This window comes from Acipenser ruthenus, chromosome 16, assembly GCF_902713425.1.
Source record: "Acipenser ruthenus chromosome 16, fAciRut3.2 maternal haplotype, whole genome shotgun sequence".
Taxonomy (NCBI): domain Eukaryota; kingdom Metazoa; phylum Chordata; class Actinopteri; order Acipenseriformes; family Acipenseridae; genus Acipenser; species Acipenser ruthenus.
The window spans coordinates 1,486,666-1,558,754 of NC_081204.1; the positions used below are offsets into that span (position 1 = coordinate 1,486,666).

At 44.0% G+C, this 72,089-nt stretch overlaps 1 protein-coding gene across 9 annotated transcripts; it reads left to right on the top strand.

The window, feature by feature from the left end:
• The first annotated feature begins 3,049 nt into the window (after positions 1–3,049).
• On the top strand, positions 3,050–48,648 carry LOC117963530 (cyclin-dependent kinase 17-like). Of its 9 annotated transcripts, none has more exons than XM_058988309.1 (18): positions 3,050–3,371; positions 15,298–15,455; positions 18,897–19,058; positions 29,037–29,170; positions 30,931–31,056; positions 35,562–35,618; positions 38,983–39,097; positions 39,571–39,665; positions 39,996–40,058; positions 41,752–41,875; positions 42,543–42,663; positions 43,526–43,623; positions 43,720–43,825; positions 44,397–44,439; positions 44,648–44,738; positions 45,074–45,151; positions 45,813–45,930; positions 46,686–48,648. In XM_058988309.1, the coding sequence occupies exons 1-17, from the start codon at positions 3,214–3,216 to the stop codon at positions 45,911–45,913; spliced, it is 1,830 nt and encodes a 609-aa protein (XP_058844292.1). In that variant the 5' UTR covers positions 3,050–3,213; the 3' UTR covers positions 45,914–45,930; positions 46,686–48,648. The 9 variants fall into 9 exon arrangements, 8 of the variants coding, with proteins under 8 accessions (XP_058844292.1, XP_058844293.1, XP_058844294.1 ...); XM_058988312.1 differs by lacking the exon at positions 3,050–3,371 and adding an exon at positions 3,406–4,060; XM_058988313.1 differs by lacking the exon at positions 3,050–3,371 and adding an exon at positions 3,406–3,809.
• Positions 48,649–72,089: the final 23,441 nt, after the last annotated feature.

A 72,089-nucleotide genomic window follows, 5' to 3' on the forward strand; every position in this document is an offset into this window, starting at 1 on the left:
ACTCACATCATACCCCTCGCTGGCTTCTAGCGCAGCTCATTCCCTTTGGTTTTCTTATGACAATCTATATGCATTTTCAGCTGATCCTAATAAAAAAAAATTAAAAAAACACGTTGTTGTACATTTTTCACATGTTACCGTTATGGAAATGTAATGTGTTTGAATGTTTCCTTAAGGCTCTTGATATAAGAATAAAATACTAATCGGAGCCACAAGCTTCCAGTGCTGCACGGATCCTAGAAGGACGCAGGTTTCAGGAGGAGAGGTAAACCAGCATGAAACTTCAGTCATTCACTTGCACATCAGTCACTGAATTGCACTGTTTTGCGGTGGTGGTTATTTTTGGTGTTTCAGCAACCCTACAGCTTTCGGTAATGTAAACCAACTTACCAGTCAACGACATGTGCTTTCCATCAGCTAAACTACAGAACCCCAAAGTGGTTTATATTTCAATATGATGGTGAGGTTGTGCAGCTTTAAACACAACTTGGTTACCCCTTGTTAAAGTTTACCATAGCCAAGTCTAATAATAGTGAACGCATAGTAGATCATAGGTAAGGTCTGCCAAGCCCAGAGAGGTATAGTAAAGCATATTTAAAGTCATGACAAACCCTGCAAATGTATAACCAGAGTGAATACATGAGATCCTGCAGACACCCTTTCTCTCTGTCACAGGAGTCAGTGACACGGCTCTTCTCATGCTGATAGCTCACTGTGGAAACGTGAAAACCACATACAAACAGCATCCTCTGATCACACACACCAGATACAAACAGCAATCCTCTGATCACACACACCAGATACAAACAGCAATCCTCTGATCACACACACCAGATACAAACAGCAATCCTCTGATCACACACACCAGATACAAACAGCAATCCTCTGATCACACACACGACATCTGAAAACAGCAATCCTCTGGCAAGAAAATAGACATTGAATCTGACGAAAACAAACAAACACATCAAAATATCTGCATCAGTATCGCCTATTTAAAACTTGTGTGTGTTTCTTCCTGTGTGCAGTGGCTCCTGTTATACAGTTGAACAGGGGTCCCCAACCCTGGTCCTGGAGAGCCCCAATCCTGCATGTTGTCGAGGTGTCTTCACATCATCACTGGCTAAAGATCTGGAACACCTGTTGCTCTTGACTAGTTAAGCCAATAATTGGTTCAAAGAAGTAACGGAGCGCTGGGTTGAAATGAATACCAGGAGAGTCAGTCGCTCTCCACCAGGGTGCAAACCCCTGCAGTAGGCAATGGTGGCTTTTATATTTTGGAAACCACAGTGCTTTTAACATTCTTTTCATCAGTTTAACAACACTAATGGTACAGAGCTCTGTGAAGCAGGGCTGCACCGTCCCCTCTGCAACAGCCTCGTTCGGCCTGGGGCTCTCACAGTCTGCTTGTGCCTGTGGAAACCGGGTATAACAGCCCCATAGCGGGTTCAGCTAACAGGGTACTCACACTCACAGAAGCTAATGAGTGCTTCTTCGTTTACTGCAACGCCATTCCTACAGCCAACAAGCAGTAAGAAAATTGATGGCTGTACTGAGAACCTGATTGGCCGAGCTATTTTGTGTGAGGTTTGTGTAATAAAGGATTAAAAAGAAATGCATGGGATGACCAGGGGTTTGTATGGAATATTTTAGCTTGCACTGCCCTCTAGTGGCCAAGGTTTCTGTACAGTTTCCAATGACTGATCTGTAAATGAAAGTTGGGGGCTCTGTTACAGTATAGAGGAGTACAGATTGAGGGAGAGTTGGGGGCTCTGTTACAATATAGAGGGGTACAGATTGATGGAGAGTTGGGGGCTCTGTTACAGTATAGAGGGGTACAGATTGAGGGAGAGTTGGGGGCTCTGTTACAGTATAGAGGGGTACAGATTGAGGGAGAGTTGGGGGCTCTGTTACAGTATAGAGGGGTACAGATTGAGGGAGAGTTGGGGGCTCTGTTACAGTGAAGAAACACGGAGGAAGGGCTCAGTAATGTGCTGTGCATATTCTACACGGAGACTGCAGTTCACAGATTGCACGGCAGGTGGCAGCGAAGGCTTAAAGAAGGACGTGATTCTGCAGGGAGTTCATTTAATACTATTAACATTGGGCGGTGCTGAGCGACTTTGGGCTCTGGTTTTGTTTTGCAATATGGACTGACAGACACCCGTTAGGGGAACATGGATTAAATCTATCTTTATTTATGTCAAATCAAGTAAAGTGAATCTCAATACACGCCATCATCTGAGTCTGCTTGCATATCATCACAATGAATGAACCAGCTGGACCTGTATCTTTGATGTAGTCGTCTGTTTGGGAGTGCATAACCCACACTGTAAGGCTGACACCAGAGATGTAAATAAGACTCCCATCGCATAGCAGTTCGATCCATTCCTGGTTTCACTATGAGTTCAGTAAAACACACCTGAGCGTGTTGCCTATACACACTGTGGCTAATCAAGCGTGCAGTAAAACCTGGAATGAGAGAGGCTGATATGCAATAGGAGTCGCGTTTCCATCCCTGACTCACTCACTGTATGTACATAATGTGAGTGCCAAATCCAATCTGCTTGATCTGTGCCTCTGTCTGTTTTCCAGGGATTTAGTTTAATAATCCGTCTATCTGCAGCCGTGTAATCTCTGCGCAGCATCTCAAACGATACATCCAATTTATTTTACTTGCCAGCAAACTCATTTCTTTCCTCCTTTTTTCCCCATTCGAAAGGAGTTTTGTTGGCAGTCGTGGTGCCAGTACAGTATGGTTGTGGGCCCAGGCAGTTTACAAATAGGATAAAGCGATTGGTATCACTTAGACAGCCAATTTGGCTGTGGGCTTCTTTAAAACAAAATGTGATCCAATTTTCAGATGGGCTCAGACTGGTTTATGTAATCTGGTATATGTTTATACATATCTTAATAGGGATGCCACCTAGTAGTGAACAGATGTGTTCATTGGAATACAAACCAGGGAACCGTTTGGAAAATTGGTGCTAAACTGTTTTGAAAGTTTAACTAAATTATCAAACCCCGCATTAATTAAGCCCCCCTCACAACTTCCCACACGACACAAACCTTCTCTCCTGTGTGTGTGGATGATTGTGGGGTGGGTCATGTGAGTAGTCCAGACCCGTTGAGAAACTATCATCATCATCATGTAAGGAATACAATAAAACACGATTAAACAGTGGCGCCAGAATTGAATGTTGCTGGCGCTCTATGAGGTACCCTAGCGCCAAATGCGTACCCTTGCAAATCACAAGAGGCGAGATATTCCAGCGTGGGATAGACCTTCCGTCTGGTGGCCTGACTGACACAGCTGATCAGGTCACTGGTCATCTTCGGGATGATTACAGTAATAGACTAACACCCCGTGGGTATGTGAGTATGATTTATATACCACAGACAGTGTCGACACTCTGTGCACAAGCGCGAGGGGACTCCTGTACCTTGCACTGTTCAACACCGGCCGGGCAGTACCGCCTCCGGACTCCACTCTAGTGTCAGAGCGAAGAAACTTTGTGGTGTTGCGCTTCGTCTCTGTTTCCACCCCGCCACTGGGATTGCTGTGCAAAGATCGGTTACAGGAATGTTTCTACCTGCGATGCCGTGTTGGTAGAGGCGGGGAAGCAGTACTACACAGTACGCACCACAGCAGCGTTCGCTTTGCTGGGTTGATTTCTAAGAACCCTAACTTGTAAAACAGAACGGAGATCCTGTGTGCAACCTCTTGTCCGAATACGACACGTCTGGAGTTTGACAGGCGTTGAAACTATCTGTCCTGCCAAGCATTGACTTGGCTCCGCTGCTGATCGGTGGGTGACAATCGAAAATAAAAGATTTATTTTGGTCACGGCGATAGATGGCTTTCATGCAGACGACTCTGTCTTCGGGTTCTGTAGTCAGTGTTTTCCGGGATCATGAAGCTGCCAGCCTCCTGAGTTTTATTAATCGTAATAACACGGCAATTTACTAGTAGTAGAACCAACCCGAACAGGAGAAGCAAATTATTATTACAAGCACGACCCGAGATACGATTCCGTCATCTCTCACAGTTTGCACGCTGGTAAGTGGTGAATGTGCAGTTTGGATGTCTTTATATATATATATATATATATATATATATATATATATATATATATATATAATTGAAATGTTTTGGTTTGTAGGCTACTCTCCTCGTTTTTTTTTGTTTTTGATTTGTTTGTTTGTTTTATTTACAAATACTACGGTTTTGCAAATAATGTCAGTTGTTTTTGGTAGTTTTATTCCAAAACATAAACAGAAAAGCTGGACTTGTTAATCTTTATGATACAATGTATATATTTTTGCTGTTCACAGCGTGATACATTGTTTCAGAATTGCTCGGTTTTTGGTATTGTTTGGGTTCATTGTTTCTCGCAACATGCCGGGATTAAACAAGCAGTCCGGAGTATGCAGTGTGTATTGTGCTGTGAAACTTCTGCTGGAATACCGCTTCACTGCTTTGGTGGGTTTCGTAGCCTAAAGTTAACACATTATAAATGACAAAGAGACGTATTTAAAAATGAAATGCCGCAGAAATGTTTTTTTTTTTTCGCTAATGAAAATTGCGATGTTATTTTTGGCTACATTATTTATTTATTTATTTTTAACCCAAGGCCAGGAGTGTAGAGTCGCTACGCCGTATTGGAGGGAGCGCCTCTGGCTTCTCGGAAGCAGGAAAATGCGATTGAACCCCGAAAAGGGAGGATAGGCCTAGACGGATTTTATTTATTTATTTATTTATTTATTTAATAAAAACAGTGTTTTGTATCCACGCTTCTTAAACCATCCAATTTTTAACAGTCACGTAATTCCCAATAATACGACACATTATGAATGGGCCATTTTTCGGGTTAGGGTAGGTTTGTTTCCTTAGGCAGTGTGGAATAGCGCATTTGCCTATGTTTTCTGTACAAATAATAATAATAAGACTATTAATTACCAGTTAAACACTACAATAAATAGCCCTCCGTTGTCCTGGATCATGCAATACATTACAGTATGTGATACATCCTCTTAGTATCTTAAGACGTAGCGCGTCGTGTATGTACAAACAGCTGTGTACATGTATTGAGCTGAGGATGCGGTCTGCAGCGGTGGTTTGGAAAATTGAGATTCTCATTATTGTAGAACATACTGTGCTACGACATTGAACTACACATAATACATACATACATACATACATACATACATACATACATAACATCCTGGCCATTTTGTTTGTAATGATGCATTTTCGCTTGTCAAGGTATCGTTTATGTGATAGAATTTAACAAGCATGTATTTAATAATTTGAGTTGTGTGCATAATAATAATAATATAAAAACGTGTTTAAATAGGTTATTGTGTAAGAAGACTAGTATAAAAATGGCTCTGGTATATTTTTTTATACATAGATAAATAAGGATGACACCTAGTAGTGAACAGAGGTATTCCTTGGAATACAAACCACGGGTGGCGAGATATTCCAGCGTGGGATAGATCTTATTTAGGGCCTGACTGACACAGCTGGACTAGTTCCCTGGCATGAAATGCAGCCAAAACATCGGTATCATTCCAGTATTAAACTAGCACACAGCAAGCAAGTGAAAAGATCGTAATGAAGACACATTTCACCAAAGCTATTGCAGCATTAGTAATGTGCATGCTGCTGCAAATCAGACGTGATTGAACCTGTGTGAAGACGTACAGTTTGACATGCAGACAGATGTCTCCGTACAGCCCCGTGTTTTGATGCTCTTAAATATTGTGCTAAATAATCTAGTTTCTTAATTCAAAAAGCGCTTCTCTAGATCTATGTAAATACAAGTTTGGTATATGGGCTGAGGCACTGAAAATGTGCCTCTGTCTGCCACGCACGCACGCACACACACGTGGACACACACAGATATGCTTTACCAGCAAGGATAATAATCAAAGTAGTGTTTTGGAACAGCAAAATATATAGCTTTCAAACCAGGGAAAACAGTATCAATTATTGTCCATTTTGTTTCCTATAGTAGCAGATTAACTGTAATAGCAGCTCTAAGCTACAGAAATAACTTATGTTTTCAGCAAATTACTGTTTACATGAAAGATGTGGCTTGTTGAAAACAGGATTGTGGGGCTCAGTGAATCCCAAGCTCTGACTGACCGAATTCCTTATTTTATTTATTGCTTCTTAAAAGAAAGTCTGAAGCCACTGGCAGTTTAGCAATCCCAAACTATCAAGATGGTCAATAACCTGCAGATGCGCTCTCTCTATTATTATTTGATGCACAGCATATCCTCTACACAGGAGTCTACCTTGCTGTGATTGAGGTGTGAAGTAAGGGGATATCACAATAATTAAAATGAAAATCTGTTTTCATACCGTTTAAACTCTTCCAGCCTTAGTGGAAAGTTACCAGCGATTTCGGTCAGTACTAGAAAATGTGGAGGATAGCTGCTGGAGAAATGACACCTTGAATTGTTAGTAATTAGTCCCTGTGTCTGCATGGGCAGTAACACTGGAGTGGCTCTACATGTCTGTCCTGCGTCCTGTCCTGTGCAGTCGCAGACAGATATTGCACACAGCACCACCTGTATGTTGTTGACTAGTATTGTCTGCGGTCTTGCTCTTTGCCCCTACGCTTTCCTTTGCCGTAAAGTTTGCTGATCAGCTTGTGTGTTTTATGGACCTGTCTGGTTTATGACGCTATAAATTCTGCGCTGTCGTGTTGGAGTGGGTGTGCAGCCACCGGCCACGTGCCAATGATATATCCGCGGCTCTGATTAAACCCTGAACTTTGACACTTCCCGGAATCAGAATGTGTCTTTGAGTGAAAATGCGACAGAATTTAAAATAAAATGTAATGAATAGGGGTCTGGGAGGCAGGGTGGGCTAGTAGTTAGAGATGAGGGACTGGGAGGTACAGTTGCCTAGTGGTTAGAGCTGATGGATTGGGAGACAGTGTGACCTAGTTGTTAGCGCTTAGTGACGAGGAGGAAGTGTGGCTCTGATTATCCAGAGGAAAATGTGCTTGATATTTGCATTTACTGGTCTGTGTGTGCCTTCCCAGTTAAAGCCGAGGGAGTGGACAGCTTGCGTAGTATTTAATGCTAGTAAAGGGCGTGGTGTATTAGTTTCTTCCTGGTGGGCCTGGGTACTGGACGAGCAGTGGCAGGGATCCCAGCTGGAATCTGGGTCAGTCTCTAACAGCTTGACACGCAGACTGGGACTGTGGTACCAATTCAATAGAGCAGAATGCAATAATCCCATCTAATATACATGCACAGTAAATGCTGTGGATTTCCTCTTCTCTCAAAGTACCCTTTTTGCTGTAAAGGCATAGACGCAACAGCTTTGCTGTAATAGAATTATCTCTTTCAGCCGTGCTTAACCCTTTACCTGCTGGGCAGCCTTCCCAGAAAGCATGGCAGATTCCAGAGCTTTGCTTTTACTTCCATATGCTGTGTTATTTTTTTTTTAACAGTTTTTTTTATTTTCTTAAGTAAAGTGCTTAATATAAAGTGATCTCAATTTTAGCTATAAATACACCCTGATAACATGTAACACTGCCATGGTAGAATTGGCAAACGTTTTCTGATTTATTTTTTTATTATATACTTTTCAGGAAGGCTTGAAAAGCCTGATTTTTTTTAAATTGCTGTTATGTTTTTATATGGAGTTGTATAAAATGATATACTGTTGAACAGTCTTTGCCTGAGTTTGATGAAACATTACATGTACTGTAAAGGTTACAAGAAGTTTAACATGCTGTGAATGGAGGTCAGGATCTCCATATTTACTGTACAACGTCATCTGCATTCCTTGCATAACATCAGAACAGGTTAGAATTGAGGAAACAGTCCACATTGTTGAGGTTATCAGCATCTACCTCACCTACAGTACTAGCAGTATGCGTGATTGTTGGATTTTAATTTGTCTACTGAAGGCTGTGTCTCAGGAACTGCTTCACCCGGCATTGATAATTTGTTCCAAGCAGGGATTTGATCATGCAGTGCACTCTGTGCGACTTGCATTACAGTAAAAAAATCTGTTTATATGCTTGTGCTTGCATACAAGGCGTTTCGTGGCTTATGGTGTGATTAGAAAAATGCACCTGTGTGAGATGACTATATCCTCTAGCACGGTGAATCCAATACCTAAAGTCATTCGGAGCTTAACAGATACACGGTTGGTCTTGTAGGGCAACATCATGCTGTAAGCTATGAAAGTACAGTACCATGCTATTAAAGGTGAAAAGCGTTTGAGGTAAAGATGCTGGGAGCCGTACCATCGTGTCGCATACAGTGACCGTGAAACAGAATGCATCTTCTAATAGAATGTAATTTACTGTCGCAGGAATTGAAGTAAGTGTGTGTGTGTGTGTGTGTGTGCGTGTGTGAGTGGTTAAAAGTTCCAAACTTCTAGAACACCATAGTTTTCCGGAACGGTGAGACCAATAGATGAGGTAAGGCTTCAGGCAACACAGCAGCATTGCACAGTGTTCATAAACAAACCCATCTTGTTATCTGCAGTGCTTGAGAATCCAGCTAGCTTAATTGGAGGAGAGCTAGCAGTGCACCACATGCAGCTGGACTAATCACCTGAAGCTGCCTGCACTGCACTGTAACTAATGTTGCATATTCAGTTGTTGTTGTTTTTTTTTTTTTTTTTTTAATTATTGCTGCTTATAAGGGTTAGCAGCAGGCTCCCAGTCTGTACACACTCCAGCCACCACTCCCCTTCCTCATTAGCCAGATGAAACAAACAGCTTCATTAGGGAGGAAATGTGCTTCTTTCTTTCCCGGGGATGCACTGCACAGGCCATTTCTCTCTGGGGACGGATGCTTTCTGTCGGCATGATTTATCCAACCGCAGGCAGTCCTGCGTCTCCTTTTTCCAGTGACTCAGATTCAGGCTTTATTGCTTGTTTTATTGGATGTAGCTTTATGCTCAGTCTATGTTTTCCTGTCAGGACAAAGCTGGGTTTTATTTCATTGGCGTATTCTCTGTGGTGTTTTCAGCAGTTGCTGGTGCCTTAGGCAGAGATGCTAACTGCTCACGGTTACTATAGGGCTTAGTGTGGACCTGTCAGCTAGACTCTCTCTCTCCTCTCTCTCTCTCTCTCTCTCTCTCTCTCTCTCTCTCTCTCTCTCTCTCTCTCTCTCTCTCTCTCTCTCTCTCTCTCTCTCTCTCTCTCTCTCTCTCTCTCTCCATGCATGCATGCAAGTTCATTGAGATCTCTGCATGGATGGTTTACTTAAGCAGTTAAGAGTGCTTAAATAATAAGAGTTATTAAACTGCAGTCTCAATAAATACTTTTTCTTTACTGCTGGTAGAAAATATTATTTTAAAATTTGGGATGTACTGTACCTGAGCAAGGCAGCTCCGGGCAGGGAAAACGTGTGTCTGCTCTGAGTTTCTGGGCTGTTTCTTGGGCTGGGGTGTCTCTGAGGCTGACCAGGAATCTGACCCTAATTGAAAGACAATTTTTTTTAACATTGAAAACTGGCTTTGCTGTGCTCGCAGTGCGAGTTGAGAATTTAAGAGCCGTTGGGATGTAGTTAAGATGATACATTATTTGATTCAAAGCAGTAATAAACACACAGTACTATGCATAATTTGCAATGGCTTGTTTGCATCAGTAAATCAGCACACTAATTACAAGTAGCATCTGCATTACTGTTTTTATAAGATGAAGAATGTTTTAATCCCGGATACCCTGTGGGAGAGATTACCCAAGCATAAATTGTGGTCAGAGAAAGGGAATTGATGACCTGCTGCAGATTGCAATCACTGTTTATGCAGATCCATTCTGCATGTCGAGTCTTAGTCGGTCAATCTACGGCAGGGATGGGCAATTCTGGCCCCCCTCTTGGTGTTTGTTCCAACTGACCAATTAAGCTTCTAATAAGCACTAAATTGGTCCAATTAAGTAATTTAGGGAACAAAAACCAGGAGGGACAGCGGCCCTGAAGGACCGGAGTTGCCCACCTCTGCTCTATGGAGTTGACAGGTATGCAACAGTGTACGGATTATTAAAAAAATAATAAAGGGTTACTACCAGCCATGCTCTTGCTGAAGCGCAGTTTAATAGCACTATTTGAAATGGTACAGTAAAACATGCACAGCCATGGATAAAACAGCGGGGCCGACTCAGAGTTTCCTTCTCAGCTGTAATGCGTTTTATAATCTGCTTTTGTGATTCTTTTGCATCAATGGAAATGTTGTGTTTTGGTTCCTTTTGTTGTGTTTACAGTATGGTGATGAAGGGACAAATGACAGGGCATGCCAGGGGAGAAGTGTGTGCTGTAGCACGATGAAACTTGGCAGGCAGCAGTTGTATTCCGTTGGGACAGCTGACCCTCCGCAGTCCTGCAGTGAGCTGTGCTGTACAGTAGCAGTGCTCTGGCTCCCTCCCTACCTGCTTGTTGTGTGGAGGAGAAGCAGGGAGTGCAGCTCCCCACAGACACAGCTTTGGTCAGGCCACCGTGCGGAGGAGAGGGATGAACTGCAATGCAGGGGCTGGCTGTGGACCAGTATGTCCCTGACACACACACACACGACACACCAGATGTTGAGATCGGGCACTCCATTGTGAGGCTGTCCCACCGTGCCTGCTTGAATGAGTCATAACAATTAGAATGATTGAATCAGCATTTATGTAAGAACACTACCTCTTGATGGATGGTGTCCTTCAAATATGTTAATATTGTGTGTTTTTTTATTTTTATGTAGCATAAACTGGCCAGTTCTCTCTATAGCCACCCTGGATGGACATTAACCCTTGCACCTCCGTGCCTCACAGTTATCGCTAGCAGTGTCTGTTTCTGTCTACTGATCCTTTTAAAACTAGTTGTGTTATTCTTTGCTGTCATTAATCTGTACAGTAGATGCAGGGAGTGCATTTTGCATCTTTGTTCTGGACAGACTGGAAGAAACGGAGGAGGTTCAGGTTACCCTACATGCTCCCATGACTGCTAGTCGTCTTGCAGCTCCTGTCCTCGGGATTGCTAAGCTGTTCATACAGCTGTCCTGTAGTTAATGTGCTGGTCCCCCGAGGTGTGGGGCAGAGTCAAAGCTCGTTCTGTCTATTAGTCAGAGCTGCACTTTTCAACTAAAAGCCACGGCTTGAGTTTCCAGATCGATGCTCTCTGCAGCAACTGCATCTTTTATAGCCTTCCGCTGATTGCCGTACTGCAAAACCCTCCATTTCAGAACCTCCTTCTCCAAATCCCAGCTACTTGAAGGTATTTCTAGTATAGCTACCGTGCTACCCTCATTTTCAATCTCCGATACAAGGCTGCAGCTACTCTCTGTGCTCTAACATTGTCTCTGAATTATCATGCTGATTCACTCCCCTGGTCCCCAGCTCTGCTATCGATTCTGCTTTTTTTATTTTTTGGGCTCTTAGCTATATTGTGTATAAAGCTGATTACATACAGAAAACTAATCTGATTCAAAAGATTCTATGCACTTGTACCGCTGTCTCAGATTACAGTGCTCCTTTTGTATTTCCTGTCTGACTTGCACATCAAAAACGCGTCCGATTTTGAAGATGGGGAATTAGCAAAGGGCTCTTATGCGGTGGAATATAGCACCTGTACAATTCAAAGTCAGCGTGGCCGATCCGTGAGTTATCAAAATGTAAAACGATAAGGGAGCGCTGTAAGGCTGCAATTCTCTTCACCCCGTAATAAGGCTCCATGTTAATGTGCATACCCTTATAAAACGTTTACCATAGTAAAAGCACAGCAAAGTGTAATAAAGCATGGTGAAGAATATAGAGCTAAGGTACTATGAATAAACATGGCAAACCAAGGTAAACTGTGGTGAATAGTATAACCATGGGAAATACATGGCAAAATTGTAAAAATACCCCAGTCAATTTTATAAGGGTATCGATTGACTCAATTTGAATGCCACGCTTCTCTCTGCAGCTGTCATCTTCCAGCTCCCCCCGCTGGGTCACCAGCCTCACGTGGGCAGGTCTGCAGTTGCCTTAAATGGGACGTGTGCAATGCATTACAGACGCGGGACACAGTGGTCCTTGATTTCCTGTTGCAATTACAGTCTAGGAATACTGATCAGGCCACTTGGAGCCCATTATCATGTCCATAAATCTTTGCTGCTGCCCACCAACTGAAATTAACCGCTAACTGACCTTCAATACTGCACAGTACTGTAGATCCTGTAATAGATCAAGATCTTTTGAATATCACCCCCACCCCCCTCCCCCCCGATAAAGTTTCCACACCCTGCAGGATACTATACTCCCATTCTCAATGTGCTTTCCGCTGCTTTAAAAGCTTACATTTGCTGCTGTAACAAATGGAAACCGATGCACAGAACAGTACTGCAGGTGCCTGTTTGCTAGGCGTGCAAAGCGAAAGCCTCCACTCAGCTTGAATTGTGTTTGCAAGCGTTCCTCTCTGACACTGCAGTGGGGTTGATGATGGTGCTTCTCTGCCCACCGCAAGATCAGGGGTCTGAATCGCAGCGCCTCCGCACTGCTGCAGCGACTGCACTGTGTATATTAAATAAGGAGAGTGGACCGCCCTCGGATAAAAACGTTTCAAAAGTTTTTAGTAACTGGTGTGCAGTTAAGTGTGATGTTTTAGGAATGTTATTATTATTATTGAAATGGCCAGGCAGGTTCCAGGTGATTGACTGGAATGAATTATTACTGGATGAGTAAGTCCTGTGTGAGTCTGTAGTTTTACTGATAGGAGTTATCCATGTCGCTATAAAGGAAAAGCATGTGCCTGATTTGCTCTAAGTCCTGGCTCTTGATAATTTTAAATAGGCTAATATACAGCATTGAAACCCAGGACTGGGTGCAGGACCGGTGTGGTTTTTCAAACCCTGTTCACGTTTGCATCAGTGTGGTTAGCTTGCTGCTTTTTTTCTGTCAATTATTCCACCATGTTTCCTGTGGTTGTACCTCTAGATTCACAGCTTTCCTATTGCACCTGAGCAGCAGGGCACACCCTCAATCTGGAGGTGGGTGGTTCTTCTGGACCTGAAAAACCTCATTGCTGGGGGTGAGCACAGCGTATGTTTCCAGCCCCCCTGCTGTTCTGCTCCTCAGCCTGGGGGTGAGCTCAGCACGGCTGAAGGGTGCATGTGGAGTGCTCGTTCAGACAGGTTTCCATGGAAACGAGATCTGAATCAACACCAGCCTTTTCTGACTCGCCACCTCTCCTAGGTGGGAGATGGGACTGCAGTGTCAGAAATCTGGCACGTGTAAAAAGTGCCAGGGGAGGAAAATGGAAAGTAATGGGGGGAGAGGGGGTGGGGTTGGTATAAAGATGTAATCAAAATTGGGGCTTGTGTCTTTATATTTCGGGGGTGGAATGGGGTTTCCTTATATTTCTGTAAAACTAGCACAGATGACATCATGTTTTATTGCAGCTGATGATTAGTGTGATTCGGAAACGTGAACGGAATGGAATTCTAGCGATTTGCCATCATTCCATTAACCCACGACTTCCCACAAAGTTTCACAGCAGAGGCACTTTGCTGCTTTCACTTTCCTGTTGTATTCAGCTGTTTTTCTTTCACCATGGTGGATCTATAGACCTCTAGCGCTTAGATCATTTAAATCAGGGCGCTTTGTGTGCCAAGGGTAGGAAAATGACACGTCCAACAGGGCTCGTGTGAGCCTCTGTTAATGTGTATCTGTCTCAATGTCGTAGAGGCCCTGCTTTAAAACTATGAAGGTAATTAGATCAAATTGATTGATCTGTTGTGTGTTATAACTCTGCAACTCTCAGCTCTACCCCTGTCTAAGCAGCAGACGGTATGCTGGAGGGAGAGAGACAGAGAGAGAGACGGAGACATTACCCTTACAGTTATCCTAGAATAGACTGCAGAGAGAAGGCTAATGTATTGACCCACAGCACCGCTGAGAAACAGTAACCCATTTTGTTGCAGTACATGATTCTAAATAGTAAAGCAGAATACGTTTGTGTTTGTGGTGTCAGGGCTGTGCCTAAGCTAAGCTGGAGTTTATCTTCTACACCCATAGCGTGCAGATCCTGGCAGAGCTGTTATCTGTTAGAGCAGCCAGGCTGAGGCAGTCTGGGGTTCATCAATACCTAGCCTCCCTCATAGTGCTCGTATACTGGGGCTGCTTTTTGTGGGATCCTTGGGGAGGTCCGTGTGTCTGTCTGGGTTCTCCTCTTCAAACGATCTGGTCTGGTAAATGTTTTTTCTTTTTTTTGAGGATTTTGCTGTAAATGGGCAACACCTATTATAATTTTGGTAAGTCTAGTGGCATGATACTGTACGTTGGCACACGTATGTTAATGACACTGCCAAAAATGTCCTTATATTAACTTTAGTACTTTTATGGTTTTTGTATTCGGAGGTTAAAGTAAAGTAACAGAAATTGTATGAGCCATCTGGAGAACTATAGGAAGGGGAAATACAGTACAACATGTGTGTTCATCGCAAGCAATCTAATCAACAGTCTCATAAAGCAAATCTCATCCAGGATCTACAGCACAGCACACGAGATGCACAAAGAACAGTAAAGCATCTTGTGACTTTGAAAGATGTTGAAGCCGTGTCTGTTCTGTCTGTTCTGTTGCTGCATCGGTGGGATTGTCGGTGTAGAGTGTGGTCTCGGCTCTGACAGAGCTGTTCTATTCAGCCTTAAGGCTGAGAGACCCGTGTCTCTGCATGTGCTGCTGCTGCTGCTGCTCTCCAGCTCTGGGATTCTCTGCCACCTGACAGACTTCACATTGATTCTGTGCTGCAGCTCAGTCCTCTGTGTGCCCTGGGGAACTGACGAAATCTGAAACTTGGGTTTGTGAGGAGGGACAGCCTCCCTCATGCACGCAAAACGTGTCTCATAATTGACCAGTAACCTAGAAATATAATCCGCTTGCAGTGTGTTCGTGAACCTTTGTAAAATCTCCACTTTTGCAGCTAACCCTTGGTTTAACTACTAAAGCAAAAGAGGTGGTTCTCAGTTGTTCTGTAAACCCCAGAACCCACATACAGTAAATGACAAGGCACTTTTACACTTGGAAAATATAAACATAGCTACTGCAGGTAGGGAAATAAGACTCCTACTGCTTAATAGTTTCACCCATTCCAGGTGTTACTACGAGCTTGATTAGTCACAGTTTATAGGTAACAAGCTCAGGAGTGTCTTAATAAGCTCATCGCAAAACCAGAATGGATTCAACTGCTATGCAATGGGAGCCTTATTTCCATCCCTGCTGCTGTACTGTACAGCATGCATCCTATGGTGTTTTGAGGTCCATATTTCACCTCTTTCTGCTCTCTATCTGCCCCTTCAGGCACTTCCCCCCGCGAGGCTCTGACTGGATGGATAGGATGAAGATAATCAAGCGTCGCCTGTCAATGTCTCTGCGCAGCGCCCGTCCCGTTGACGACTCGCTGTCCGAGCTGGCAGAGCAGATCACGCTGGATGAGCCCAATGGTGCCCGCGACAACGGTAAGAACCACAACACCCCCCAAACCCCAGACCAACCCCCCAAAATCCATATAGTACGAACCATCTGTGCTCACCACTGCCTGAATGCTCACCATTGCGACCACCAGCCAGGGAAAAGCATGTCAAGGGTGTAATGCCCCTTTGAGTTAAAAAAAAAAAAGAATTGTTACATTTCAAGGATGTTGACTCACAATCCACCTGTTTTATCATATCATCTGTCTGTAAGGGTAAGATTTTTTTTTCATTTTTGTTTTGCTTTCTTGACCTACAACAGGTCTTAAAGATTGCATTATATAACCTCCAGCTGCTGCAAGTTGTAACAGAAGAGCGGCTGATTGGTTCAAATAGAGGGACAGGAAGGCTTCAGAGGGGTTCAAGGGATTAAAACAAGTTGGAAAGCCAATAGAATCTGGTTTCAGTACAACACACAGACAGGTAAACCTAAGGGTAGCAAACTCACCAGGCATCATATTTTAGTATAATAATAATGATTTGAATGTTGTGGTACACTTCAGCTTCAAGCTGTTTTGTGCTTCGCTCTGGACAGTCACAGACCTTTATGCTGGGCCTGTGTCCAGTGAGTCAGACAGTGTAATAATTGCACAGATCTTGCTGTCCCAAGGTTTTCTTCCCTCTTGTCTACGTGCCAAGAATAATGTCGTGCCAAGAGTTTTCTATCGCTGCAATGTCGGGTTTGTCACGCGCGTGCAGTCAGTACATCTGCAGTAATTCCTGGCAAGTTCTCGTTCAGTTGAGGAATTCAGACCTGCACTTGGAGCAATGCGAGGGAGAGCGGAGGGGATGGGCGTGCGTGGGGTGAGCGGTGCGAGGGAGAGCGGAGGGGATGGGCGTGCGCGGGGTGAGCGGTGCGAGGGAGAGCGGAGGGGATGGGCGTGCGCGGGGTGAGCAATGCGAGGGAGAGCGGAGGGGATGGGCGTGCGGAGGGGATGGGAGTGCGTGGGGTGAGCGGTGCGAGGGAGAGCGGAGGGGATGGGCGTGCGTGGGGTGAGCGTGCGTGGGGTGAGCAATGCAAGGGAGCGCGGAGGGGATGGGCGTGCGTGGGGTGAGAAGTGTGAGGGAGAGCGGAGGGGATGGGCGTGCGTGGGGTGAGCGGTGCGAGGGAGACCGGAGGGGATGGGCGTGCGTGGGGTGAGCGGTGCGAGGGAGACCGGAGGGGATGGGCGTGCGTGGGGTGAGCAATGCGAGGGAGAGCGGAGGGGATGGGAGTGCGTGGGGTGAGCAATGCGAGGGAGAGTGGAGGGGATGGGCATGTGTGGGGTGAGCAGAGGCAAGTCTGATGATTCTGTAGGAGTTCTGTAGCAAGAACTGTGTCTCTCTTCCTTTTGGGAATGGGTCCCTTTCTCAAGGGTGAAAAATGAGTCTTAGTAACGCTGTAGGTCTGATTTCTCCTCAGATGAGATTCATGGTCTGCCCTCTAGTGTATAACAGTGTCTGGACAGCTGAGCAGTGGGAAGGTTCACAATGGGAAAACAAAACATGGTCGTGCATGCATTGTATACATACAGGACAAAGGAAGTCCAAGGAGATTTCAATGATACGTATAAACAAAGGCGATGCTTTGCCCAATGTGTTAGCATTTTTTCTTTCTTTTTTTTTCTGTGACAGTCTCCCCACCCCCACCCACACCACCAGTACTGTGGGGTCAAATCAGAGTTTTCTTTTTTAAAAGTCTACTATTAAAAATGTTAAAAGATAACACTTGCATCAATGTGCTATCAGAAGCATGAGGCGCTAGTAGTACACGAGGGACATTCCATGACATCATGTGTTGCCTGGGGAAATCATAAATACCAGGCAACTGGCCAACCCGGTTTGGTGATGAAACGTCTTTGGATAAACCCATCGCCACAGAAATCGTGCCATTCAGTCTGGTTTTATGAAGGTTGTAACAAACATACTGTTTTCATGGAAAAAGACCAGCATGTGCCGCCTTTGGTACGCTGTGAACATCAGGGATCAAAATAAGACCCCTACTGCATAGCAGTTTCACCCATTCCAGTTTTACTGCGAGCTTGATTAGCCACAGAAACAAGCTTGGGTGTATCTTATTAAACTCAGTGAAACCAGGAGTGGATCAAGCTGCAATGCAATGGGAGACTTAATTCCACCCCTGAACATGTGTAACTAGCAAGGAAGGCCTTTGACTAGGTAGGGTGCCCTGGCTTTGTGGAGGTTACAAGACCGTTCTATTAACGTTGTTTTGTTGGGTTTTCTTAGAATTCAAACAATCAAAAACAAAAACCCATTTGAAAAAACTTCCCAATGTTTTATCTTTTTTTTTTTTTACGACTTGGTTATTTGCTAAAGGAGTCAAGGTCCATGACAAGCAGCCTCATTTGAGTTCTTTGATCTCGGTGACTTCGTTCTCTATTCATGTTCTGAATGGCTGTTAAAGGTCAATTTGTCGTCGGGTGGTTTGTGTGTTTGTTCCTTAGTTCTAATGTAACTTTGTAGTTAAGTAGTTGTACAGCACTTTGTGTTTGGGCATTTCTTTTTGATGTGCCTGTCTGTTTTTGAAGGGGTTAGCTGCAGCCTCATATTAGAGTTTCATTTCTTTAGTTTCGCACAGTAAATATTTAAAGCTCTACTAATAGTGTAACATTTTGTCAGATTATACCAATTTTGACAATTAGTCTTTCTCAATGTTATTTAATTTCTTGTTGCAGTTTTCTAATGAGACAAGCAGTCAAATTAGGATTAGTCTTTGGTTTGAGTGTCTCCTTGTGAGCTTGCTAACCTAAATATGTCCATTAAGCACTTTCTGTTAGCTTCAGTTTCGTGTCAGTCACGCAGCATGTTTCCCTAGGTCATCAGCACCACATGGTTCCATTGCCTGTCGCCATGGATTAATGCACACATTCATAACCTCCAGCTGCTGCAAGCACACCGGTATAGCAGGGATGGATATAAGACTCCTATTGCAGAGCAGTTTTACCCATTGGAGATTTAACTATGAGCTTGAATAGGCACAGTGTATAGGTGCTGTTGCAAGCTCAGGTGTGTCTTATTAAACTCATAGTGAAACCAGGAATGGATCAAACTGCTGTGCAAAGGGAGTCTTATACCCATCCCTGGTATTGCCTCATTCAGGCCACGTCTTGCCTCTTCCTCCTCTAACCCTGGCTGTTGAGTTTTCATTGAGTTTTGTTTCAATGTTGTCGTGTCTGTGTGATTCAGGGGTGGTGGTGGGGGGCTCCATCTTGATTTGAACCTGGATCCCTCGGCCAAAAAGACCCCTTCCAGTATAATTGGAGCCCCCAGTGCTTAAAGAGTCTTGTACTGTGTCAGCTACAGCCAGTACACGACTAGAAAGCCTTGAGTACACGTTGTTTTTGTTTTGTTTGTATTTTATTTGTTTGTGTTGGCTTTTTCCTCTCTCTCTCTCTCTTGTTTTCCTGGCCCCGTCCCTCTCTTGAGCAGAGCCGATGGTTCGGGTGGCACACCCCCCTGCCTCTCACAGCGCCCCCTCTTTCCTGCGGCAGTACGCTGGCTCGTTGGGGCGCGCAGCCCTGCTTAGGGACCCGGGATCCGGCCGGCTGGGTGAGCGGCCCTACCTCTCCCTCGAAAGGACAAGCTCGCTCGGTGAATCTCTCTTTCTCTCCTTTTTTCTCTTTTCTCTTTTATACGCAGGACTTGAAACTCCCACAAACCCTGTCCCCAGTCCTGGGTTTAAGAATTTAATTGTTTTAGGTACTGTATTGAAATGACCAGCTGGAAACTGGAAACCAGACTCCTATTGCATAGCAGTTTCACCCATTCCAGGTTTTACTATAAGCTTGATTCGCCAGTGTATAGGTAACATGTTCAGATGTGTCTTATTAAATTCATAGAAAAACCAGGACTGGATCAAACTGCTGTGCAGTTGGAGTCTTATCTCCATTCCTGTCTCAGGAGTTTGAACAGTCAGTCTCACCTGAGTGTGTAGGTTTTCCCATATGAGGAGTTCATGCATCTATAGGGAGAAACAATTGTTTTAATATACTTAATTTAGTTGTGAAACGGGGCAGGGTGCAGCAGACCAGGGCTAGTTAGTTTCAAGCCGTGTATATGCATGGTAACAGTCGCTTTGTGTCTGTCTTTTACCCTCATGCACACAACACTGTTTATCAAATGGGACACATTTTATCATGCATTTATCACCATTGAGACAAAGAATCGTATCAGTTGCACTTTGGTCTAAAGACCTGAACACATCCAGCCATTGTCCCTGTTTCTGTATCGCTACATCCATGGAATACGCGGTTTAGAATATTATAAAATGGCTATTGAATCTACTGAATAATTGACAATGACTGCACCCTGAACATTACAGTACAGTGTTATTGAGATGAACAGCTGGTTAATAAATATCACCAGTCTGTAGGGTTTTCAGTTGGTTAGCTTTATTGTGAGTGTCCCGTTGCTACTTTGTTTCAAGCAAGGCACACCTTGCTCTGTGTTTGCACTACTGAAGTACAGTTCAATAGAGTAATTGCACGCCTTGGCTCTTGTTGCCTCGCGCGCTGTGCCACTCCTCGCTGGTGCGCTCACACTCCTTGCTCTCCGCTTCTGTTCTTGCAAGAGCAATGAGGTGTGCGTGCGTGCGTGTGTGGTAGTGCGACTTACAGTACCTGACATCTATGTTTTGTGTGTTTATTTATTTATTTATTTATTTTTTTATTGTGCAACATGTCACAATGATCTGAGTAGCTCAAAATCACAAGCCCAAAGCTTTGAACAAGGCCAGGAAATCTTGCTTATTTCCCATATAATCAGGCCTGAGGTCAGAGATGTAGCTCGGAGATGTGCCCATGTGGTGCAAAGATTTATTTTTTGTCCAAAAACAAACCTGGTTTTCAGATGGAGCATGGTGATGCAGTACAGTGTCTGCAGAAGCCTACGTCTTAATTTTAGAAATTATTTTTCTTTTGAATTTTCTCTTTACATTCATATAAACGTAATCCTCATCAAACGCCTGTTTACCTAAAATGGCAACTGACTGTGAAAGTTTTGGGTGCAGCAAAGTTTACCAGGCACTGGGCAGTGTCGTACTGGTAAGAAGATAGCTGACAAAGGGCAAGGCAGTGGGGCGGATGGGTGGGTGATGCAGGCTGCTGATTATAGCTTGGTAATGCTGTGACAGAGGCGCGGGTCCAAGCGGCGTGCTCAGTCTGGCTTGTAATAGATACACAGATGTATGACTGCAGTTTATGTTGGATGTACTTCGGGTTTGCCATATTTTTTTTTCTTCTTGACATGCTGCACCATGTCACAACAGATGAAAGCAGCGGTGGTAAAGCTGGCCTTTCCACTCCTAAATCGTTTAATTGAACCCATTAAACATCCATCCAGACCCTGAAGTAGTTAGCTGATTGATTAGCTAATTTGACCTGTTAAACCTGGGGTGGAATGGGCCTCCAGGGACTATGATTGGACACCCCTGCCTTAAAGATGAACTTCCGCTCAAGTAGACCAGATTTCTAGATCTGTGGTTGGTGATTTTATAATGGTGATTCATCTTTTGAAGCGTGTGCAAAACAAAGAGCTTTGCAACTCATTTCGATGACTCATTTGGATAGCTTGTTTCAACAACAGTTGACTTAATTGTCCTGTTTTGTATCGCGCTCCACACCGCCTGCAGCTAACGAATGCCTTGAAACTTTTGAGGTGAGGAAATTGAATCAAAGGTCACCTTTACTGTAGTTCTGAACCACTGTAATAATTCAAAGTCTTCATCTGACATTATAGTTTCGAGTAGGCGTTTAACCACAGACCTGTCAGGATAAAGCTGGCATTTGATTCAGTGGTTCAAGAGGATGAATGACTGAGAGGAGAATGGGTTAGAATCCCCAGCTGGCTAAAGTATCACTCTGGGAGTCTGTGGCTAATGCCTTAATTGAATGAGTATTTAAGAGACTTGCACAGCATTGGGTAATCCTAATTTCTTGAACCGTGTAGATTAGGGCTGTGCTGTACGTAAAAACACAAGTACAATGTCAAGTCAAGCAGATTTATTAAAGACAACCACTTTCAAAGTAATGGCCCCGTTTTATTAAAAGTACGACTTGTCTTGTCAAATAAATCTCCAGTTGGGTGGCATGCAGGCTGCCTGAGCAAACGATCCTGTGCTCTGAGTGTGTGATCAGAAAGAGAGTGGCTCGTCTTATTTCATTTCTGTTTGGGAAATATCATGATTTATTTCTAGTAGCAACAAGGCTGCTTTTTTGGGTTTTCCAGCAAGACAAGCCCTGTAGGTAAGTTGTTTTCATACACAGTGGCTGGCGTGTTGGAGCAAGGGATGCTATTGTGATCCAGGTGATTGCTGTGAACTCTGGAATCGCGTCTTGATGTATTGATTTGATTTTTTCTTAGAATGTGCGTGTGTTGCAGAGCCTTAACCTTGATTATTAGTTAACAAGATTATTAATCGATAGAGAGTAGGTATCGAAGGCTATCCTCTTGAAGCAGCGAGTCTTTGCTGTTGAACCAGATCAGCTCATCAAAGCGTGCAGGAAGACCTCTGGACAGCAAGGTACGAATCCCATCTTTTGTCCATATAAATGATGAAGGTGTCCGTTTTACTTTTGATTTGAATTTGATTTCTCTTTGGCTGTCCACTGTAAAATGCTGATCCAGATATAGGTCTAGTAAATGATTATAAAGTTCACAATGAGATACTTTTTAAATTTATTTTCTTGAGTCATCTTGTATAGTAATATTACACAATCTAATAATCCACGAAATAAATCAAACTGTATTGCTGTGTCGGACTGACGCTAGGCAGACTTAAAGATCACATGGCTTCCGTGTTGGAACCCATACTGAAAACACGAGAAGACAACAAGACAGTGTAGTGTACTGTAAGGGTTAAGAGCGACTGGAGTGAACTGCCTGTCATATGAAGCATACTTGCATCTCATCCATCTCTGGGTGCTGAATGGGAAAGTGTATTTAGTTTGTTTTGTGTGAACAGAATCCTGCAGCTGCTTGCCTCTACCTGCTGAGGGTGCTGCAGAGCTGGCGCTGTCAGCCAGGCAGACATGGTGATAATTAAGGGGAAGGAAGCCCCTCATGCTGTATCATTTTAACTTGTGTTTTCAGCGGAATGAAGTTAGGATTAGTTCTGCTAAATAGCTAATCAGGGGACGCTAATTAGACTCGCTCATTGCCGGGGACATCCGTGGACATTTATTATAGAGCTGCTGGAAAATTGGAACATCGCACAAAGAGCCACTTGTTCTGACGGAATGGAGTAGGTGTGATGCTCTTAACTGGTCTCGCTGACACCCCGCCCTCAATCCCTACTAGAACTGGAAGAGACAGCTGCCAGCACCACAGACATTCACATACGTTGCATTGCAAGCTGCTACAGTCATTTGACCACTCACTACTGAAGCATACAGGAAGCTGTTCTCTACAGACAGGTCCTACATGTTGTCTTAAACTTCCAAAGTGGAGTTTCTGTGTGACAAGGGTTCTATTGGGGCTGTATCTAAAACCACTTGTCATTTCAAGACGATAGTGATTTTCTTAGAACCATTGATCGCAAAGTACATTCACATGAACATAGCTGTTCGTGCTAAAGAAAGTGTTAAATATATCATGAATTTATCGGCAGTTCAGTGGAATTTAGTAGGACCGTTAACGCTGCTTATCACAAAGTCCTTGAGTAAAAACTGGAATTACTAAAAAAAAGCATGCAGATTAGAACCGTAGCGCGACTGCGCTCCCTCCCCCGGACACCCTCTAAGTTTAACTGGATGACATGATTCCTGAAGCTTGTGGCCGAGATCATTGATTGACAATGCTGCTCCAGCGCAGTGGAAACTGTCTCCCCTCCAGAGCTGAATCCAGCTGAGGCAGCACAGCTCACAGGAGCTGCCTCTTTCGAAACGGGCATTAGTTCCTCTGGTTGGAGGAGAGTCATCACAATGGTTTTGCCTGGAGGGGGTTCCTGACTGTAATGAGGCTGGCGAGGGAAGGTGCACACACACACACACACACACACACACACACGCTGTGCAAACTGTAGTTCAGGCCACTTGCGCAGCCCATTACCCCGGCTAATGCAACTAATTGTGTCTGTGGCAGCAGGGCAGCTGTGTCTCTGCCTTTTGATAAGCCAATCCACCGCCCGCTAGGTCTAGACTAGACTGCCAGTGGGGGAGTGATGGAGAAAAGGACAGGAGCTGTGCAGTTTGTGAAGTCTTGTTTTTTTGGTGTACCTGCTTCCTTACATCCCTCCCTCCTCCCTCCATCCATCCATCCATCCATCCATCCATCCATCACTCCCTCCTCCTACACTTGTTCCCGTCTTCCCCTGTGGTGTTGCCTGAAGCTTCTCCTTGTTGTTTCTCTCTGCCTGACTGTGAGTTTACAGAAGGTGGCGAGTGTTTCAAGGTGTTTCTTGCACAGGTCTCGCACATAATTATCCCAGCCTCCGAGTTCCTCTAGCACGCTACAGACTCCAGTAATCGCTGCTGATGAATATTTGCAATAACTGTGACAGTTCTGCTCCAAATGAATTGTGCCAATACGGCAGTTCTGCGTGCAGAGTCCCAGCCATCACTGACTAAAGGCTGGAACTTAAGCAATTGATTTTGAACTGCTTCATTAAAAATTGCCTTGCGGATCAATTTGCGGCATCCAAAATAAAGCTAATATAATTGAATAAACTGCTTTCTAAGCCTTTTAACCACTCCTCTGTAGTGTTTTCACGAACACGCTGCATGGGGGAAAATATCAGATTTGGATATGAAAGTGTCATTTAAAATCTGCAAACGAAAATACTGCGTGAAGGCATGCAAATCAGTATTGCAGTGCACCCCATTTGCAAGGCAGCCCTTTCACACTGCATTCCATTGCAGTGCACCCCCTTTGTAAGGCAGCCCTTTCACACTGCATTCCATTGCAGTGCACCCCCTTTGCAAGGCAGCCCTTTCACACTGCATTCCATTTGCACTTTTATTCTCACTATAAGGCGTAACACAATTGGCAAGGTCTTGTAGCTATGGCTCCTGATTATAGCATTATAAAGGGGCGACTATATGCCAAAAAAATCACTTGGTGCATCTTTGTCATCTTCACTCTGCCGCCACTTAGCGGTGTCATTAAAATCTGGGAAACAGCAACCGATTTACATCTTAAACTGTTAAGAGCACATCGATCGGAAAGCAGTTTCAATAAATCAGCAAGCTGTGAACAGCACCACAAATAGGTCAACTCATAGTAACCTGTTCATGATATTTTTTGTTATGCTTGTTTTAATTTAAGTTTTGCTTTGTGCCGTCAACTGGCAAGAAAAACAGTAACCCATAGTGACCAATTTGGTCAATGGAGAGTATTGAAAGCTGCTGTAATTGCTGTACAGTAACTGTTAATGACACTGTCTGTGCGTTTCCCGATCGTGCGATCCTCATGCAATACAGCAACCATAACAGAATTGAGCCCATTTCTCTCGGCAGAAATAAACTCTGAATGGGGGGGAGGAGACTGTGTCGCATCTTGCATCCAAGAGTCTCTCAAGGGGCATGCAAATGAGGTCTCCCATCGAGTCATTCATCACCCATTACATCACGCTAACATGCGGAACACTGCACATGGAAGATAATTAATGGCATGTCATACTCTCTCTGATGTATTAGGTACATGTTTCTATTACAGTCGTCTGAATGAGTGTTTTTAGTTATACATGGCGAGTGATCTGTTAAAAATGTGTCTGAGTTTGCAGTCTTCTTTACTTTGTCTGGGAAAGTATTACGTCAAGTAATCCTAATATATTACAGCTGGCTTTAGAAGTACTGTTTGATTAACGCTCTAAATAAAGGGAGCTCCTTTCATTTGTTGTTGCAATCGCTTTGCTCTTCAGTTCACATCTACTGTATTTTGTGAGCTTGTTTTGTTGTTTTACCTTCCAATACAATACTTGATTGTTCACATTGGTATTGTTATGGCAGACAATGCACATATTTCCAATGTATTTGGTGTGTTTTTGCGCTCTCTCTCTTGTTCTGAAACCTTAATAGTGAAATATCCTGCCTATTCCTAATACAGTAGCAGGGCGTGCCTGTACAGTACTGTGTAGTGTGCTTGTTTTAGGTTGCACCCAGCTGTACACTTCTGGTGGTGCTTTTTCATTTTTGCACAGTTAAAGCGTTAACTCTGCCTCGGGTCCCCCTCTTTCCAGGGGGCTCCTGTCTGATAAATAATGGCCTGTGCCGGGGCTGTCCCTGGGGAGGAGTGCAGCTCAAACACAGGCCTGTGCTGCTGCTGCTGCTGCCGCCGCTGGGAGACAAGGGCTGCTTTGACCTCAGTGCTTTACATTGAGAGACAGCAGAGGTAAATAGAGTGCTCTCATTGAGATCAGGTTTGGCTTTTCTACTGTACTGTATTGGGGACAGGGAACCTGAGACTGGCTTTGTCCTCTGTTCAGGAGAGGGAGGGACCTAAAGCGCAGGTCTGTATTTACTTCTTTATTCGGGGAGGGGGGAGGGAGAGACCACTGCTGGCATTTCGATAGGAGGACAGGCAGCGTAGACAAAAGAGGAGAGAGAGAGAGTGACGGAGAACAACAAACACAGACAGGAACACACACAGAGAGAGGGAGAGAGAAAGAAAACAAATAGGAAACTGCAAAGAGACAGGGAGAGAGAGAGACGGGAATACATTACTCAGAGAAAGGGAACGGGAAAACAGAATAGACAAAGAGAGCGATAGGAACAGAGGGCCCATGCAGAGCCAAAATAATATTGTGGTGTTATGATAGGAATCCTGTTATCGTGCACCTACATGAGAGCTCAGCTTGCTTCTTCCCGTGGCTACAGGCCACACTAGGGAGTCATCGCCAGCCTGCCCCCCTTCAGAGGCACGGAGAGCATTACAGGACCTCTTCTGGATACGCTCAGCTGCGTTGCATACCTAAGGTTCCGATCAAAGGCCCCTCCGCTACTCAGAAGGAAGAATCGGCATCTTAGCGTTGATTGATTGCTGGGATCCTGTGTGAGAAAGTGAGAGAGGAGGGAAGTAGGGAAGGAAGAGGCTTTTTGTTGCTTGCTCCACCGTCTCGTGGCCGTGGCGCTCTCCCCTCGAAACCAGCTCCAGGGGTCCCCCCGTGGGGTCAGGATGGGGGACACTGGCAGGGAGCCCCAGCGCCTCTCCCCGTTCAGGATGCTTAAGTTACTGGAGACGTGCCGGCCAGACGCCAACCGCATCGGTGAGTCACGGAGAAAAAAGGGGGAAGTGGAACGAGGGATGGGGTTGTAGGTCAGTGGTACAGAGAAGGGGGAAGTGGAAAGGGGGAGGGGGTTGTAGGTCAGTGGTACAGAGAAGGGGGAAGTGGAAAGAGGGAGGTTGTAGGTCAGTGGTACAGAGAAGGGGGAAGTGGAAAGAGGGAGGTTGTAGGTCAGTGGTACAGAGAAGGGGGAAGTGGAAAGAGGGAGAGGGGTTGTAGGTCAGTGGTACAGACAAGGGGGAAGTGGAAAGAGGGAGAGGGGTTGTAGGTCAGTGGTACAGAGAAGGGGGAAGTGGAAAGAGGGAGGTTGTAGGTCAGTGGTACAGAGAAGGGGGAAGTGGAAAGGGGGAGGGGGTTGTAGGTCAGTGGTACAGAGAAGGGGGAAGTGGAAAGAGGGAGGTTGTAGGTCAGTGGTACAGAGAAGGGGGAAGTGGAAAGAGGGAGGTTGTAGGTCAGTGGTACAGAGAAGGGGGAAGTGGAAAGAGGGAGGTTGTAGGTCAGTGGTACAGAGAAGGGGGAAGTGGAAAGAGGGAGGTTGTAGGTCAGTGGTCCCCAATCCTGTTGTTCTGGGACCAAACAGTATACCTCAAATTTTACACAAATACAAATGGGTCTTTGAGACACTGAATCTGGCTGGCTTGGGTCATTAAACTGCAAGTAAATTCATTGCAGCTTGTAACCAGACTGGAGACTCGAGGAGAACCCGGTTGTTTTGATAAACCGAACGTATGAAGCGAGTCGATGGCTGCGTTAAGAACTTTCTCAGCTGGTTATTTGTGATTTGTAGCCGAGCTGGAATGCTAGAAATGCATTCCAGTCTCTCGGGAGGGCTGGGGTTATGGTCAGTTACTGGGCTTGTCTCTCTCTCTTTCTCGCTGTTTTGTTGTGATGTTATAGTGTATCACTAACAGATCCTCCTGCGTCTATCTTTATCAGATTAAGAGCGTATTAGTTGAAGTTGGGTGGTTTTCACAGGGACCTGTGTGCAGCACTGTATTATTCTCGGAGCAGACAGTCCCTCAAACCCTTTGATGCTTCCTCCCACCCCCTTCCCAGTGCGGTTTGGAGGCAGGCAGGCAGCCTGCGAGGAGGTGGGTTATTATCCAGATCCCCTGCAGTCCTGGCAGTGACTTCAGGACCAGCTCGCTCACTGCACTCATTGGATTAACTGGAGGAATTGAAAGCAAACGCAATCCAAGTCCCTTCCTTTTTAAACCGAACAAATCAAACTATGGTGCAACAAACAAAAATACAAAACGAATATGCACAAAATTCAGCTCAGCGTAAAACATATTGGTTTTGGTGAACTGTTACTGTGCCGCTGTTTTAAGTTGAGGTCCAAAATTAAAATAGCTTTGTCCTTTGCATGTTATACTGTGATGCGGAAAGCACTGCTTGAAAATGGCCCTTTTTTATTCTCTGCAAACTTGCATTTTGTAACTCGGGGCAGTACGTCTCCTAAGCTAGCCGTTATGTCACGGATAGCTGTGGAAACCTCCTGCCGCCCCCGCTGCTTCACCTCCAGCCCACCTTAACAAAGAAATATGGCTTGTGTGCTCTGTTCATTGCTCTCTGTATGCTGCTGATTTAAGTTTAAACCACAAATGTTTTTTTATTTATTGTGTTTTAGTACATGCCTTTTTATACATTAATGAATGAGGCCTTGGTCTCGATGGGTAAAACTCCTGGTTACATAAATAAATAAATTAATTAATAAATAAAAATTGAAAAGGGCAGCTTGGAGAAAGTGAGATTTGTATCTGCCATTAATATTTCATACACTGTGTATAAACAGTACACACTGGGAAGCAGGAATCTGTCATTGATCAGCTGTGCTATAAGATTGTTTTCTTGCAAGCTCCCCAAGCTATTTAAAAAAGAAAAACTGGTGGATTATCTTCCCTGAGGAAATAGGGGCAGGGAGGGGAGTGCTTGCCGTTTCCTATTACCCCATAACAGCGGTACAGGGCAGCAGAGTAGTAGTTAGGGCTCTGGACTCTGGACTCTTGACCGGAGGGTCGTGGGTTTAATCCCAGATGGGGGATACTGCTGCTGTAAATAATAATAATAACAGGTGTAGCTCAAAACCTGAATCAGAATCTGATATAGTGAACACACAACTGAATAAGGCAAACCTGCTGAAATTCACATTTAGAAATGATGCAACAAAATGCACCTGTTTTGACGGTTCTCTCTCTCTCTCTCTCTCTCTCTCTCTCTCTCTCTCTCTCTCTCTCTCTCTCTCTCTCTCTCTCTCTCTCTCTCTCTCTCTCTCTCTCTCTCTCTCTCTCTCTCTCTCTCTCTCTCTCTCTCTCTCTCTCTCTCTCTCTCTCTCTCTCTCTCTCTCTCAGGTATCGTCCATGAGAATGTGAAGATGGGCTCCGACGGGGAGAGTGACCAGGCCTCCGGGACATCCTCAGATGAGGTGCAGTCCCCGGTACGAGTGCGCATGAGGAACCACCACCACCGGCGCATCTCCACCGAGGTACGGCACGGCAAGCTCTGTAAAAACAATACGTTCCACTTCTTACTATTGCTCTTGCCTACACGACCTGCTGTATCGAGCACCATTCACACATATGCAATCTCTGATACGTGCAAAACCCACACCCATACCACCTTCTAATGAGAGCCTTGACACTGCAGGGGTATCACGAAACCCACACCCGTACCACCTTCTAATGAGAGCCTTGACACTGCAGGGATTAACATATCACCCAGTGATTATAAAAATGTGAACCAAAACTCATTTTAGGGCCTTGAGAGTAGCCTGACTCTCTCTTACAAGGGGGGGTCCTTGTGGGGTGAACCACACATCAGCAGTCTGTTATAAACACGGGAATATTTACTTTTATAAAAAATTGCATTTCCAAGGATTCCTTGGTGTATCCCAAACTGCACTGTTGCTTTTGTATTGTGTGAACTCCTATGGGGTGATTTATATTTTTATTGGAAAGCCAGGGGTGCTTTAGCCCTGTTCAGTTATTTACACTTGTGCAATGGCATGCACTAAAGGCACTAAGACTGTCTTCCTAGACAGCCGTACTGTATCAAGCATTCAGGCTCCTTGTAATTGAGTTGGTGCAAGGTGAAAAGCTGTAGTAATAATTTAGAGGCTGTGAACAAGTTGGGGCATCTATGCATACAACAGGATAGAAACACACCACCGGCAGTCAAGTGTACAACCTTGTTTTATTTCTGCTGCACTGTGCCCTCTGGTGCCCCCTGGTGCAGCGGAGGTCCAGGTTAGAGTCCTGGGGCTCTGTGTGACCTGGTTACCAGTCAGTCCTGCAGTGTACTGTCACTGTTGTGGCTCCGGGCTCCACATCAGCCAAGACATCCTCTAGTTTAGTTTATTCAAGCCTCCTAATGCAGCGTGCTCTTCAAGGCTCTGAGCAAGCCTGCCACCCCCTCAGCTGAATAAACCTAGGAAATCTATTGTAGCTGTGTGATTTGCCAATGACCTTGTATTGAACCAGCACTCAAAAACAGCGTGGGATGTTTACTGGGTTTGACTGTTGCAACCATTGTGCTTTTAAATTTACTGCTAATACCTCCCTTGTATTGTACTGTACTATATTAGAGAATATATTGTATATGGCCATTTAATGACCATTTAACCTACAGTGAAAACAGATTTAAGAGAATCGCTGGTTAATGAAATGAACCTTCTGCTGTAATCAAGAATTGGGAGTCTTATTTCCATCCCTGTACAAACGTGGTCACATTTAAGATATTTGTATTCCTCGGCACTCTAATCATTAAGCATATTTTTATGAAATGCCCCAGGTCAAACTTTAATGCTGATTGTACGACAGGACAAGTGAACCGGAACCATTATTGGCTTGATTTAATTCAAATGCAGTTTGTCAGAATACAAAAAAAAAAAAAGATAGAGAAAATGAGACAAGTAGATTTTATCCAGTGAGCTGTCTCTTATCTCCTCCCCACCCCCTCTCTCTTCTCCATTTTATTTCTCTCTCTCTCTCTCTCTCTCTCTCTCTCTCAGCCATAACATACATTTTTCATACTCTCAGGAGCATTGTACGTGCACATTTAAAAAAAAAAAAAAAAAAAAGGAAAATCTCTACTAGCTAGCATGGACAACCAAAATATGATAACCGATGTACGGTTTATGTTTTAACAAAGTATTTTGCTGAAAGCAAAATCATTAAATACATATGTGCATGCATGCATACAAGAAGATATGGAACTAACGATAACATGTTTGTGTGTCTGTTGCAGGACATTAACAAGCGCCTGTCCCTGCCTGCGGATATCCGGCTACCAGAGGGCTACCTGGAGAAGTTTGCCATGAACAGCCCGCCCTTCGACAAGCCCATGAGCCGGCGGCTGCGGCGCGCGTCCCTGGTGAGTGAGAGGAGGGGTGTGCGTGTGTGAGAGATTTGCAGCAGCCGCTAATGCAATGGGTCCTATTGACAGAACTTTAAGGACTGTTTTTTCTTTTCGCTGCACAGTGCTTCACATAAAGTAAGACCCTCCTAAAGATTTAATGAACTGCAAACTTCAAATTGAGTTTGGGGGAGGTGGTGGGGTGTTAACCCTTTGATGAGAGGTACGTTATCAAAGGGTTAACAGAGGGAACAATCCCCAGGTCTCTGCACTTTCGATTGGTTTTGGAAAGAGGTGCGGTGCCTCTGCTTCATTACAGCACATCTTCTCTTTTTTATGTCCCTCGCCACACTTACTGATAGGAATCAAAAGACAGAGAGAAGAGAAGAGAAGGGGAGGGGAATGCTGTGAATCCCTGATTCCTTTCATTCCCGAGTGGATGATCCATCTATCATTCAGCTCATCTGTCAGCTTCAATGAGTCGGAGTGGGGAGTGTCGCTCAGTTGGAATTTCAAACTGAAAGGGCCCAGTTGATGCAAAGTGACTTTGCTGTAATGCAATCTGAAGGCTTGGATGAGGTGGGGGTGCCGAACTGTCAGCCTCTGGGGCTTATATGTTGTATTGGTACTGATATAATGTGGTCTAGAGCTGAGGGACTGGGAGGGAGGCAGTGTGTGCTGGTTAATGCTGAGGGACTGGGAGGGAGGCAGTGTGTGCTGGTTAATGCTGAGGGACTGGGAGGGAGGCAGTGTGTGCTGGTTAATGCTGAGGGACTGGGAGGGAGGCAGTGTGTGCTGGTTAATGCTGAGGGACTGGGAGGGAGGCAGTGTGTGCTGGTTAATGCTGAGGGACTGGGAGGGAGGCAGTGTGTGCTGGTTAATGCTGAGGGACTGGGAGGGAGGCAGTGTGTGCTGGTTAATGCTGAGGGACTGGGAGGGAGGCAGTGTGTGCTGGTTAATGCTGAGGGACTGGGAGGGAGGCAGTGTGTGCTGGTTAATGCTGAGGGACTGGGAGGGAGGCAGTGTGTGCTGGTTAATGCCGAGGGACTGGGAGGAAGTGTGTGCTGGTTAATGCTGAGGGACTGGGAGGGATGCAGTGTGTGCTGGTTAATGTTGAGCTACTGGGATGCAAAGTGGTTGGAGCTGAGGGACTAGGAACTGTTGCTATCCTGTCCTTTGTATGTTATTACATGATTGTTAGTCAGTAATTGTACCACTTCTGATTTTGTGTCATGAATTCCAACACAATTGAAGGAGGGTTGCAAATCGATGTGGTAGAGTGTTCCTTTTGTTTTGTAGGGTGAGTTGGTAGACTAAAAATAACCCCACAGTTTACCAGCTTTTTAAAAACTGAAATAAAAGAATAATGAAAACCTTGCGGATCGACTCAGCCAGCAGAGCATTCATTATCTCACGGGTGTGTGCCCTCAAAGCTCAGGGCCTTCTGAAAACTTTAAACTTGCTTTTAGACTGCAACATGATTATCAATCAGCCTTAAGCAATACAGTCCAAAGTATGGTTCCTAATTCCAAGAACGATTACAAACCTGCGTTGTGAGGGCTTTCACTTCTCAATCTCCCTCCCTTTGGAGCTCACTTCCAGGTTTTGTCCGGAATGCTGTCATATCTTTAAATCTAGGCTTAAAACACATTTCTTACATTAGGCCTTACCCTAGCGAGCAGTTTGGCTCTCTCTTGGCTTGCTGTTTATTTCTGTATAGCTCCCTGGGAGGAGGCTATAGAAATGAACTTGACTTGGTATGGTATGGTGTACTCAAACATTTGTTTTGGTTTTTAATAGCATTAATCCCCTCCGCAGTGGTCATTGCCTGTAGATAACTGACCTAGTCTTCGGCTGTGTCGCGTGGTCAATAATCTAGAATGTACTGTAATGACCATTGCATTGCTGCGATTCTTAATTCGGACACTAATTCAACTTTGCCCCAAGCATGAACCAGTTGGTAAGTGTGCTCAGAACTGCAGCTTGCAGATGGCAGTGAAAGACAAGGCTGACCATGTGGACCTCCAGGTCAATGCGTCGGCTGTCAGTTTAACTTATTTTTAACCTTGCGCAGGGAGAGGTTTGATTTGAGATGATTTGATGTAATGGGTGCTTGGGGAAGGAAATCTCGGATGCTCTCTTCCAGCATGTTCTTTGATCATTTTGCCACTGGCTTTTTTATAAAAAAAAAATTAAAAAATCAGAACTACAGTACAGTGACGTTCTTAAATCTGGAGCATGACTGGATGTTGACCCAGTTCTGTATGCCACTCCAGCACCCGGTGTCAGAAGATTCCATTGAAGGCTGTTTCTCTTGTTTAATTAATGTTGTCCTGTGTTTTCACTTCCTCTTAATCATTGTAGAGTTCATGTTTTTAATAAAAGGTTTTAGTTCCTACTAGGCTGAATTCCACTTATCCATAACTAGCTTTACAAAAGCAAACTACCAACTAACCTTCACAGTGAGGATGGTAGTTGAAAATGAAGCTGTGAAGTCATGAAGGCTCTCTTTTTCACGTGGTGAAATGTATGAGTTCAGGAGAACGTGAATCCTGTTGTGTGCTTGTTTGTTTTGATGCCCCTGCACTTGTTTGTGAGCCCTGGTGGTGTGGGGGTTAATCTGAACGCTGCTCTCTCGCAGAATGGAGCTGGCCTAATTGCCCTCAAGTAATAATAGCTTTCAAACAATTGAATAAAGAAGAGAAAGTAGGCCTGCGAGGGAATGGGTCGATTTGCAGTGAATTTGCTCCAGCAGTTGTCATGAAAGGAGGTTTGTGTGTGTCGTCTTTCAGTGGTGTGTGTGTGTGTGTGTGTGCGCGTGCGTGCGTGCGTGTGTGTGTCGTCTGTCAGTGGTGTGTGTGTGTGTGTGTGTGTGTGTGTGTGTGTGTCGTCTGTCAGTGGTGGGTGTGTGTGTGTGTGTGTCGTCTTTCAGTGGTGTGTGTGTGTCGTCTGTCAGTTGTGTGTGTGTGTGTGTGTGTGTGGTCTTTCAGTGGGGTGTGTGTGTGTGTGTGTGTGCGTGTGCCTTTGTGCCCCTTCCTGAGTGTTGGCCTGTATTTGTACCACTCATGAACATACCCGTAAATACTGTACATAATGCTTGATTGTTCAAGTTCTAAACCAAAAGATGTGCAGCATTTAAAAAAACAATTTATTTCTATAATTGACCCTGTCTCCCATGGAATAAGAGTGTCTTCTCATGAGCACAATACATGATCAATGCGTTATCAATTTTTTTGTGAATTGTCAGTCTAGCATGCAGGAGACGACACCAGGGTTTCAGTTCCTGTTTTCCAATCAATTCCAACATGTCATTGATCAAAATTGCAATTGGCGTTTTCTGTTAAAATTTGCTTCCCACACAGTGGCAACAAATTACTTGCATTGAAGTCCCTGTCAGTCAATTAAATTGTCTTCAAATGAAAGCAGTTGAACAATCGCAACAATTATGTCTCTAAACTATCAATTCCAATTCCTTCAAAGGAGCTGGAATTGGGAATTGGTTTTGAAAAGGAATTAGAATTGAAAAACAGGAATTGACCTCAACTCTGGACAACACTGGAAGTTCCTAAAATGTGTCTCTTTAATTGGCTTACTGTACTGTAGTTGCTTTGTGGTCTACAACTCGTGTTGTAAACCTGTGGGCGAGTGTTTATCCATGCGTGTGAAAATACACGTGCGCCCACCCATGTCTATGTGTGTTGATGGTGTGTTTGGGGCGGTGGGAGGGGAGTGTGCTCTGACATGTGTAGGGGGTCGCTACGTAAGTCCCCCCTCCTCTCGAGCAGATCGCTGACAGGAAGGCGGAACGTTTCAGAAGATGAAAGTGAATCGTCACTGACCTTTCCCTGATTCCTCGGCTCAGCGAGCAGCGCAGAGCTCCGGGTCCCCATCTTCAGCACAGATGTATTCCAATTACACTGCCTTTCTTCAGAAGCTGTTGGCTTGCATTGAATCAGGAGCAGCAATATAAGAAGAATAATGCATAAGTCTGCGTAGAGCGAGTGTTCTCATAGCCGAAATACCCGTTGCATCACACAGCCCTCTTCTCTGTTGCTGTTTTTAGGTATACAGTAGAAAGGGTATATAAATGTCATCCAAATAAATTGAGAGATAGCATGTGGCACAGTGAGGCATTGTTGTATTGCTGAAGTCCCAGAAGAGTAACAGCATGCAGTGTGTACTCGTGGTCAGAGCAAACTTACTGAGTGACTGGTGAGGAAGTGTGGCATAGAGCAGAGGTTCCAGTTTTTATTTCATTTGTTTAGCTTGGGACAACGACCCCACCAGTGCGTTTTGTTCTCTGTTTAAGAGCCACTAACCTGGTTGTCAGAGCTGATGGACTGGGAGTCGTGGTGAGGTACAGAATGGGTTAAGGGAGAGGTACAGGGGAGTAAGAAGTGTGAAGTGGTGGTTGGAGCTAAGGGAATTGGAGGTAAGCAGAGTGGCCTAATGGTTTGAGCTACTGTAAAGGGACAAGGAGCTGTGATGCCCACTAACTGTTTGCCTGTTTGTTTTTCATGCAGTCGGAGATTGGCTTCGGGAAGCTAGAAACTTACATCAAGCTGGACAAACTGGGAGAGGTAAGAGAAACACTTCTGTAGCAAGGGCACTGCGTCCTGAAAAGACTGCCCAATATATTTAATGTTTTTTATATAATTATTTATCCTCTTTCTCCGTGGTATATGGTGATTTTCATGCATACATTTAAATATGACTGAATTGTCAATTTTTGAGTGTGACTCAGTTGACCAATTATTATTATTTTTTTGGAAAATGTAATAGTTTATACACCTTTTTAATTTTCAATCTCCATTGCTGTAAGAAGCATGACATTGTGGACTGCAATGCACTTAAACAAATAGTGCTGTGGATGTTTCATCCAGATTTTAATTATAGATGGCAAGCAACCCAAAGCTTCATCCCCACAGGTAAATAACAATTTTCTTAATAAATAAAAACACATGAACACATTTATTAATCTTATTTCATATATTTATATTACGTTTTAAAATAGAATATTGCATAAATATCAATAAAAATGTCAGTATTAAAGTCCCAAATTCAATCCAGCAGATTTAAAGGATGCAGTATGAATTCCTATTTGTTTGCTGAAATTCAGCACATGTGTTCAGCAGTGAAGTTCTACAACGCGGACGTGTTGCATCCTGAAAATGTAAGGCCTGTGCTTGCTCTATAATCCCTCCCCTGTGCTCTCGCCCGGGGCAGTTTGATAGAACAGCGGAAGGTCGAGTTCTTCTTCCCATTCTAGATCTTCTGTAAACTCAGCGCAGAGGTAGTAAACCTCGGGAGAGTCTTCACTGTCGATGTCTGAATCATCGCAGAGTTCAGTCTTCATTCTTGAGGCTATCAGGCCGAGGCTGGTCTGTTCTTCTGAGACGGGGTTCGGAATCTCTCGAATTCCTTGGAGGTTGCGTAGGACCCTGGCGGCCCGCTGCACGAGACAGTTGATGATTTGCTCTGACAGTCTATCCGTCCCTTTCTCGATGGACGCCCCGTCATGGACGTTGGGCTCCCCTGCTGCCAGGTCGTTCCACTGGAGCCCCTGTTCCTGCAAAGCCAAGGCTTGCTCCAGGTAGTGAAGGGCCATTTCGGAGCTCTCCTCCCCAGTACAGGACAGGCTCTCCGTTGTGCCTGTGCCCAGGCAGCTGCGTCTCATTGACGGGTCATGATCCAGACTTTCTCCTGGTCTGCCTGAGCTGAGGAAGAACTCTGATGTTCCCAGCAGAGCATCAGCAGGTTTCAACACACCCAGCCCTAGCCCACGAGTCTCCCCTTTGGGAATATAGAAGGGAGAGGTTAACTCGGACAAACTGGGGGCTGAACTGGCCTGACCACCTCTGCACCCCTTCTGGGTGTTTTGGAAGCCCCTGGCAGTCCAGGTGTGGTCCTCTTGCATTTTACTCCATCTGAAAGGATCTAGGATAGAAAAGGCTGACCTGGCCTTTCTTCTGACCTCCTCATCGTGAGTCGAGGCCCGTGTCCGGGTTTGCGTTCTCCTGCTCTGCAGTGACTCGGCCTCATCGAGGACCAACGCTGGGGGAGCCGAGGTAGTTCTTTCAAAACTCATGGGCTGAAAGGCTTCCGAGCGCTGGGAATACAGACCCACAAAGCCCATGGCTGGTGGTGCTGAATTATTTGGCATTGTAAAATCCTTGGCTCGGGCGGTCCAGCGACATGCGTGGGGAGGATAATAAAGATTCTCGTCCATCCGGACGTGTGAGTCGAGGTTTTCCGCCTGCTTGCACGGCTCCAACAGGTTGTTGCTCTCCTGGTTTGGAGGCAGGGTCCCCCTGGATTGGTAGTAGAGGTAGTAAGAGGAAGCAGCACAAGCACAGGCCCCAACAGCCAGTCCCGCAGCGAAGATGACCGGTTTCACACAGAGCATGGGCGCTGGCTTGCAAATATCAGATGAGTCCTTGGTGCTGGGCCACATTCTTCATATGGGTACGCTGAATGAGCAAACACTTAAGACTAACTTTCCATAAACTCTCCACACCCAAAACAAGCAGGACTTCACACAAAATTCTGGAGCTCCTGAACATTCCAGCTTTTTACATTCTAGAATTCTGGTATGCTTTTACTGAACAATGGTCTTGCCCTGTATCTAGGCAGCACACAGATACAAAGTATATCCAAAGAATGGTTAATTATTATTATTATTATTATTATTATTATTATTATTATTATTATTATTATTATTATTATTATTAGTTTTTAACTGTATGGCATTGATGAAAGAACAACCGAAGCCAGATATAATGGCTTCTATTGGTCATGTCAACAAATACAATCAAAATTGTTTTATAACCCTGTCACAAAGACGGCCGGAGTGGGTGGCGTCAGACCAGAAGCAGGGAGTAAACAGACGACAGAGAGATGGGGTTTTGGTGAGGCTGAACGCGTGATCGCGTTCAGCATTTAATAAACAGAACAGAAAATAAAAGGTTGGAACAGACAAAAACACTGGACACGGCACTACACGCCAAAATAAATAGACATACCAAACGACTAAACGCTAAACAGACGGTGCAGGACAGACAGACGAACAAACACGGTGAGTGAAAACACGTTAACTATTACTTTTACTATTACTATTATTATTATTTTACTTCACCTCCGTCTCCAATCCCGTTCTCCACTCACCGAACACCAACCACAAGTGACTAAAACGTGCATCTATATATACTGTTGTGCTGGGATTCAATTACTAATTAATTACTCACTTGAATCCCAGCACGTGAATTCATTACGTGCAACCCCGTGCCACACATTATACACATTTTATCTGCACGTGAAGTGATGTGCCATCCTCGTGCCTAAATATAATTATACACTTTAAACACACGTGAAACACAGACCCGTTTATATCCCGTGTACCAATCTATACACCAACATTAACATACGCACGCATACATACAAACACAGAACACACAAATGCACACAGGGGCGGGGCACTTTGCCACAAACCCACAAGCTTATTTTGTCTTCTACTGTATAAGTGTTTTGGAAATCACACACACACACAATCTGCCACACGCAAGCATGAACAAATGAATAGCATCTGCTTGTATTCAGGGACTGCAATTAAACATAATGATCATTCTCTTGTTAAAACTGCACAATGTCTTTTATGCAGTAAGAGAAACACATGCACAACATAATCACTTATAATGCAGATAGAACACATTGCAATAATGAAAACAAAATGAGTTATTTTCTTGGACAACAGCCCCCCCTCTTTCCACCGAGTCTGTAACCATGCTACGGATGCCTAGTCCTACACTCTGTCTCTGTCTGCTGTTGTCAATCAGGGCTTTGGGGTTTCTCCAGGGGAGGTCAGCAGACGGCGCAATAGTTTCAAGCTTATTTATGTTTCTCAGCTTGTAATTTTTAAACATCATTTTCTCTCTCTCCCCCACACAGGGGACCTACGCCACAGTGTTCAAGGGCAGAAGCAAACTGACAGACAACCTGGTGGCACTGAAGGAGATCAGACTGGAGCATGAGGAGGGGGCTCCCTGCACAGCTATCAGAGAGGGTAGGGGTGGACTCTGACAGCGTGAATACACAGGGGCAGGCAATGTCAGGCGCGCAGCTCTGATGCATGAGGCAGGACTCAACATGGCTAATTGGCCCTTCTATATTGACCTGCTTTCATTAAGGTTAATGTGACAGGCTGCTTTTTGTATGGTGTGTATTAAGATGAAGTGAGCACTAATGGATGAGATCCGGATAAACATGTGCTCATACGAAACGGAAGTCACATTGACTGTACGGCTGGTTTCACAGACCCCGGTTTCACTAATCCTGGACTGCCGTATCATACCAGAGTCCAGGATTCATGCTCCTCGGTGTTCTGAGAAACCAGACACGAGTCATCATTTCAGAAACATTTGGTGACCTGCATAAGCTGTTTAGTGCTATGTAGGTCATGTATGGAATGAAAAACCGCTGTGAAATGGGGGTCTTATTTCCATCCCTGGGTGTGTGCCTCTCCCATCTCCCTTGCAGTGTCTCTGCTGAAAGACCTGAAGCATGCCAACATCGTCACTCTGCACGACATCATCCACACGGACAAGTCGCTCACCCTCGTCTTCGAGTACCTGGTAAGGGACCTTTTCAAATTCCCAGCCGTTTTCAATCTAGTTCAATAGTACTAAACCAAAAGGGTGACCCGCAGCAGATCCCAGCCACTGAAACAAGCTTGACTGCGCGGTACTGCTTTGGCTCAGTACCAGTCCTGTGTGGGTTCAGCCTGTTGTGGGTGGTGTTCAAACCCTGGATCACACTGCAAACGTAACGAGAGGTGTTTTTTGTCTCTCTTTCGGCCGTTGATTGTATGTTGTGTCATTACATTTGCTTGTTGCTGATCAAGGGATTTCTTTCCCTTTGTCCTCCCCCCCCCCCCCCCCCCCCCATCTCATCCAATCCTATAGGAGAAGGACCTGAAGCAGTACATGGATGACTGCGGGAACATCATGAGTGTGCACAATGCCAAGGTGAGAATGCCCACCTGCCCACCTACTAACACACCTTCAACACTGTGGTGCTGGGGGGTGGGACGTGCGCTGTCCACTTCACCCAACCCAGACTGCTTCCTTAATAAACAACGTGGTATCCTTGAGTAGATAATAGTCTGATCTTCAGATATGTATATTTTAGAGATTTAATAATGGTTGTGATTGTTCAGCTGTGTTTTTTTTTTTTGCTTGAAGCCAATTTAATTAACTGAGTGACTTCACGTGAAGTAATTTGTTGCCTCTGTGAAGAATACTGCTAATTGCAATTTTGATCAATGATCTGTTGAAATTGGGAATTGATTTCAAATATAAATTGGAATTGAAAAACAGGAATTGACCCCGACCCTGCAGGTGACTCATCCAACCATTTAAAAAAAGAAAAAAAGAAAACGCTTGATTTCAAAACAAACAAAACTCAATCTGCGTTGTGATGTTACAGCAAACAGTACCAGAAGGGCTCCTCCGATCAGTCAACACAGCTGTACTGAGGCCATGGTGTTAGTTAGGTTTGAATCTGTTTACCCTCCACAAACCCAATCATATCTGTTGTTTGAGTTACACAATACTGCCCTTTTGTGGAAGTTGTCTTTTCTTTACCCTGATTTTGATTATAAAAGTGAACATTTTCCCATTAATAACCATTGTACCTAGTTAGGGTTGGAAATAAGACTCCCACTGCATAGCACTTTGATCCATTCCTGGTTTTACCGTGAGTTTAAAGACACCCCAGAGCTTGTTCCCTGTACACTGGGGTTAATAAGGCACATATTAAAATCTTAATATGGGTGAAACGGCAATGCAATAGGAGTCTTGTGTCCATCCCGGCTTGTAGCTTTGAGACCGATGGGCTTTGGTAAATCAAGAGCAAGTTGCTTCTAATGTAATGAGTTGCTTTCTTGCATTCCTCTTGCTAGTTTATGGTGTTTGCAGAGAAAAATGGTTATAAGTCAGTATTGGAGCCACACAACCCAGAGCCACTCGGAATGACTGCAAACACTGCAGAATGGTAAAGGGAATATAAACATCTAAAGCATAATGACACTATCACTATTTCAGAACAAGAACATCTATGCATTTAAATACAGTTTTGTTAATTTTGGGCGTCAACAGGGAGTTTAAACGTCATTAGACAAGCAGGCAGTCTGTAAGGTTTGTATTGGGTTGTCCTTTTAATAGGCTGATCTGCAAGATATGGTTTGAACAAAAAAAAAACACGAGATGACTCATGGACCTTTGGCTCCCTCCAGCGGTTGCCTGGAGAACATCTGCTGTCGCAGTTGCTTTTAATGTGTAGTAACCAAAGTCTAAAGATGTTTTCCTCCTCCTAAATTGGATTAATGTAGTTCAACTTTTCTGTTGTAATAAGTGTGTTTAACCTCCAGTTCTTGGCATGCATGTAGTTGTGTCAGTACTGCTTGTGTCAGTGTTTATACGGAGGGACTGTCCGTGCCATGTCTCCGGTACCTCCTGGTATCTCCTGGTTCTATCCTCAATCTCTGACACACCCCTGTAAAAGACATCTTCGCGTATCGATTGGAGGGTAAAAGTGTACAAAGACTAAGCGCTCTTTATTGAAGAGAAGTTAACGTCCCGGGTGCTTTTCTGAACTGTAGGTAGTTCTTCAGTAGGGCTGCCAGGTAGTCTGTGTGTTCAATGCGTTCTCCCCCGACAGATCTTCCTGTTCCAGCTGCTTCGCGGGCTCGCGTACTGTCACCAACGGAAGGTGCTGCACCGGGACCTCAAGCCGCAGAACCTGCTGATCAACGACAAGGGGGAGCTCAAGCTGGCTGACTTCGGTAAGACCCTGGAGCAGGGGCAGCGAGGGAAACGCTTCTCTGCACTGCGCGGCGCGCTGCCTGGAAGAGACCCAGAGCTGCAGTGCAATCCAATTAGCGGGTGGCGAGGCATTTCCACTTTGTCCGGCTCTCATAAGGACTGCACTTAGGAAATTACATTTCCATTTCCATTTATAGCTTTTGTTGAGTATAGCTGAAGGTAAAGGTAGCATTCAAATTGGAGGTAGGCCAATTTCCAAGGCATTACAAAGGGTACCACTTAAGGTGGAGTTTTCTAACTGCAGTTTTGTCTCTCCTTCTTGTGGATAAGAGCATAACCAGGCATCATCATAGAGCTGCTTTAACCAATTTATTCGGATTGTGACCTCCACAGAAATCAAGTGAAGGTCATTGGTGTTGATTGGGATCATTTATCATTCAGAGTGAAACAGCTGCCTGGATTTGTGTGGATTGCTGTTCTCCACAGTCTCAGAAATGCAGCAGTCATCTTCACTTGTTTTGCTTTGGTAAATTAGCCCAATCAACACCAAAGAGCCTCACCTGGTTGTCTGTGCCTGATTTCTGCTGGGAGCTCAATCTGAACCGTCTGTTTGTGCAGCACTAGTCTAATGCAGTCTAATGTAACTCCCCACCCCCCTGCCTGCCCTGTGTTGCTGTTGTGTTCCAGGGCTGGCTCGGGCCAAGTCTGTCCCCACCAAGACGTACTCCAATGAGGTGGTGACGCTGTGGTACCGGCCCCCCGACGTGCTGCTGGGCACTACAGAGTACTCCACCCCCATCGACATGTGGTGAGCATCACGGGCTAGACTGCTAGCACGGAGATCACCGCTGTGCACGGGGGGGGGGGAGGGGGGGGGTCATCTGTGTGTGTTGAAAGAAGAAAATCATAAAACTCTGCTTTTGAGTTTCTATATTTGGCTTGTACTGTACCTCCTGTAATCTCGCCATGAAACAGTACAGATTTTTAATCCTGTTTATATACAGTACCTTTCACAATCGCTGCGCTGTCTTACGAACTGCCCAGAGGGGTTTTTATGTTGTGCTCTTACAGAGCTGTTTGATACTCTCTAAATTCAGAATATGAATCCCAGTGCGTCATCTTCATGAGAGGACTGCTGTGTGACCTCTAGGGTCAGGGGCTGGTGCTTCATCTCCTGCAGTTAAGCGCACAGGAGTGTGTTTGATGTCCTCGTTCTTGCATTGATTAGATTAATTAGCCTCCCGTTCTGCGGGAAAGCAGACTAGCATACTCTGAGAGCGCACTAGAGGAAAGTACGTCTTTGCATCTGGTCAAAAGTCCCGTTCCCACATGTGTTAGCCTATTTGTTTATTTTTTTGGTAAGGAAAAATGTACAGGCAATTGTACGTGCTGAGCCTGCAATGGCAGCATTACAGGTACAGTCTTGGTGTATTTTGATTCATTATAAAACAAGTTTTACAAATCGGAAACAATTTTACAGACAAACTAGCTTATGGTTCAGAGCCTTTATAAGGCTGCTAAACGTTTAATGAAAATCGGAGCGCGCCGGTTATTATACGGTAGAACGCCACTCCTCTAAACTGCTCACCCCAATGTTTCCCACTGTGTGCTTCCCTTTATCTGAAGAGCTCTCGTTCCTGTGTTATTATTAACCCTCTCTCTCCCCGCAGGGGTGTGGGCTGCATATTCTACGAGATGGTGACGGGGCGCCCTCTCTTCCCCGGCTCCACAGTAGAAGATGAACTCCATTTGATATTCAGGATACTGGGTAAGAGACGGCTGCAGTGCCCAGCTAGGGGGTGGGTGGAATGCATGGAAGCCGGGGGCCTCGAGTGACATGGTTCTTCCCGTTCTGTGTTTCCAGGGACGCCCACGGAGGAGACGTGGCCAGGGGTCGCCACCAGTGAAGAGTTCAAGACGTACAAATTCCCCCGCTACCGAGCAGAGCCGCTCGTGAACCACGCCCCCAGGTGCGTCCCAGCTAACCTCACCACCGCTTTAAAAAACACAGCCGCCCTCTCCGCCCTAACCCTGCATTTTAATGTGCTGAGAATCTTTTGGTTCTTCACTTGTTAGTTCAAGAAGCACAGATATTGTGGAGATAACGCTTTAGATAAACTGCTTCCCGATAAACTGTAGGAGGTCACTTAGTCTGATGGAGTTTGAACCAGTACACATGAAGGGACCCTGGAATCACCATTGGCAATTTTTCAACTAGTCTTTTGAGAGATCTGCATATTCCAAACTGAAGTATAAAATGCAGGAAAAGAAGCAACATATCTGTGTTAATATTGCCAGTGCTAATAAAAGGTAAGAACTTCAAACCCTTGCTTGGCACTCCCTTGAGAAGTTCAGGTGAGTGCAGATAAGCGTTTTTGTTGATTTTCTTAAACAGCAGGGGCAGCGCTGTGTGTGTTCTTGTCTGCTGAGGGGGAGCCTGTCTCTGTAGTGAGCAGTGTGAAGCCCAGGGAGGGGACGTTTGGGGGATTTGTGTGAGAAAACGAACTCTGCTCACAGAGCTTGTTCTTCCTCTGCCTGCAGGATAGACAGCGACGGTCTGGATCTGCTGTCAAAGCTTCTGCAGGTAATTTGTTTCCAGCTTTTCATTCATCACGTACTGCGCTTGGGGGACACCACCCCCCCCCCTCCCCTCTTTATAAAGCCATGAAAAAAAATGTTAATAAAAATGTATATTTGTGTATTTTCAGCTATTGGTTAATGTGTTAGTTGGGTTTTTTTTGCGTTTCGTTGCTGACCCCGTCACACTCGGGTCCCTCTTGTCTCTTCTCTAGTTTGAAGCCAAGAGGCGAGTGTCTGCGGAGGAGGCCCTTCGGCACCCGTACTTCAAAAGCTTTGGAGAGGCGGTGCAGACGCTGCCTGACAGTAAGTGTGCCCCACTGCAGATGCACTACCGAGGGGCTGAGCACTTTGAAACATGTGCCCACCACACAGCTACTTTGCTGTATATTACAGATACGCTTCCGGACAAAAAAAAAAAACGATACGTTCATACACAATGAATTAATGTGTGCAGCGGTGTGCCTGTAGAACATGTTTGTAATGATGGTATATATTTAAATGGATGTCTGGTAATATTTTGCAGTACAGCTAGACATCCTTCTGCTTCACTCCCTCTTGTGGTGGTGCAGCAGCAGGCATCTGGAGCTCCCTCGGCTCTTCATCTCTCTGACTCGCTGCTGTGTTTGATTTACCTGCAGCTGCGTCCATCTTCTCTGTGAAAGAGATCCAGCTGCAGAGAGACCCAGGGAAGCGATCGTTGGGGCACCCTGAAGCAGGTGGGCGAGGGGCAGGCAAAGCGCTGTGTTGAGAGGGCAGGCGACGGCACTCTGCAACATCTATTCAGTGTCTGGTGCAGTTGTGTTGCATGACGGTACTTTTGTGTTTGGTTTAGTTATCCCCCTCACTAGGGACGAGAATCTTGACTTGGATAAAGTGTACAAACGCCCTGTCTGCTGTACACACAAAGCTCACAGGGCTTTACATCTGGAGAGTCGCTTATCTAGTCGTGATGCAACTTGTTCAAGACGTTCTCTCTAGTGAAGGTATCATGATTTTATTGATGTAAGGATCTGCTTGCCTCCCTCTGTCTTTTTACTTTTTGTCCCACTACACTTTTACTTGTATCTAATGAACCAGTTTTCCAATTCTGGTAAAACATGTCTAAATATAAAGTGAAGTGTTTTGTTTTCTTCAATGCTGCCAGCTTTGCTCCTTTGTGTAGTGTGTCTGCTGCTTGTGCATCTTGCAGGAGTAGTACTGTTTTTGTGTTCTGTGCCTCTCTGTTGCGCCACGATCTCCACTCCTGATCTGAAGTGTTTTCACTTGTCCCCTTTTCTGTGTCAATACTGTCTTCTCCTCCTTCCTCCTTTTCTGGTGTTCACTCGTTCTCTCGCTTTCTTTCTCGCCGTCCCTGTGTCTGTCTCTTTCTCTCGTTAGCGTCTCTTAAACTTGGCTCCGCCTCCTCAGAATATTTCCAGAAAGACGGAGCGAAACCACGGACACATTCTCACGTTCTCTCCTCCCCCTCCACCGGTTGAACTCTCGTCCCACTCCGGTAAATACTGCCTGGCTCTGTCTCTCTGTCTGTCCATTGCTCTATCTGTCTGCTTTTCCATTGCTTCTCTGCAGAGGGAGTGGCTGTGACTGGTATGCAAAGTTGATGGATAATGCAGAAGCATCGGGTCACCAGGTAGATCTAGTGACCCCCATATAGTGCTGGCGTGTTGCTAGGTGAAGTTCAGGGATGTAAATAAGACTCCTGCTGCAGTTTCTCCCATTCCTTTATTATGAGCTTGGTTACCCACAGTGTAAACCCATTAACTATTAAGCAGTAACTGCTAAGTGCTATGCAGTGGGAGTCTTATTTCCATCCCTGGAGTTGGTCCAGGATATCCCTGGATAGATTAGGACTCTTACCGTATGTAAAATAACAAGTTCTAGCATCCTCTGAATTTGGCGGTCTCCCTTCTGAAATGTAGATTTTGCACGTCTGTCCCAGGTCCTGATGTTTTATTCAGATCCCAAAGCAGGCAGTACCTTGTCCGCTAGGTCATGGTATAATTTAAGTCAGCCTCCAAAGCGTCAGGTTTAGGTGCAGGGATGGAATTAAGACCCCCATAGCATAGCAGTGTGATCCATTTCTGGTTTTACTGTGAGTTTAATAAGCACCCGAGCTTGTTATCTATACACTGTGGCTTATCAAGCACGTAGTAAAACCTGGAAATGGGTGAAAATGCAATGCAACAGGAGCCTTATTTCCATCGCTGCAGTGCGTCCGCCCCTTCACTGTCCCTCTCTGTTTCCCCACAGCCCAGGGAAAGAATCGACGGCAGAGCATGTTATTTTAGCGCGTTGGTGGTGAAGCCAGCGCTGCATTGGAAGAGGACCGGCTATCTGGAGGACTACAAAGAAACCAAATCTGTGCTGCTGAGGACATTTTTTTGGGGGAGTGCCTTTCCATCCCCCATCTCACTCCCCTACCCCGCCCCCAACTCTGCGGGGGAACCAGAGAACCACTGAGCTCCCGAGAAGCACGAGGAGCCTCCTGTAAATAGAACAATAGAACAGACCCTCCCTCCCACTGCCACTGATGATGGACTGACTTTCCAGAGAACATTCGCGATCAGGCAAAATCCACCATCTCCTGTGCCAACTCGTAGATATATTTATGTTTTGTTTTATTTAATTTTATTGCTTCAGGAAATCATGTAGGAGGACTGGAAATTCAAGGGGGGTCGGTGGGGATTCTGAGCTTCCCATATACCTCTGATTGCTTGTAGGGCTGGCTTCAGGTTTCGGGAGAGATAGGGGTGTGTGAGAGGGAGGGAGTGGTTTTGCAGCCCCATCAGGTTTTTTTGGGTACGTACAGATATATTTGGATTTCACATCCCCTACATATTTATGTTTAAATCATTTGCAGTTTAATTGACTGAAACAAATATTTATATTGTATATTCAGGTTAGTTTAAAAACTGAAGCATGCCTGGGCTATTAACAAATGAGCCTTTGGAGGGCAGGGAGAAGTGGAGCCTCTGCATTGTGCATCCAGCAGAGGGCGACCATGCAGTATGTAAAAATCGATTGCAATTTAAAACGAAGTGATTCATTTCTAATTTAAAGCCCCACTTTCCCCTCTCTCCAGCCTGCTTCCCCTGTACCAGGGGTGATGAAAAGGTCATTACTGGCATGTTTTTGTAGATGTGATGCTGTGTCCCCGGTATTGTCTCCCAGTCGCTGTACTGGCATTAGTGCCGTTTCCCATATACTAAGACCCCCCCCCCCCCCCAAAAAAAAACTTGAACCAGTCATGGTCGCCATACTGAGGCCACTGTTGTCTTCCAGTCCCTTTTTTTATACTATAAGAAAACTTGTATTGACTCCCAGTCCAGTTTCTGTTTAGGATCCAGTATTGTCTCCCAGTTTCTTTACTGGGGCCAGCCACTTTTCTTTTCATTTTTTTGCATCTGGGACCAGTCAAGTAACAGACGAGGAAAGCGTGAAGCTGGAGGAGTTGCGTGAAATAAGATGAGAACCGGATTTATGAATAGGCAGGCACAATAGAATGCCTGTCAATTATTTTTAGAAACGTAGTATTTTTTTTATTTATTATTTTAGGATGATTAAACCATGCTGTGATCTGACACCCCCTCCCCCTAAACACTAACACAGAAACAAAACAAAATAATTGTTTCCTACATTTTAGCAGGATTGGATTTTATTTTTTAATTTTTAATTTCAGGTTTATATATATATATATGAAATATATTTAAAAACTAGAATCACTTGATACTAGACACGGTTATAAAAGTCAAGACTTAAATGTGAAATGTATGTATTTCCTGAACTTCAAAACGGGGAAAAAAAACAAGAAAGTAACTGGTGGGCTAATATAGGGTAAGAGTCGTGTGCACTGTGTAGTGCTGGGGTCCAGGGAGGTGAAACCGGTGAAGCCTGGCTTTGAGGGGTGCAGGACTGCTTGGAGTCAAACCAGTTGAATAGGCCTCAGGCACTGGCAGAGCTAAGTGTGTTCAACACATTGACTGCTATGACAAGTAAACAGTTGGGATCAGCTGAATTCTGCTGCCCTGCCCTTGAGTTCTGGCACACTGTTTCCCCTCCATCGCTCCGATCGCTCCGGGTCCTGCCTGTCTGTGTTGGATAAGAGGGGTGGCCAGGACCCCCTTGGTGATGTAAATGTGTATCTCAACACCCGCCCATCTCTGTATCATTTTGTACATCACCGCTACCAATAAACCGGAAATGAACGATCAGACTTTGTGTGTGATGTTTATCCTTTTGTCAAAAAAAAAAAAAAAAAAATGAAATAGATTTTTTTTACATCAGTATTTAATTAATGGATTTAAAATGTCTTTAGGGGAAAAAAAAAAATAAACACAATGAAGTTTAGCACTTCACTTTCAGGGGGGGCTGTACGTGGCATGTGACATACTGGGGGGGACAAAAAGCACAAGTAAAGTTTATTTTAGTGGTCTTATACCTTTACAACGGAGTGTTTTAGAGGGATGGGTAAAGTGATATGAAACAGCAGAACAGCCTGCATATTCTCAAGTGCTTGTCTGTTGGGCTTTTTTTTTCATTTGGATCCTAACATCTCTCTTTGTAGCTGCCTGCCTGCCTGCTTGCCACCTTTCTGCTCTCACTGCGTGTCGGACCAGGTGGTACTTGTAAATGGTTTCAGTAAAGCACAAACTGAATAAATCGCCGTGCATGCTTCTGCCAACTACTGCATTACTTGCACTGCCTTGACAGGTGAATTGACCCACCACCCCAATACTGCAAAATAGCAACTCCGTAATGCTGAGGTTTTTGTGCATTTAGTCCATGGTAGTCTGCAGTAGATGGCACTGTTGGAACAAGCCGATATGGAACTGAAAATCCTACGTTTGGCCAGCCAAACCAAAAATGATCCTATAATGGCACTTAGCACAAGCAAAATGACATTAAGCATTAAACACTCGTTCTTGTGACTACAATGCAGTGTCCCACAACACAACGTTGAATTAACTCATGATTTCTTACAAGTACAAGTACAAGTGTGACCCTTTAACAGCTTTCATTCGAATTAAGGGAGGTATAAAACTGGACTGTCAACAATGCCTGCTTTCTGATGAAGTTGTAAACTATGGAAGACAGCCACAGTACAGCTGGTGGTACAGGAGTCGTGGAATTACCCTCATTACACATTAGAAGATTTGCATTGTCATCTGTAAAGCATTGAATCAGTATGTGGTGCATATCTGTGTTACTCGTGTCACATGTATACAAATCCTTCTTTTTCACTTGCAGTTCGTGAATAGCCAGCAGATGTAAATACATGGTGGCTTCTGTGTGACCTTTAGAGCAATAATGCATTTTTACTACTATTTATTAAGAATTGTGCTGTAACATTTGCAACATAAAGAGGGGGTGTTTTTGGACCCATTGCGTGTGCTAGGTTTAACATCTTCAGCCCCGCGACAGGGGAGTTCTTTATATTGCAGTTGTGAATTGCTCTGATTTGGAGAGGTGGAGACTGTTTAATATTACAGTTGTGGATTGCTCGGGTTCGGAGAGGTGGAGACCGTGTTTAATATTACAGTTGTGGATTGCTCGGGTTCGGAGAGGTGGAGACCGTGTTTAATATTACAGTTGTGGATTGCTCGGGTTCGGAGAGGTGGAGACTGTGTTTAATATTACAGTTGTGGATTGCTCGGGTTCGGAGAGGTGGAGACTGTGTTTAATATTACAGTTGTGGATTGCTTGGGTTCGGAGAGGTGGAGTCTGTGTTTAATATTACAGTTGTGGATTGCTCAGATTCGGAGAGGTGGAGACTGTGTTTAATATTACAGTTGTGGATTTGTTTCCCCAGTAGAAAGCCGTGGAAACTTTGCTTTCCAACTCGGTTGCTGCTAATTCATTTGAATCCCATGGATTTTTTAATACTGAAAAGCTGTGTGAATGATTGTCTTATAATTGAGCCTGCTTGAACCTGTGACCCCAAAGTTACCAAAATGTGAGTTTTACGCCAATACCACATTCAAACTACAGTGAAAACGAGATTGTGAATGGCAACCACATGGTTTCAGCACATGTACAAACCCCATTTGCATTAGGTAGTGTGGAAAGGATAAATTAGCGAGACTTGGTTGGCGAGTATATTAAGCAACAAGCGAGGTCAAAGACATGTTCAGAAATGAATAAAACAAGTTAACTTTATGAGGGTTAGGATTATTCTAATCGGAAAACTTTCCTTGCGCCACTTGCTAAATGTTGACCTTTTTAAGTTTTAATGTTTAATTTTAACAGTACTCCTTTTTCAGTGGTTTTTTGCTTTTGATTGACAATGAAAATCAGGTGTTTTTAAATACAATCCTCTTACACTGTCTATCCCCAGAGTTATTTCCAGGGCTCAAACTCATTCAGGTGTTTTAAATACAATCCTCTCACACTCTCCATCGCCAGAGTTATTTCTAGTACTCAGACTAATTACAGGCCTTTAGCAGAGACTGTGAACTGTGCAGTTGCCGGGGGAGAATAACTGGAAAAAAATTAGCAATTTTCATAACTACTGCACATTTAATTAAAATGCAGCCCCGACAACAAAAGCCTTTCTGAATCAGCCCATACTTTTTCAATGGCATCTTATGAAGAACAGAAAACACCATTGTGTCCTAATAGCCCTGTTTCTTTCACAGGCTTCCAAATGATCATAATCCTTTTGAGAAACGCACACACACTCATAAAAAAAATAAACACTGTTTAAATTCTTCAACCCTCCCCCCACCCCCCCCCCCCCCACATTTAAAAGTCTACTGAAGTCATACCCAAACCCCATCCTTCTGCTAAAGTCTTTCTTTCTGTGTGCTCATTCCTCAGCCCTCCCTCACCATTCACACCAGCCCGCAGTAATCTTAACTTTTATGTAGGACAGAGTTACTCTGCCTTTGAAACACACAAAGGCCTATTGAGGGTCTGATTTAGGTAATAGCTCATTTCCTTTGTGAGGCAAAGTTAATGCCCGGACTGACAATGGCAGAGCCAGTCCTTCAGCCTGGTACACTGGACTGCAGAGCAAGGTTGAATCCAAGCATGGAGAATCTGTTTTTAGCTCCTTTAACTCTGCTTAACGTAACAGAGAGAGCTTCAGTTCTCACAGTCTGTAAAACCCACCAACAGGTCCAGCTCAGGGATGGATTTAGTAGAGGGTTCATAGCTCTCAACATGCTCATTTATTTAATTCAATTCCTTCTGCTTCCAGTCCCTCAGCTCAAACCACTAGAACACATTGCCTCCCAAATTCCCCAGTCTCTCGCAGCTCACCCCTGCAACGTGCAGCATGTGACGCCCGCAAGCAGTCCAGCTGGGTGGCTGGGCCTCTGCAGCCTGCTTGTGTTTCCACTTCTCCCGGCTCGATACGTTGTTAAAGTCTTGGAAGCAGTTGATTTGAAAAGTAAACGTCTGAGGGTAGCCACTCTGAACCAAGACATTACCGAACAGTAGCGTTGCACCCGTGATCGTTTATCCATGAATCCGACATGAGAAAAATGGAGTGTGTTTAGCGGTGGCAGCAGCTGGGATGCAAATTATATCCTTGTTTAACTTGCAAGAGTTTGCATGCGCTCTTGGTATAGGAACTCCCTCAATGCAGTTCCTATAACTGAAAAGCTAAGCAGAGGAGACTATCAATCGATCAGGTGTCGAGGGGGGTAATTCCACATTCAAACTCCAGTACTTGAATGGCAACCACATGGTTTCAACACGTGTACTATCTCCATTTGTATTAGGCGAGTATATTATTAAGCAACACGCTCAATGTTAATTTCACCCACCGGTTCCCGTTGATTCCGAACAGGAACTTTCCCCGCTGTCTGACTGCTTTCATTTCCCTACAGCTTGCCAAGTTCCCTTCCTCTGTAGACCACAGAGCTCTCTCCAATTACTTTACAGCCACTGACTGACTCTTAGCTTTTCACTCACATCGACAGCGCCTGGTCTCCAGAAGCAGCACAGACAATGTATACTGCAGCATGCAGGAAAACGGCAGGCTCTGAAAAGAGGGTAAGAATGATGGAGTTCCATTAGCCAGGGATCCCCGCGGAGAGTAGACCTTCACACCTGAATACTCTCCCATTCAGCAGACCGCGAGGAGCAGGGGGTGCTGAAAAGACCCCTTCTCTGGTCTTGTCAAATACTGTGTTGTTTTTTCATTGCTGTCCCCAGCAGGTCCCAGGCACAGCCAGACGGTCTTTATTTTCAAAGAGAGAGGGGTTTGTTTTGGAGGGTGGGTGAATTTTCTTTGAAGAGAATCTCTGCCCAGGCCATTGTCTGTGTGTCCTGTGTGGTTTGTGTGTTTTGTGACTTTTTGTCTTTCTTTCTTTTTTTTATGCAGCAAAAGAAGAGTGCTTGTTTTTTTTTCTATGCATTCAGCACTGCTGGATTTGATGGATAATTAGGGACCGCCGCTCCCTCAGTTTCAAAACATGTCGAACAAAAGTTTACTTGATTTTCTTCCACTCCTAAAATACAGGATTCTTTAAAACATTTGGGCGGAACAGAATGAATGTAGTTGCTGATTGCTTGAAGAAATATTTGGTTAAGCGTACAGCATGTGCGCAGTGCAGCAGGTGTACCTGCTGGTAATGGGGGGGGTTACAGGGAACGCGATTGACCGAAGAACTGGAAACTAATTTTTGGACCTTGCTGCACAGCGATAGAAAAGCAAACTGAATTATAAATTGCAATGTTTCAGTCTTTAGAGTTTAGAAGCCCGTTTTATAAAATGTGGTTTCTTCTCATTTTGAAAGAATGTAGTATTACAGTTAGTCCGGTGAGTTTTTATTAACTTTTATAAGCTTCAGCATCTCCTGCAGTCGTCCTCGTTCACGGGTACCGAGAGCAGTGACTCTCTCCAGTCACGTGTGTTTTAATCAGATTCTACTGGTTCTGTGAAATGAATACTGGCTGAGATCTGGAAATAACAAATACCTTTTTTTGCTACCTGGCCAGGTAATCCTTGGCAAACAGATCTTTCTGTAAACGTCAATACGTTTTTCATCTTTCTTCAAGTTGGCTCACGGTTTATATATTGGGCTTCACCGCTGGAGGCTTGGGTTCCAACTGTGTTAGATAGAAGTCTTTGCAGAGGACATTTAGAGAATATATACTGTACTTTCCAATACAAGCATGTCAAACAGTTTTGTATAAATAGTAGAATCCACTCAACATGGAACTTTATATACAATGTACTTAAATATATGTGAACATTACTACATGAGTGCTGGGACAAATATTCAACAAACCGAGCTTCAAATGCATTCAGTGAAAAACATGACCATCTGTAGTTCATATAACAGAATTTATAAATAACTATTAAAAAAATGTATTGTGCAAATGAACGCATGATGTCTTGAAAGAAATAACACCCATTCTACTGCACAGAACAGCTTTCTCTCCTTCATTTAATAGTTTAATTGACTCCCAATAGATTTGTTCAACTGTAATATGGTATGAATTTGACACTTGATTCCCAGCTAAAAATAATATATATATATATATATATATATAGTGTGTGTGTGTTCATTTCAATTTTGTAAGAATATTCAAACGTGAAAACCCCATGTTTTCTTCAGCGCTATAGTAAGACCTGCTTGAGTTGCTCAGATTGCTCTGGAGATCAACCCTGCTCTCCAGTACATACAAATACCTGCCTCAACCACCACACCTTTGCCAGCTGTTGTTCCTCTGCATCAGGTAGGTGTGGCTCCAGCTTTATAATGGGAAACATTTGTAATGATTAGCGGAGGAATGCACTGGCCTCAGCCTGTGCTTATGAAGGCGGTGGAAGCTCGGCTCCCTGAGGGAGTCAATACAGTAGCTTGACTATCTGCTGAGGAGCCGGCACTCTCTGGGCATGCACTGTGTGCAGTGTTATGTTAGCAGGGAGTACTTTCAGGAAAGATATTAAGTAGAAATCGCATGCTGCTGCTGTTTTAATATTTGCTGAGACAGTCAGGAGCCACGTCCTTAATTAAATCCTTTCATTTTTAAGTGCTGAGATTAGGGTTTTGATTCTGGGTCAGGGTTCAAGCTCTTCCAAGGTAACCAGAAGCTGGGAGTTTATACAGGACACAGGCTGTTTTCTACACCAGAATGTTCTGTATTGCCACACAACTATAAGTCGTAGAAACGCCCTTCTTGAACTCAGCCTCCAGAGGTCACAGGGTCAAGCCATTCAGAAGATTAATACAGCTTCCCTTCGCTTTATCTGTTTGTTTACTGCTTTACAAAACGGCTCTTCCAGCAACATTTGCCCTTGACGATGTGATCTTAAAGCAGATGTGTGAAATCGTATGGTCAGGTGTCAGAAGAAAATATTCCTTCTGAGTAAAAAATAAAGCTTCCATATCTGTGGGAGTCCAGAGAGACTGGGGCACCATACATTACAAGCCTTTGAAAACTAAGAGCAGTTAGAGTTGGCTTTGTGGTCCTATTGCTGCCCTGTTAGTAGAGGAAGGCACTCTGAGCAGCGTTTGCTCTAGATTAGCTCGTACTGTACATCACCTGCACATTCTTGAACAAACCTTTACTCAAGCATTGTTCAAAGCCAGTATTACTCAATTGTCTGCGAACCTGTCCCCCTGCTCTTTACAATAAACCCTAAACACGCCATACTCAGCTCTCCAGCATCTGCTGCAAATGATAACTACCTCCTAAACACTGCTGCCCTGCACCGAAATGAATGAGACAACGCAGTCCGCTCTCCCAAACCTGTCATTCTTCACTTTAATGCTCTGTCAAAACAAAATGAAAAAACTGTTTCTCTGATGTAGGGGTGAAAATTTGGTAAAATTTGATGTTATGATGACATGTCTGTCTTTCTCTCTCTCTCTCTATTTATTTATGTATGTATGTATTTATTTATTTTGTGGCAAATATTCCATGACTATAAAGCTACTAAGACAACCCCTTGGAGCCCATCTCTGAACTTTGCTTTGTTTGTAGCTGTTGTCAGATTTTCCTATTGACACACATGGCGTACTGAACCCCTCCAATGTTCCTCTCAGTTGTAGAGCTCCCTGACTATTTGTTCCAGTTAAATGAGGCGGCACAGATATAAACAGAAGGGTCAGTTCCTGTGTAAAACTCGTTGGTCTCTTCTTCCCTGGACGTTGTATTTTCAATACCCGTACTGACATTGCGTGAATACTCAATTAACCAGCTAATCTGAAGATTAGCACTGCATGTTGGTAATGTGTGTCTTTTAACGGCTAGTTTGAATGGCCTTTTTATGGCCGAAGTCTGAAGACATGGTCAGTTGTAGGTGGCTTAAGTATGAAACAGAATGCATTGAACTGTGCAGAAATGAAGCAGTATTATTATTATTTGTTTATTTAGCAGACGCCTTTATCCAAGGCGACTTACAGAGACTAGGGTGTGTGAACTATGCATCAGCTGCAGAGTCACTTACAATTACATCTCACCCGAAAGACGGAGCACAAGGAGGTTAAGTGACTTGCTCAGGGTAACACAATGAGTCAGTGGCTGAGGTGGGATTTGAACCAGGGACCTTCTGGTTACAAGCCCGTTTCTTTAACCACTGGACCACACAGCCTCCAGTATGGAACTGTATCAATCCAGAGCAGGACCGGTGATGTTACAATAACAGCCCACATTGTTTCTCATTTGTAACAAACACACTTAGAACAGCTTTCTGATGTTTACAGACAGCCCCTTTTTGTTTGCAAGCTGTTGCATCTTTGAATCTTCAGTGCCGTTTATAAATGCTGCTATTGTACTGAAACTGTGCTGGAGGGGGAAAAACAAAATGATGGAGCTGGCTGTGAACTTCTGAACAATGTACAATAGGGAGCCATCAGTATATCTCTCTGAACCATGATTCACACAGCGTGCTGCTGGTGCAGTTCTTGAAAAACATTCACTCGATTCACAACGTACTGTATATGGGACAGACTGTAATTGTTAAAACCCAGATCGATAAAGTTAAGATGTCCTGTTTAATGTTGTATTTCATGTTTCAGTTACAGAATATGGAGCGAAACAGTTTGTAGTATTTTCCATCTGCAGAGCCAGACTACCACATGTCTGTAATGTATAGATCTCTATGTGTGGAGTGATGGTCTGGATTGGGAGTGTGATATCCTACATGCATTATCGGTTACATTTATTTGGAAATATTTGTGCACGATATAACCCCTTTCTACTCTTGTGTACTTACATCTATCGTGCAGAAAGATTTGAACTATGCATAATAACATTCATTATTTAAGCACACGTGTATTTACAAAGTAACTACTATGGAGACACAATGTAGTGGCACCTGTTGTGTGTTTTTTTTTTTTTTTTTTTTTTTTTTTTTTGTAAAGGCCCTTGGTGAGGATGGAGCTGGAGAGGGGGTTAGACAGTGTTTTCATCCAGAATAACAGACTCAGCCATTCGGGGTCAGTGTGTGTCCTGTGAGTCTGTGACATTCAAGCCTGACATTCCTTCCACAACAAGGGAAAGGTCATTGTGTCCACGCAGGCTTTGCAAAGGGCAGCCTGTGCTTGAATGGCTGTGTTGTGCTCAATGTGTGGTGGTGGGCTGGGGTGGAATGCTTGGTTTTTCACTTGGGTGTCAGTGGGGGGGAGGTAGGGGGGGTGAGGGGTGAGGGGGGGGGGTGGGTCTGTCTCTGGATCAGCTGTCTGAAGTATTGTGGTTTAGAACCGGATCTGCAGACTTGGCAGGACTGTAGGGTTCAGAACTCGGGCACGACCTGTAATGAGGCAACGTGATTTCATCTGATAGAGCTGCGTGAGTGCTTTGAAAAGATGAGGTCATTTTTATAATGAGCTTGTTGTTTCTTTACTGTTTGCTGCTTTGTTGCGGAAAATGCAATACCAAACACCCGGTATCCTGTAAATGAAATGAAAATGCAGAAATATCGCTTCAAACAACAAAGTGACTTTGAGCGGTGCTCTTCACTCATTAAGACCTTCCAAATCTTGTCAATCTCACAGGCTCTTTCGGCTTCGAGTGTGTAATTACCTAATAAACGTGCAGCATGTTGTGTGCAAATGGGTATCCATGATGCACCGAGTTAAGTTGGCGTTAATGTCAGGGCTGTAATTATATCCGCCTGGAAACAGATGTCCCGCTAATGCACTGTGTACCAGCGCTGCACTCCTCCAGAAACCAAATGTTATAGCACCGTGGCAGCTGCAGATGGGTGAAGCCCCCACCTCCCCACCTCCCGTGGAACACTGGATTATGAATTCCTGTTCCTTACAGAACAATCCCTTTCTGAGCAGGGGTTCCAGTGCTCCATCTGCCACACCTCCATCGAAGAATTAAATGTGTTGTTTTGACAATCTGATTTGTGAAGCTAAATTAGTTACCAGTAACTGGATCAAATGTCCTTAACCTGTGAACATTGTATGCAAAGAACCACCTGTACCAAGTTCTGCATTCCTTGCCATTGCATGATATCTTTATCAGTTCTGTTTTGGGAATGAATAAGATTTGCCCCTTCGGATACATGTCAAGCAGTGCCTGTTCAGATATTTGTCCAGGCACTAAGGCAATCATTTTTGTTTCCTTACACACTGGTATGGCATGTTAAGGTTTCTCATTGCATTGGCACAAGGAGGCAACACAAAACCAGCAGGATGAGATTCCTCACTTTGCATGCAGTCCAGTCCTAACTGGCGAAAGAGTGACTGCAGGCCAGACCCGGGAGCCGGAGAGCACTCACGTCAAAGGCCCTTTCATTATTTGAAACGGGAAGTAGGAGTCTGTCATGTGGACATTCCAAGGCAGTCCTGTCCATGTGATTTCTCAATCTCTCCAGAGCAAACCAGGACACGAGGGAGGGAAGCAGTGTGGAGTAGTGGTCAGGGCTCTGGACTCTTGACCGGAGGGTTGTTGGTTCAGTCCCAGGTGGGGGACCTTTGAGCAAGGTACTTTACCTAGATTGCTCCAATAATAATAATAATAACAAATCACTAGAAGCTAGCCAACTGCACGGCCTCTGTCAGCAGTTTAACTTTGGCAAAGGAACCTCCCTGCATATCTGAGATTCGTTTCACTTTTATAAACTATTATTCTTTGAAACCGATGAGCACGCTTGTATGAAACCTCAGCTCTCTGGAAATGTTTTGCAAGCTGTACGAAACTGGATTAGAAAGTTTGCAACCGCAGTAGACCCTCTCTCTTTATTGTTAGGTGTCCAGTAATCTACAATGTGTTCAATAAAGTGTTTTGAAATTACTGTTTGCGGAGTGGCGGGATGGGGGATTGTAGGGGCGTCGCAGTATGAAAATCCTAGGAACCCCGCTGGCTGGCATTATTACTCTTTACCGCTTGGGTGAGATTGACAGGATTGTGTCGGCTTCTTCAGACTCACTTAGACAGGTTTCTTTGTTGTGTTAAGCCACTGAATACACTTGGAGGCAGCAAGGGAATTCAAGCCTTGATAAGCCAATTGAGTGTTTGATTGTATCGGCCAGCTTGACATCACACTCAATCAATGTGATGTCCGGTTGAGCCACCTCTAAGATAAATAACACTAAAGATTTTTGAGCATGCCATCATGGTCGTTGCTTGGCAACCAAGTGGACCCCTCGGCTGTGTCCACATGCTGTCCGTTGTGGATGCCAGAAAAAATAAAAAGAACGACATCAATATGCTGTTCTTTGAGCCACATCTGGCTGACTTGGCAGCCTGTATCATCGAACTTTTCAAAGCATGCCTTGGCACTGGCAGCTTCCAAATTGATAGTCAAATGTTTTCCTGGGGAAGGAAAGCTCATTCCAGCATCGCAGCTAACTCCTAACTCTTTCTGTATGTGTGTTTTTTTATAATTTATATTTCAAGCCTTATTTTCTTTATGTTGGTTTAAAATAGAATCGCTGGATTTTCTGAAAGACCAGGACAAAGTAATTGAAAGTCATGCCACTGCTTTGTTTAGTTTTTGAACCTCATTCTTCCCTGTTTTATTTATTCTTTTTTTTTTTTTTTTTTTTTTAATTTAGTCGTTGCCAATTAGTTTTTATTATTTTCTCCCCAATTTGAAATGCCCAATTATTTTTTAGGCTCAGCTCACCGCTACCACCTCTGCGCTGACTCGGGAGGGGCGAAGATGAACACACGCTGTCCTCCGAAGCGTGTGCCGTCAGCCGCCCGCTTCTTTACACACTGCGAACTCACCGTGCAACCGCCTCAGAGCTACAGCGTCGGAGGACAACGCAGCTCTGGGCAGCTTACAGGCAAGCCCGCAGGCGCCCGGCCAGACTACAGGGGTCGCTGGTGCGCGGTGAGCTGAGGACACCCTGGCCGACCTAACCCTCCCTCCCGCTGGACGACGCTCGGCCAATTGAGCACCGCCCCCTGGGAGCTCCCGTCCACGGTCGGCTGTGGAATAGCCTGGACTCGAACCGGCGACGTCCAGGCTATAGATCGCATCCTGCACTCTAGCGAGAGCTTTTACTGGATGCACCACTCGAGAGCACCGTTTTATTTATTCTTGCCTCTTCACTGCCTAATTGAAACACCTGCTGGGGCGTGAGAAAACAGACTTCAAAAAAAGAAAGAAAAAAAGCTTGCTTTATTTCATCTTGGAGAACAGTCTTTTAAAAACACATGAATTTCATTTTTTTCAACAATTTAAAGAACCATTGTACCTGGCAGGGTTATGTAGGCGACAATGTCAACCAATACTGTACGGGAAGCGCAGAAACCAGGACCAGAAGACACACACAGTTACAAATGAAGTAGTGATAGAGAGGAGACAGAGAGTAGAAAACACCTTTCACTGAGATTACTGAGGGTATGGAAAGGGTTGCCTAGCCATGTTGATGATGATGGTGAATCATAAAGTAACTATGGTAAACCACAGTAAAAGCACGCTGATAAAATGGTTAAGTGATAGAAACTACAATGCAGATTTTGAAATCGAGCAATATCCTCAGGGCTGTAGAGACATGTTCTAAAAATCTGCAAAACATTTGCTGCAGAAACTCACTCACAGCTCTGGAACAGTCCACACTGCAGTGCCAGCACTCCACGCTTGAATTGTTCCACTACTCCTTTTGAAGCATGCATGGTGTATTGTTTGTTCTCTTTCTCTTTTTTAAATTTTCATCTGGTCCTGGACTCATGAAGAGACCTCCCTTTCAGATTTCTGATAGTTTTTTTGGTTTTAATTTCACCCTCTTGTGTTTTTTTTTTTTTTATACATTGATGAAAGATTAATCTGATAAGCACGCGAGGCAGAAAGAGGGGCAGGTTACAAGTCGTTCAGACCAAGAGGCAATAAGCAGTTGCCTCCAGCCATACCTCACAGAATCAGCTTGATCTTGTGCGATGTGAGAGCAAAGCTGGGCTGTCTGAAGAGTTCTTGGATGGGATACCACATGCTGAAGGCTTTTTCTGTTCCTTGTTAGCATGCCCAAATCTATTCACCTATCTTTGTCTTTATCTACCCCTCTGTCTGTGCCTCCATCAGTCTCCATAAACCTCCTCTAAGGAACTTTTCACTGCTTGTGCTTCCTGGGGTCAAAATCCTCCTTGGGTTCTGGAATAGTAACTTTGCATGGTGAAGGTTTTCAGTAACTTGTATCAGTAAGAGAATGCTTTCAGTGGGATGCTGGAGCAGAGAATTAACCAAGGCTGTTTGGGAATTCTATAAACATTAAAAAAAAAATCAAAATCATTTTAGAAACCTTTAGACTATTAGACTTATGATGGTTATGCACAGCAATGCCATTATGAAAACATAATTGATTAACTTGTTTTTTTTAAGCAAAATCAAAAATGCAACATACTGCACTACTGAATGAATGAACCCTGACTAAATGAAAGACGAGGCCTGTTGCAGCGGTGTGGATCTGACAGCTCCGGTCCAGTTTCTGCTCCAGTTGTTGACACCATGCCAGGGGGTGCCTTGATAAGGTCTAGAATGGGAAATGTCATTCCATTTTAAAAAGACAGAGCTGCTATGTTTGATACTGCAGCACACTGAGAGGTGACCTGATATATACAGCCAGGCTCTTCAGAACAATAGCGTTAACTCCGGTCTGTGGGGACCAGCCTGCTCCAGGTTTGAAGAGGTATCATTAAATAATTAACCACTTCAAGACCTTGCTGGTGGCGAAATAATTGAGGATGCGGTTAGTACAAAGACCTGGACTAGAGTACCTTGGAGCTGGAGTTGCCCATCCCCTACGTTACAGCAAACCCATGTGCATGATTTTCCTTTTGTATTCTATCTTGTGTTATAGTTCTGCATCCTGCACACATCTTATATCATGGGGTATCTGTGTCTTTGCATAACAGTTAGACCATAGGTTTGAACGGAGATTCAAATCTTACAAGCTGGTCCAGTTTTCTTTCTGTAATGATGCTAACAAGCAGTTTCATTGTTTATCTTTGCTGTAGCATTTGTCTTTATTTGTCCATTAACGAGTTGAAACCAATTCAACAAATACAAAATACAAGTCACATGGTTTGACAATCAATTATGGAGCTATACCGTAGGAATCCAGAACATGTCAGAATTCTGTTTTGATTCCGAGTAAATTGTTGACATTCTAAAATAGTTCCACAACAGATTATTATTTTTTTTTTTAATTATTATTTCATTCCTAGTAATCAAAAGTGTCTGGGGTACAACTGTACTCATAAGGAACATTTTGAGATGCATGCACATACAAGTAAAACAAAACAAAAAAAAAACACAACAAATTGTGCCGACGTTTTAAAAAAAGAGAAACACAACCAATTGTGCCGAAGTTTTAAAAAGACAAGCTTTAATCAACACAAAATAGCCCCAGAAATATATATAAGATGAAGGTTAATATTCTCTCTTAAAATATATTTATTAAAATATTAGAAGGTATTAAGGTCTTAAAGGGTAAGTGACTTTAGCCGCAGCATTGAGGCTCTTTTCTGTACATCTCTAATTACTGCACTAACAAATCCTAACAAATCCTCTAAGCGCCCCAGCTCTTGTGTAATCACTCCTCTTGTCAAACTCTAAATCAAGTTAGAAAGGACAACAAGCACTGGCTTTAATAAGAGTGTCAAAAAGGGTGTCTGTTTCCAGCAACGAGTCTGAACCTGACTTCGTTCCTGGCTGCAGGCTCATGAGTGGCAGCTGAGCCCAGGGAGGTAAAGACTCTGAGAGATGATTTAAAAAGATAAGAAGGAACAGGAAGACAGCAAAGGAGTAACGATTCTACGTTCAAAGAGATAAAAATTAAAAATGAAACGTGAATTAATCTGCAGTGACCAAAGGTGCTGCTCATTCAAGGCACATCCCAACATGCACTTGTGTAGGAGGGTAACCCTGTTCTGGGGTATAAGCGAGGAGTCAGTCATATATTTATTTATTTTATTTCATTTGATGTTTCACCCCTGATTTTCTCCCCACTTATGTCCAATTATGTTCCCTCGGCACAGCGGTTCCTCACACAGCTCAAGAAAGGTTCAGTGGGTGTCCTCCGATCCTCCGATCCCACGATCAAGCCAGTTTCCTCTTTTACACCCAGAAACTCAGGCGCAGATGGAAAAACAGTTCCTGACGGTTTTGTCCCAATGTGAGGCTTCCTCTGGAATCTCCAGCAAAGACCGGCAAGTTTGCACAGCCAGGACAAGAACTGCTTATTTACATGCATCAGAATGACCACTACAGTATTGCATCATCGTGCAACATGCTGCATGGGCCTATACATTTTGTGTGTAAATGTAAACACTGTATATAATATATAGGGCATAGAGACGGAATGTCTTTCTGGAATGAGGAAATGCAGTATTCTGGGGAGTTAGAATTCCTCTCCGACACGGGATTTAGCTGAATGAATTACTGGAGGGAGCTATAGGGCAAGACTAAATAACTCCCTCACCCTGCCATATTCCAGGGTGAGGGAGTTATTTAGTCTTGCCCTATAGCTCCCTCCAGTAATTCATTCAGCTAAATGGCATCATGGCCCTTCCCATGACAGGCACGCAAGATATTCTGTATGACTTCATTTGATTGATTTCTTTTTATGGTGTTTTTCTCCTGTCAGATTTTCCGCATGTGAAGTAATCGGCTTGCTCCAGCTTGGAAGAAGCTTTCCCCAGGTGCTGAGTAGACGGGCGACTTGTTAAAACAACAGTTTGAAGAGACTTCCACTGGTTTGTCATGTCGTCTTGATGAATATCCGCACGGTTCAGTCATGTTCACAAACGCTTCGAGGGGTTTCTCGATGTTGTTTCCTTAAACCGCAGTGTTGTTGATACAGCGCTTTGTGGAGTAAAAAGAACACTAAGACAAATGTTTATCAAAAAAAAGGAGCAAGTAACTAAATCATATTAGTGAAAGGCCATCCATGCTTATTAAATGGGCCTGTGCTCGGTGAATTTTGACCTGAAAAGTAACTGCATAAAAAAAAATTCTTTGCCATACATTCTCGGTTAAAATCTCTCCACGTGTCAGCCCATCAGTGGAGACTGGCTAGTTAGACCAGACACAGCTTTGATATAATCCACACGGGATAGATCAGAGTTGGCCAGAAGCAGTTCATAACTCCATAGAGGTACTGAAAGTTATTGCAAGTGAACTAAGACGATAAGAAACAGCACAACAAAGTCCAATACAACCATTATTATTATTATTTATTTCTTAGCAGACGCCCTTATCCAGGGCGACTTACAATTGTTACAAGATATCACATTATACATTATTTCACATTATACAGATATCACATTATTTTTACATACAATTACCCATTTATACAGTTGGGTTTTTACTGGAGCAATCTAGGTAAAGTACCTTGCTCAAGGGTACAACAGCAGTGTCCCCCACTGGGGATTGAACCCACAACCCTCCGGTCAAGAGTCAAGAGTCCAGAGCCCTAACCACTACTCCACACTGCTGCCAAGCTACAGGTATTGTTATAACTTGTATGGACGTGATGCTGGCTCTTTATATAAAGTTATAAAAACATCTATCTCTATGGAGGAGTTCCATGTGTGAAAGGGTTTCTCAAAGCTCACTGTCCAGCCGTTCCACTGTGTGGCCATTAACACTCCTGGACGTATCCTATCCAGGGGTTTGATCCTAACCACGGAGAGCAGACAAGATGCCCCTTTTTGGCAGCCGCAATGTCTGTCCCAGCCCCAGGCTGCGGCCGGTCCCTGCTGGAGTCTAAAGCTCTCTCATTGTTCAGAGGCTGAGGTTGACAGAGCGGAACTGCTCAACAGGACAGGAGATGAGAACACTGACAATAACAAAATGACATTGTTATTCCATAACTTTAACCAAGCGAGACGAGAGTACTGCAAATATTGTGGTGTCACATTTCATATTCAGTCTTAGGAATTTTCCAGACAAACTCGCACTCAGCTATTTTTAATTTTGAGAAAGACTTCTAGAGCGAAAAGTATTCTATAGCAACATCTCTATTGGAATGGTGTTCCGTTGAAACTCACAGAAGTTCTCTCAAGTGCTCCCCTGATCTCCCGCAGCCCTGGCCCATCCTCGTTCCCAGGAGCTGTGTGGTAGACAGAGTCACAGCTGCTCATGTCAGTGCAGTGGTGTGTGGGGGAGCCCACCCTGCCTCGTCATGGCTTTAAGAGATTGTTTGAATTCATGTTTCACATACGCCTGAGCACCCTGAGAAACTGCCAGTCTTGACTCCTCTCCAGGATCAGTAAACTGTGAGCTGAGGTAATGACATCTCTTGGCTTCAGTCATTTTTCTTCTCTTGGTTTGTTAGAAACATGAATTACAGTATCTGTCTCTCTGGGAACTAGAGCACACAATGTTGTGGGAACTGGAACACACAATGCAGAGATTTCTTGCTGTAGCAATGGTAATTTAAGCTATTATTGTCATAGCTCTCTTACAGTTTAATTACAGTAAAGGCTGCAGTGCGTACGACCACACACACTGTATTGTCACAGATTTCTTTTTTGACTCAAATCGGCGATTTGTTTTGATATTTTTTTATCCACAAGTCCTGGATGCCCATCACTCAACAGAACAGAATTATTTGGTCTTCTTAATATCATATGGCTTCTGTCTAAATAAAGAAACCTACTAAAACCATGTTACCTTTTTTCTATGTTTCTACGCAGTGCCGATACTGCGTTCAAAATGAAGGTGTTCCGGAGGCAATAGAAATAATGATTGAGTGCTTGGATAACACTTTGCTGGCCCTCAGTGAGTTTAGTCCTCTGTTTTTGTTGCTAGTCCCAAATTGCTGCTCGGAAAGTCGGTTCTGCTTTCTGAAGGTACAGAAGCATGTGTGACAGTCATCCGATGCCAATTTTTATACATTTTTTCCCCGTTTGTTATTAAATGCAAACAGCTGTTGCTGCATTGCCTGGGTACTAGAGATGCTGAATAGATGAGAGTTGCTAACAATCTAGAAAGGCATGGAGATGTGGTGATAACAGATGGATAGAGCTCTCACTCTGTTCTTCCTCACTGCACAGAAACACAGTGCTGTCACAAACGCTCCTTTTTTCGCAGTTTGTAAGCCATGACTCTGATGTTTGCCAGTTACTCTCACAATCATATACAAGTTAAACCTGTGATAAGAGGTTGGTCTCTTGATAAGAGAAGAACTAGTTATTGAAATTGCATATTGGGAATACTGCAAAAGTTGTGCCCATCTAATACCTTGTGTTATATCTTGTATTAATCATTTATCGTTTTCTTCTTAAAAGTCTTATTCATGGAAGGTTCTTCAGGAACAAAGCAAACCCAAAGATAGTACAGGACACAATTGCAACAGTACTGCAAGCACACTTCCAGGTCTCAGCAGATGGAATCTGAGCAATGAAATACCTTTTACAAGTATGTACTGCAGCAGTTGCAGGGACCAGTGTTACTGTATACTATTATATTAATGAAGCAATGGAACACACAAGAACAGGGGTGTTCAACCACGTTCCTAGAGAGCAAATTTAAATAACAGGCTACTTTAGGGGCTGAACGGAGGTTTAGTGGGTTCAATTAAATATTTTAGAACAGGGTTGGAACATAGACCAGGGCTAGAAGGTCCAACTTTGGTCACCCCTGAGCAAGAGGTATCCGGGACAGATGATTCAGGACATAAAGAGATTAAAACAGCTAAATGATTGTGCCAGACCGACACAAAATCAGGTTTAGAAAGCAAAAATGTTGGCTTGTGCTATGTTGTTAAATCTGCTAACATAAGTTGTTGGCTGGATGTTGTAAAGTAGAATGAGCAATTTTGCTCGTGCTCTGATCGGTTCTGCTCGTTCCCGCGTGTTGTTGAGTTAACTGGAACATGCCTCTGTCTGTCTTGTGCTCCCGATACACTTCTGAACTTCCAGCAACACATTTTTAAAACCTAAAACTACCCACACAAAGTCCAGCCAAGACTTGGTTTTGGAACAACCTTAAGTAGGATTAGTGGAATTTAAATCCAGGGATTTGGTATCGCAAAGACGCGGTGGATTTTATAACAATTCATTCTTTCTTTCTGGGAATTCTTTCCAGTCTACTGTGGGAGACCAAACCCTTCCTACCTCTCACTGGTAACATCAGACACAGTTAAATAAGTGTGTAATAACAGTTTCCCATGTTATTACACCCTTATTTCAATAGTAGCTACCATGCATAAGCAGGAACCATTGGCAGTTCTTCTGCTGTTATCATTTTAATACCATCTTACAGTGTACCTCCTCTTACTGATTACCTTTCTGTTTTATTGGATCTAAACCGAATTTGAATCCAGGTTCGAGAGGCATAACACACTGTGCCACCTTGAACCCCTTGGCATTGCAATCTCTAGATTGAGATCAACCAGACCAGATCCCGAACCACAATCCTTCTCCATTCTATTGATCATGGCGCCCGGTTATGCAATATGGGAAGCTGTCGATTCTGTAGGACAAGCCACTGCAACTCAAGCCGTAATAGAAGAGATGTGAACTCATACGCAGGAGGTCAGCCAAACCGAACAGAGTCTTGGTCGGCCGGCCTTGCTTGAAGTCTCTCAGGATTTATAAACCCAGACATGAGGTTTTAATTACTTAAAAGGCTCAAGCTGTAATTTCTTTAGAAACATCTATTGTGCTGTTTTTAACAGTCAGGGGCTGCTTGTTCTTCAGCATATCTGTGAGGTGTGTGAGGTTTCTTAAGTTAATGTTGCAAAAACCCAAGGACATTTTGCAACCTTCATTTTGCTTCTGTAGCATTAAGTGTTTGTTTGAGAGATTGATTGCTGCATTTAAGAAATCAGGTGCTGTACCCATGAAGAATGCCTTATACATGTTTAGCATGGTATATTTGATGGTAATTTTGTCTACCATGGTTCTACAATGCATTTATCACCCAGTTATTACAATGTAATTATTTTGCTATCAGTGCCCTGTAATCTAAAACACGACCACACTTTTTATTAATAAATGCACACTTTAAAATCGGCAATAGATGTAGACAGTGACTTTTGAATTGATGGTAACTGAATGCTGCTGGCATCATCATCCACAATCGGGGCACTGTACTGGTGGGGTGCGTGCCCTGCGCTTTGCTAAGCTGGATTTCATCAGGCGTCTCTCACACAGCTGTTTGTTGAGGAGCTCGAGGGCATGTGGATAGAGTGGATAGAGTCATGCTGTATTCAGAGCTGGGGCCAGCGTGTTCTTTTGTACATAATGTAACCATCAGAAAGAGTATCGCATTTCACTTTCGGAACTGTTAATTTGCTCCTAAAAGAAAAACAAATGTATCATTTGTTTGTCTGCTTGTTTATTTTTTTAATGTATCTATTTAGTTAAAGTTGCAGTATTTTATTACAGGAAAGTAAGCGCCCTGGGACACAAACACCTCAACATAAATCAAGCTGACAGCAAAGCATCTGTCACTGTAAACCCCTTTATACCAGCTTTTCAGGAAACTTAATACAGTTTAGATAAAACAGTATTTAAAAGGTAAACAGGGGGACTTTAATCATGCAGTCCAGTTATCTTGCCATAACTGAACCACTCATGATGTACAGCTCATACTCTGTGGTGATGACATCACAATATCAAGGTGAGTGAAGACAAGCACAAATACATGCAAATACAGTGGATGTGGCTTTGACATTCTCCTTTTCTTTCTGCTGTTTTTGTATTTTTAGTGGTCCTTTGATATGAAGAGTGGAACTTAATTGCGGCGTTTTAAGTTCTTAAAACACCAGAAAGACCTTGAGTACACCGAGCATGATGGGTATCTGATGGGTATCACTGTTCAAGGGGGCAGGTGAGGTTAGCCAGGCTTGAGAGGAAGAGAGGGCAGGGATAGAAGGGAGAAGGAGAGGAGAATGGTGCAGGGGACATAGGAGGCTGAAGCAGACAGTGAAAGTGAGAATTGAGAGAGGGAGAGGAGAACAGAAGAATGCTGAAAGGTTAGTAAAAATGCAACAAAATACCTGAGATAGTTTTGTACATGCTTATATTTCGTATTGCTTTCTAAATCACCCATCACCACTGTTCTTCTGATTTTATCCATGCTGTATGTTGAAAACACTGACATTCTGTCAGTCAGCCTGATGCTGTTAAGTGTAGCTCTTGCAGCAGCATATCTTACCTAAACAGTTTCAGCCAGTCCATTATACAAGCTTTGACTTGTCCAGGTGCGCAGCATCTGTCTTTTTATATAGAGGTACAGTAACAGTGATATACTTTTGTACTGCAACCTAATCTCCCAGAAGCAACGAGACAGTTCAGGGGCTAATCCTGATGCATTTACAAGGGGGTCATTGTAGGACTATTGCACTAATGATTAAATAAAGCTGTTATTAAAAACATAATAACCTACAAAATTCACCGTGTTAAAAACACCTTGTAGTGCTCTTGTCTATGGGGGGATAGCAATACTTGCACAAAATCCAGTAAATGCACCTGAATACCAGTGCAGATAAAATACTATACAATACAATAAGACAAGCCTGGTGCATAGGTACTATTGTATGCAAACTTGCAAAGTAAAGAACAGTAATAGCATGGTATAGGAGATTTGCAATTGAAGGTAGATATTTACTAGCTGCAAAGCCAGGCATGGGACATACACTCTACAGGCAGAAGTGTGGAGCACTTTGTCTGGGTCAGTGTTCTGACAAACACCATGCAATAAAAATGTGCATTATAAATATCATATGGGAGATAGTGAAATTGAAGAAGGGAACTATGAAAAAGACCTAGGAGTTTACGTTGACTCAGAAATGTCTTCATCTAGACAATGTGGGGAAGCTATAAAAAAGGCCAACAAGATGCTCGGATATATTGTGAGAAGTGTTGAATTTAAATCAAGGGAAGTAATGTTAAAACTCTACAATGCATTAGTAAGACCTCACCTAGAATATTGTGTTCAGTTCTGGTCACCTCGTTACAAAAAGGATATTGCTGCTCTAGAAAGAGTGCAAAGAAGAGCAACCAGAATTATCACAGGTTTAAAAGGCATGTCATATGCAGACAGGCTAAAAGAATTGAATCTATTCAGTCTTGAACAAAGAAGACTACGCGGCGATCTGATTCAAACATTCAAAATCCTAAAAGGTATAGATAATGTCAACCCGGGGGACTTCTTTGACTTGAAAAAAGAAAAAAGGACCAGGGGTCATAAATGGAGATTAGATAAAGGGGCATTCAGAACAGAAAATAGGAGGCACTTTTTTACACAGAGAATTGTGAGGGTCTGGAACCAACTCCCCAGTAATGTTGTTGAAGCTGACATCCTGGGATCCTTCAAGAAGCTGCTTGATGAGATTCTGGGATCAATAAGCTACTAACAACCAAATGAGAAAGATGGGATGAATGGCCTCCTCTCGTTTGTAAACTTTCTTATGTTCTTCTTATGTTCTTATGTTTTTATGTTCATGCATGCTAGTACAGGTGCTGTAGGTAGTTCTGACAAACACCATGCATGCTAGTACTGGTGCTGTAGGCAGTTCTACACTTGGACATTACGTGGCAAAAACAAAAAAAAATATCTCCATCTGTTAAAGTGTAACTGGCACACAGACAAAAATAGTTTACATTTTTTTCCTCTCCCCAAACTGCCAAGCCTTATCGTATGCTGCTAGTAGCATACATATTTTAAAACTACAGGTCTGTTTTTGTGAAGCGAGCTCTTAGCCGTGGATTGCACTGTATCTCAGTACTTTATTAAATGTGCTTTGCATGCCAGCAATATCCTATAACTCATTCAACAGAGTTATTAACTGCAAATTCAGCACGGGTGTGCTGATGCTCGTATTCGCCTTTAAGAAGTATTTATCGGTGGGTAGTAAATAAATCCATTCATTGATGTTTTTTATTTAAAAATGCAAAGGTTAATTGTCATTGATTGGTGGTACCTGCCCTGTAGACAGACCATCAGACAGACAGGATCAGACTGGGAAACGTCTGGAAGGCTGGCCTGTTTAAAAGCAGGATTACAGTTCGATCGGGACAGGTGAGACAGCAGCACGGCCTGTATTTACTTGCAGGGCTGTGGATAATGGAAACGGCTCCCCAGGACTGCTCACCCATAACAATCAGGGCTTGCCAGCAAAGCCTGTGGCAGGCAGGTGCACCATCGAGGTAGGTCGGGGCTGATTTCATATACTGTGTTTCCTCCACGGTTCAAAGAGCAGACATAACGTCTGCTTCATGCAGAGAGCAGGGAGCTGATCAAACAGGGTTTCTGTTTGCAGAAGGCGAGGCAGAAACTAGGGCAGGACCCAGTGGCTGAGCCTGAGCTCAGGAGGGGGTCTTCCTTCTCCGCGGCTAGGCAGAGTAAATGAATATACACAGCTTCAGTGCATTGCTAGCCCTTTAAAAAGGCACCCTGTGATAATGTAGATTATTTTGTACCTACTCTCCTAGTTGATGAAGCAAAAGTCTGACAATTCATCTTATTGTGACCAGGCAGAGACGCTAGTCTTATCAGGAGTTCTTGACCACAAAGCTCCTGTCAAACAAAGAAAACTCATAAATGATGTGCTGCCCCTTTGCCTCAAGACATTTATTGCAGAGGCAGTTCCCTACGGGTTCCTGCCATCTTCGTACTTCCCTGCCTGTTACTGTGACATGAGCCCTGACCCACCACTTTGTTTTTTTTTTAACTAAAAGCAGTTGCAGAAACTTTTCGACTACTATCATCAGTCTTACGTTTGCCATCTCGACTTTAATTGTGATTTTACAATGCGTTGCTATGTTTTTAACCATGGGATGCTTCCGATAATGTCTTTATAAGAAAAAAGACATGATTATCTCTTTAATGTGAGAAATCTGTTTAACCAGGTAATACAAGGGCAAGAGCAAAAGCAACAGAGCCTCACAATTCAGGGAATGAAAGGAACGCAGGATTACAGCTCTGTGGTGAAAGAGAGAAGGGAGATTACGAGCCTGTGAAGGGCAGCAGTGTGTGAAGAAACGCACAACAGTTTTAAAAGCCAGCAGGGCACGCATTACAAAGTGGACAACGCACGACCGCTCTGTAAACCACACTGTAAGGGGTGTGGAATGACAGAGTGACGATGCAAATGCAACGTTCACGCAATCCGCTGGTAATTAAAACCTGACCTTTTTACCAGCGGCTGCTACCACGGCATTGTTAACGCGTGTCACTGTGTAATGAACTGCTATCATTGTGTAACCTATTAGCAAATGAGCACCCTACAGGTGGTCCATTTCTCTTCTAAAATCTACCCTAAAGGGAATTAAGAACAGGCA

Excerpts from the sequence above, each read along its gene's own strand:
- LOC117963530 (XM_058988309.1), top strand. The coding sequence starts at position 3,214 with ATGAGGTACCCTAGCGCCAAATGCGTACCCTTGCAAATCACAAGAGGC. Across the intron at positions 29,171-30,930 it reads ACCGGCGCATCTCCACCGAG|GACATTAACAAGCGCCTGTC; the intron begins GTACGGCACGGC and ends TGTCTGTTGCAG. Across the intron at positions 45,152-45,812 it reads GTTGGGGCACCCTGAAGCAG|CGTCTCTTAAACTTGGCTCC; the intron begins GTGGGCGAGGGG and ends TTCTCTCGTTAG.